The 53,539-nt window shown below is 37.7% G+C and overlaps 1 protein-coding gene across 3 annotated transcripts; it reads right to left on the reverse strand.

The window, feature by feature from the left end:
• Positions 1–1,977: 1,977 nt before the first annotated feature.
• LOC129263385 (mucin-2-like) lies at positions 1,978–48,697 on the reverse strand. 3 transcript variants are annotated; one of them, XM_064100882.1, is made up of 30 exons: positions 48,534–48,682; positions 46,092–46,218; positions 43,489–43,639; positions 41,801–41,959; positions 41,101–41,190; positions 38,978–39,108; positions 37,648–37,792; positions 35,771–35,881; positions 34,888–35,035; positions 30,532–30,654; positions 27,743–27,889; positions 27,296–27,382; positions 26,329–26,382; positions 24,630–24,822; positions 24,022–24,049; positions 23,204–23,299; positions 21,477–21,581; positions 20,627–20,809; positions 19,886–20,200; positions 18,627–19,016; positions 17,828–18,122; positions 15,045–15,578; positions 13,246–13,593; positions 11,613–11,759; positions 10,518–10,667; positions 9,400–9,911; positions 8,225–8,498; positions 6,682–6,891; positions 4,799–4,969; positions 1,978–3,705 (listed from the first exon to the last, which is right to left on the reverse strand). In XM_064100882.1, the coding sequence occupies exons 2-30, from the start codon at positions 46,193–46,195 to the stop codon at positions 3,677–3,679; spliced, it is 5,430 nt and encodes a 1,809-aa protein (XP_063956952.1). In that variant the 5' UTR covers positions 46,196–46,218; positions 48,534–48,682; the 3' UTR covers positions 1,978–3,676. The 3 variants fall into 3 exon arrangements, with proteins under 3 accessions (XP_063956952.1, XP_063956954.1, XP_063956953.1); XM_064100884.1 differs by lacking the exon at positions 38,978–39,108 and having other exon boundaries at positions 48,534–48,697; XM_064100883.1 differs by lacking the exons at positions 1,978–3,705; positions 38,978–39,108 and having other exon boundaries at positions 4,671–4,969.
• Positions 48,698–53,539: the final 4,842 nt, after the last annotated feature.

The following is a 53,539-nucleotide window of genomic DNA, read 5'->3' on the forward strand; positions in this document are numbered from 1 at the left end:
CGATTTCCAGTCTAGCTTTTTGGCATTCCATTCTACCTTCATTTCCCGCTATTGCTTGCCACTTTATCATCTTTTGAATTATACTTAGTAGGCCTATTTCAGAACGAATTTTTCTTTCTCACAATCTTGTTCTTCCTTCGTTCCTTTCCCCGCTTTCCGTTTTTATGTTTTTTCCCCTTACTTTTCTTATAACTTTTCCTTTTCCCTTTCTTTCTCCCACCCTTTTCTCTTTATCCCCTTTTAAAAAAATTATTTCCCGGTGAAATCCACCGGGGGGGGGGGGGGGGGGGCTGTTACGCCACTGAAGATAATATACAGAAAGAAACGATTAAATCACGACTAACATGACAATTAAAAAGAAAATAAACAAATGAAATAATAGGCCTAATAATAAATCGTCTAAACTAAATATCAGGACAATATAAGCTCAACTTTTGATTAATTTCTAACCAACAATGTCTTAACCAACAAAATTTACCAAAAGATAAGAGTACGTTTTTTTCCCCTCTAAGTTTATTGCTTTTATTACCCAAAAAAAGACAAAAAAAGAGAAAAAAGAGAAAGAAATAGAAAGTAAAACTCTACCCCCCACATTTGGCTGGATTTTTTATTTGATATACCTAAAGATTTTAGTAGGGTTATTTTGTTTAAGATGTAAAATGCATACAGTATATATGGTGTCGAAAAGCTATCCTAAACTTTTATAAATATATATATTGTTTTTTTTTTTTTTTTGGGGGGGGGGGGGGGGGGAGGAGTACGTCAGCTTTTGGCGGGATTTCACTTTTCTTTTTTGCTGAAAGAAGATGTGAAAAATCCCGCCACAAGAGGGTGGTATACAATTTAATTGGCAATAGTTTTGATTTCAGCATCATGTCCTGTAAGGATGCTTACATTGTTATCATGATTTTGATGAAAATCATTGTGATTAAGAATTTAAACATTAATATGAATATTTGATTGTATTACACATATTCTATTGTTATCATGCATATTTAACATTTTTATAATCATTGTTCTATCATTATTGCCATTATCAATTTTCATTATCCTTATTATTCATTGGCAGATCGAGGGGGGGGGGGCATATTTTATGTAAATATGCCATTTTATCACAAGTGTGCCCCCCCTTTTGAGAGCGAGGACTTTTTTTTTTGCTTGACAAATTTTCCGTGGATGAAATGACCTTGAATTATGGGTGAAATCTTTTTTTTTTTGGCTTGTCAAATTTCCCTTGGGAAAATGTGCCCCCCCCCCCCCTTGGAAAATCCTGGATCTGTTCCTATTATTATAATTATCCATCAGTTGAGTTTAATCAGATCGAAACTCTTTGTAAGACAGACCCCTGATCTCATTGAATCAGAGTCATCTCACATAGAATTAATTCTATTAAAGGGGAAGTTCAACTTGACAAAAAGTTAATTGTAAAAATAGCAGAAAAATAGTACGAAAAAAAGGTGAAGGTTTGAGAAAAATCTGTCAAATAATAAAAAAGTGATTAGAATTTAAATCATTTGATATGTGACGTCATAGGCGAGCGGCTTTTCTACATATCGTATGGTATAAAATCAATAAAAATTCATTTTCTTAGGAAATTTAAAAGTGTTTTACCGTATCAACAAATATATTTCACACTCATTCTTATAAAGAAAACAAGGGTAAGTCATCTCAAATCATTTTAAAAATTTAAATTTATGCATTTTATATTACAGAACATGTGGGGGAGCTGCTCGTTTAAGACGTCACGAATCAAAAACTTACGATTCTAATAACTCTCTTAATCTTTAATGGATTTTTCTCAAACTTTCCCCAATATTTAGATTATTTTTTCTGATAGCTTTAAAACAATTTTTTTTTCAGGGTGAACTTTCCCTTTAATTCACCAAAGTGACCCATCAATCCCTGGTACCCCTGAGTCTAGACTTATGATAAAAACAAACATCCAACAATAACACACATTTGTCTCATACATGGTTTCATTCAAATCTGAATTTAATCATCTCTTCATGATGCAAAAATATAGATAAAATATTTCATCTCCTATATAAATAGAAAAATATATCTGGCAATAAATATTCAGTCTTGCTATAATGATTCCATTAATTACACGCAAAAATAAATTATCAACTCACAGTTGTTTCTCAAATGGTTTCATTCAAATATGATTTTTATTCTTGACTTCATGATAAAAAAATATAGACTAAATATGTATTCTATCTCCTCTCTAAATAATTAAAAATCTAGCAAGAAATGTTCCGTCACACACACACACACACACACAAATCCACACTAACACACACTTGTTTCTTGTATGATTCCATTCAAAGATAAATTAATTTCATGATGTAAAATATATATGCTAAATGATTTTTTGCTATCCACTATAAATAATTAAAAAAACATGCCTGGCAAGAATTTTTTTCGGGTCTCGTTTTAACAATTACATTCATTGAAGATGATCAGCTGCTTTGGAAATTATTCATTATATTGCTCCAATAAAATATATTCTTACTTTCACAAAAAAAGTAAAATAATGCTGAATACTTCAATACCCGCCTTTTTCAAAATTATTTCTTCACAAGCAAATAATCTTATTGAAGACTTTATGCCGGTATCGGCAAATCTAAAATAATCCATACACATATTATTTGCAAGAATTTTTTCCAGATATCATATCGGTTGTTGGCTCAGTCGGTAACGCGTCTGCCTGTCGAACCAAAGATCGTGGGTTTGAGTCCACCCAGGGCGGATGACTGAAGCCAGTGCGTTGTGTGTAAACGTCTCTCCCATGTTTCATAGATGCAGGCTATGTTACAATGGAAAACACTCCATCCCTCGGATAGGACATTAAATGGAGGCCCCGTGTAGAGGAGAGTCACCACCTTTGCACGTTAAGAACCCACTGCACTATTCATATAAGAGTAGGGGGAAACCCCTGTGTAGTGGTCCACCTGCATTCCCCCCAATCAGTTATATCGGGAGGAGAGACCTGCGGGTCATAGTGATTCAGTTCGCTTTTCGCCTCCCAGGCACAGGTGACGCCAAACAAAAATAATATTTCTAAATAGCATCAATACATTCATTTTGAAAGGATTGGGTAATTTTTTCAAATCAAAACTTGACAATCAGAAATAAAGATAACTAATAATAAAAAAATAAAGATATGCTGTAATTTTATTGAAATGATAAATAACATCAATGATTATTTGTTATTTTCACTGCCATGTAATATAATATCAACTGCATTCATAATCATTTTCTTTTCCGAAAATGAATTAATAACTACTGACGCATTTTGTCACCATGATTCCAATAAGTCAGTTAATTACTATTTTCTTTTCTAAAATATTTTTCTTCAAAGATTCCTTTACCTTCATTAAAAACAAACATTGATTGAAATTATAATCATTTCCCCCTTATCAGTTTATTATTATTATTGTAGCCTAATAATAGCAGAGTTTCTTCATTTCTTTTCCTCTACGATTTTTCTGTTTATCACCAAGTATCACCATATTCAATTTTAACAAGCCTTTTTTATGTTTCTTCAATACTGTAGTAAATCCCTTATTCTAGTCACAGCAGTTTATTATAAGAGCGATTCATCAATTTCTTTTCCTTAATGATTTGTTTGTTCATCAATGCAGTATCATCATATTCAGATAGCAATCTCTTTATTTTAGTCCTCTGATGCAGCCTGGTCATTGCCTGTTAGCAAATGAAACAAACATTCAATTAGCATACACAGGGTCTGTTTCATAAAACTTGTCATTAATTGCAAGTTACAAGTTATGTAATAAGCTACTGAAATGATAGCATTTGATCGGACGAGAAATACATTATGAGTGAATTCCAGCAGTCATTATTGACTACGCACTTAATGATGTGTCACCAGGGGGGTGTTTCACAAAGATTTAAGTGTGAATTAGAGTTGCACTTATATATGCATATATATATATATGCACTTATACATGCATAGCTGCATGCGGTATAAAAGACATTACGGCACTGGTCAGATCAGATCACAGGACGCGCACTACTGCATACTGATCAGTAAGATTGAGCATTGCATATCGTGTATGCGTCGACATCAAAGTGCGACTCTTAAGTCGTACTTAAATCTTTGTGAAACACCCCCTAGGTATTGCATTAAAGCCTAAACAGCTTAAAAAGCAAATAGATTTTTTTCACCAACTGAATCAAGAGGCATTTCAGATATGAATATTAATACTATAAATTAGACAAAGACTGTTAACTTTGATTTGTTAATTCAATATCAATACAATTGTCAAAACGGTGTATTTTCAATTGGTCTAATGCCAATTCATCCAATCACAAACTCGTCTAATATCACTTGGTCTACCATCAGTTCGGCCACTATCCACATGGTCTAATTGCCATTTCGTCACTCACGATTTCGTCTAATAACTTGTTGGTCTAATAGCCATTTAGTCCATGTAACATTTGGTCTAATTGGCCGAGGTAGGAATTTATTGGGTGAAATGAATGAAAATAGAATGGGTATTACACGAACTGTTTATGAGACGAAGTGGTCATAGATGCACTGGTGAGTAGATGAAGTGATGATCGGATCAAATGGTTATTGGACCAAATGGTTGTTAGACGAAATGATGGACGGAATGGCATTAGACTAAATGAAATGAGTGGACGAGTTGGCAACAGATGATTATACATATACATTTACTTGGGAAGGAAAAATCATAACAGCTGCCAATTTGAGGATCAAATGCAGCATGCAATCATTAATAAAGTTGTGTCCCTGTCCGGGACCCAAACCCACCAAGCATATTTTGTCCGGCATCTGAGGCATTATCTTCGGCAGCTTTCTTGATTCCTGAGTTAGGTCGCGACCTCTGTTTCGAGGTTGCAGGTTGACTGGGAGGTCGAGGGGTCAGGGACTCCTTGATCTTAGGCATAGTGGCAGCAGGCTTCTGGTCATCAACCGGCTCTTCTGAGAAGTGGTGGAGAAATAAGAAATACATATTTGAGGAAGGGTCCATTTTCTCTTGAACTGGATTGAAAGGTGACACATGTTACAAATCAAAGTTAGGACAAGCTGTGCTATGGACCTTGCGAATCATCCCCCCCCCCCCCCCCCCGGGTTCAAGTGAGGAATGGCCAACCTGGCTGTCTTAATCGCCTACGGTCTGGAACAGGACCGTGCAAAGTCCTTATTCAGAAATGGGGCTTCAGCAGGGATGGAGGCGCTGCCTGCGACTATGGGGAGAGAATCAGACGAGGCAACATCTTGTGGTCTGCCCCCTCCTACCAGAGCTGTGCACTGCCAAAGATCAGGGCCCCGTCTTTCAAAGAGTTACGATTGATCCAATCAATTGCAACTCTATGGAAATCCATCAGTGTCATAATTTTTTCAACAGGAAATTTGCACAATGTCCTGTTTGAACAAAGAGAAGCGCAGTGAATGCATGAATATACATCATAGCTAGAAAATATTTTGGACACACATGCATAATAGATGTTGATGCAGACCTGCCAACCTCTGGGAATGAAAAACTGTATTCTGTGATAAAAAAACTGTATTTTTCCCAAAAAAAGTGTATTTCATAATAAAATGCTTGGCGCATTCGCTCGTCGCGGCGCTCAAGCTGCATGCAAGCTAAAATGCGCACTGCTCTTGCAGATGAAATAAACAACATTAAAACATGTGTATATCTTCACCCTGGTTTGAACAAAATGATTGAAAAAAAAAACAAGTTACCTGAAATTACATTGATCTAATAACCATATTTGTGCACGTTTTATGAAATAGAGACATATAGAGATTATTTTTCTCAATAAATTACGATTTAGTTTTAATTTTTATTATTTTTTTATTATTTTTTTTATACAAGAAACGTATTTTTCAAAGAAAAAAACGTACTGCCGTATTTTTGTTGCAAAAACGTACTAAATACGGCTAAAACGTACTACTTGGCAGGTCTGTTGATGTTGCTGGCCATCCATAATTGTGATTGATTGGATCGATTGCAACTCTCTGTGAGACGGGCCCCTGGAGTCTTGTACCCTCCACTGGACAGGAATTGTTTAGTGCCCCGAGAAGATGAAGAATAAGTTAGGAAAATAATTTCAAAGAGCATGATCCCATGCCATGACCTAACTTGTTTGTACCAATGATAGTCAAAAGCACAGGAGTCTACATACTGTGTAATTCATCTAACTGAAGAGCAGTCACAATTTGAGATACCCAGGGTCCGTTTCATAAAGCTGTTCGTAATTTAAGAGCGACTTTAAGAACGACTGGTGATCGTTTTTACGCTCTAAACCATCGCCAATGAATCTACCATTTACCACAAGAAAGGATCACCAGTCGTTCTTAAAGTCGCTCTTAACTTACGAACAGCTTTATGAAACACCTACCTGCTATTTCCAATATATTTTCCATTGTTTTATCGAAAGGTATATGAATCAAGACTACTCTACAACACAAAAGCTTACTATAAGATCCATTCTGTGTAATTAATAACAATAATATGCAAAATTTATATAGCACTTAATACAAGCACTGCATACTATTACCCCAGCTTCAGCACGGCAATCCTGATCGGACGCACGAGGAATTCCTTCCTACCGGTTATCCACTTACTACACCTGGGTGGAGAGTGGCAATTGTAGGTAACGCCTTGCCAAATTACTACTTTGTACCTGTTGCTTGTTGGGTACCGCTGGATTTCTTCTTCCCGACTTTCTCCTTGCTGGATCTTTTGTTAGTCACGCTCTCCGTAGACAGGCGCTCCATCCGGTTTTCTTTCTCCAGGGATGCCCGACGCGGCAGCAGCCTTTCGTTGGAGCTACGATGATTGACAAGAACCGAAGAGCTACCTTTGGAGGTTGGAAGGGTTGGGTTTGACACGGCTGCAGAGGAAAAGGAAGATAGAGGATTACCGTCAAGGGCTAAATATTTAGGCAATCAAGATTAAAATTGTGATAACAATTGACTTGTAAGAAAAAAAAAATTGTTTGTTCTATTTTTTTTCTTCCTTTTTTGCTTTTCCTCCATCACCTCCTGCTTCATCATCCTAATCAGTCTATTCCTCCTCACTCTCTTCCTCCCCCTCTCTCTCTTTAGTGTTTTCCATAATCATCATCATCATCACTCCTTAGTTGAAGCATTTGCACTGGTTACCAGTTGACAAGAGAATTTCTTACAAAGTTGCACTGTTAGTTTATAAGTGTATGCACAAAATGGCACCCGAATACATCTATAGTTTACTTAGATCACCACACCGGCCACATTACAGACTTCGTTCTAGTGAAGACACTACAATTTTACACATTCCTAGAGTCGTTTCAAAAGGGGGGGGGGGGAAGCTAGTTTTGATTTTTGCGGTCCCAAATTATGGAATAGTTTGCCAATTCACCTTCGATTATGTACTTCTGTTAAATCGTTTTAAAAACATTTGAAAAAATACTAATTTTTGTTGTAGTGTAATTGTAATATTGGAGAGCAATTTGTATAAAGTGCATAGAGCAATTTTAATTGATTATGCGCTATATAAGCAGACCTGCCAACCTCTGGGAATGAAAAACTGTATTCTGTGATTAAAAAAACTGTATTTTTCCCCAAAAAAGTGTATTTTATAATAAAATGCTTGGCGCACTCGCTCATCGCGGCGCTCAAGCTGCATGCAAGCTAAAATGCGCACTGCTCTTGCAGATGAAAGAAAAAAACATTAAAACATGTGTATATCTTCACCCTGGTTGGAACAAAATGATTGAAAAAAAAAAAAAGTTACCTGAAATTACATTGATCTAATAACCATATTTGTGCACGTTTTATGAAATAGAGACATATAGAGATTATTTTTCTCAATAAATTACGATTTAGTAAAAAAAAACTTTAAATACGGCTAAAACGTACTGGTTGGCAGGTCTGTATAAGTACCAATTTATCATCATCATTATCATCATCATCATCATCACCACCACCACAACCACCACCATCACCACCATCCTCAGCATCAATATCATCATCATCAACATCAAAACCATCATCATCATCATCATCAACATCATTAGTCATCACCACAATCATCTTCATCACCCTAACCACCATCCTCAGCATCAACATCAAAACCATCATCATCATCAACATCAAAACCATCATCATCATCGTCATCATCAACATCAAAATCTTCACCATCATCATCTTCACCAATTCATATTATTCTTATCATCATCAACCTACCTTGAGTTCCAGATGGTTGCCTGACTCCACGATGACCCGACTGAGTGGAACCCGACGGCTTGATACCAGAGGGAGGTCTAGGCGTGATCACGCTACCACGGCTCCCGTGCTTGGTCCTGGAAGTCCGCGACATTCCAAGCTCTGTCGCGCTGATCAGACTGGCCTGATTGCGAGACGCACGTCTGCTGGAGGAGGTCGACTTGGACGGCTTGGTGGGAAGGATTTGATATCCACTTACTGAAAGACCAGCAGAGCTTCCGTACGCACTCTTGACCTAAGGGGGGGGGGGGAGGAATTCATTAATAAATATAATAAATATCATTTATGAGAAGGCAACGATTATCTAGTTACCTATCTGATGGCACAATATGTATAACGATGGCGCAATATGTATAGCTCCAGCTGGTAAAGGCGCTTGGTGCATTCAAAGAATTAATCCTACCGCATACCCGTTTACCTCACCTGGGTTGAGTGCAGCATAATGTGGATCAATTTCTTGCTGAAGAAAATTACATCATTAGAAAGGGGTACACAAAGTGACAGCCAATCCAAGTTACAGTTGGTCAGTCTTGCCATAATAACATTTTGTGTGTGGAAGTGTAAGCGTGTCAATATAAGATACTTTATTATGCATTATAATAATAATAATAATAATAATAATACATATGATTTATATAGCGTCTTTTTCATTTTGATTAAATGCTCAAGGCGCTTAAATTACAAAAATGTCTGTCTTATACATGTATGCTTCCTGTTCAAAGATCAAGGATTCACTAAAAAAAAAAATGCTATAGTATAAACACTTTGCAGGAGAGGTATTCTTTAGATAGGGGTATACAATCAAAGGTACAAATGGGCAGTTTTGCTGTAATCACATGTTTAGGTGTGTAAGGGTGTCTAGATGAGGCATTTTACTATTATGTATCCTGTCTTATAAAGATCAGGGATTCCTGTTTGAAAAATTGCTAGAGAATACAAGCACAGGGACTGCCAGGAGAGGATGATTGCTTTCTAAAACTTCCAGGGAACAGAAGCAAAACTAGGACCCCAAGCCCTTGGGAATTGCTTGTAGAGAGCAGCATTTGTGGAACTCAAGAACCCAAAGAAACAACGAGAAGAAAGTAAGCGGGGAGTGACTGTCCACGCTAATGCTCCAATCATTGTTGCATACTAACCTTGCCAGCTGACTGGCTCGACACGGTAGACTTCCTACGCGGGGAAGAAATCCGCTTGTGGTTGGACAGCCCCGCCCGACTGTTCCGCACAGATGCTGGAGCCTTAGGACTCAGGGCACCGTGCCTCCCTTTCTCTGAGGTGGACGTCACCGATTTGACTGTCTTAGATCCTGCAGGTGTCAACGAATGACCAGTAATGGTCATAGAATGGGACCCTGAGGGACTCCGATCTGATGGCGGCCTCACCGTCGGGGGCATGGGCCGTTGACTAGCCTGAGAAGCGCAGCTTCCCGACTGACTAGGCACCCCGTATGCTCGGCTAGAAGATGACGAGCTTGGTGTTCGTGGGGACTGCAGCTGGCTCGTACGGATAGAGGGAAGACGGTCGGGTGATTTGGCGCCGCTGTCGGTGTTTGAATTGTTGCTGTCGTTCTCGACTTGCAGCGGGCGTTCTGGTGGAGTCTCGGGATTTGAGGGATCTTTAGCGTGCGGATCATCTTCAGATGCTTCAGCTGCAAGACATGAAAATTAAATCAGGAATTACAAAGACTAACAATTATTGTATTTCAAATTGACCGTGATAGGTTAAATATATTCATTTAGGGTTTTAGGCCCAAATTCACAAAGTTTCTTTTGATTCTGTGATTTGAATCTATAGCTAATGCAAATATCTTGCATTAATTATGCTCAATTGGTAAATGGTGTTGAATTTTTACCTGATTACTAAGAAAGCATGACGCTTGTAAGCAAGCAACCAGAGGACTGACGGCATAAGGTCCTCTCCAAGGGACTTAGTAATTAGGATAAATGCTTTACCAAAGGGCAGTAGCGCACCAATTGGAAATTGAACCCAAGTCACTGGAACCTAAAACCCCCGCTCTAACGACTGGGCTACTGCGCCTCCCAATGCAGCAAGTATATTGAGAACGCATTAAATAATGAATGCACTCTTTTTTAAGAGCATGCTAAATTGATGTTTTTTACTAAGGGTAATCGCAATAATTAGTTCACTGTTTTGAACGAAGGACCCCAGCCTACATGCGGGCTCCACCTCTAACGACTTAAGAAAATAAAATTGATGTTTGAGAGGACTTGCATTCAAGTGAGGCTCCACGTACCTTGTTTTTCCTCTTGAACTTCCTTTTCACCTGGAACCCCATCGGTATTCTCAGCTGATTCGGTGTTTTCATCTGCACCTTTAGTCTCCGGCTCAGGTGTTTCTTCCTCAGGGGCGTGTCCATCAGTTTCCAAGGCAACAGAGCTCTCATCTTAAGGAGTTAAAAAGTTGGAGAGGAAACCACATAATAAACTAGAATAACCATAAAAGACTGAATTGCACAGGGTAAAAACTTACACAAAAACCTCTAAATATGTTGGTAATGGATTCACATTTTTATTATATTTATTTATTATTTTTTTTTTTCTCTCTCTCTTTGTAAACTGTGTAAGCCCTTTCCCTGTTGTACGGTAATCAGGGGGATACATTGTGATAGGCCAATGGCTTTCTGTCTTTCCCCCACATCCGCCGTACAGCGGAAATCATTGTTTTTTTTTATTGTGTTTAACTATCTATTTATGACTACTTATACTTTATACTTGTCAATATCTGTTCTGTTGTATGAGAATTTTATTTGTATTTATGTATTTTTGTGAATTTTAAAGAGGTGTGAAATAAATGAATCTGTAATCTGAAACATTACCATGTGGAACCGCCAAGCCCCCCAAATCAAAGTCAACTCGATATTAAAAAACCGATTTATACAAATATGGGACCAAAATTACTCGAGTTTGAAATTTGAGTTATGTTCAGGGGAACTCTTTCTGCATAAAAACCTATAAATGAGTTTGTTATGGATTCACATTGACCATGTGGAATTGCCAAGTCCACGAAATCCAAGTCAACTCGACACTGAACCGATATAAATACAAATATGGGACCAAATTTACTCGAGTTTGAATTTTGAGTTATGTTCAGGGGAAATCTTTCTGCATAGAAACCTCTAAATGAGTTACTTTGTAATGGATTCAAATTTACCATGTGGAATTGCCAAGTCCACAAAATCCAAGTCAACTCGATACTGAACCGATATAAATACAAATATGGGACCAAAATTACTTGAGTTTGTATTTTGAGTTCTGTTCAGAAGAACTATTTCTGCTTTGGCGGCTAATCTCGAGTCTACAGGTTTTTTTCTTTTCTTTTGTGACATTACCTGTTGCTTTTGTAATCTCATTTTCAGCAGAAGGAACTCCAGCCTCATCTGTGGTGGCCATTTCCATGACAAAAGCTTCGGCCTTGGTATCTGATTCCATGACAACAGCCTTCTCTTGCTGATCAGTAGGTGGCGCTTGCTTTTCTTCTGTAAAAATGAATAGCAATACCCCATTTAATTATGATGATAATAATTATAATAATAGCTGGATTTATTAAGCGCTTTTTGCCCAAGGATACAGAGCGCTGCTATTATTACCCCAGCTTTAGCTGTGCTGCCAAATAGGGGCTGAAGTATTCAAGGAATATCTGCCTACCGGGTACCGATTCACCTCACCTGGGTTGAGTGCAGCACAAAGTGAAACACTCACCAGGTAGTCCCTGTACAAAGCCTATGGGAATCACAGCATTCAGTATTCAAAACACATTTCTTACTAGACCTGGTGGGTGTTTCATAAAGCTGTTCGTAAGTTAAGAGCGACTTTAAGAACGACTGGTAAACCTTTCGTGTGGTAAATGGTATGTACCAAAATGTCCATTGACGATGGTTTAGCACGTAAGAAAGGTCACCAGTCGTTCTTAAAGTCGCTCTTAACTTACGAACAGCTTTATGAAACGGCCCCCTGGAACCATTTATTTTTTCGTCCTAAAATGAAGATGAGTGCAATATTGGCCTAACGAGTGTCATATTTATGAAATACCATCCAATATAATCACCATCGCTATTATATCATTGTTCTCTAGACCATGCACTGCACCACAAAAATGAACAGCATTGTTTTGTACCTAAGTCTGTGGGTAACTAGTCATATTTCTGTGAATCATTCAATACGCTCTGTTATTGCAGTCAAATCAGACAGACCAAAACACGGTTTTAACTCATTGGAGACGGACCCTGCATATATGCGTAGTTTCCTTCAGCAAGAAATTTATCCACATTGTGCTGCACTCAACCCAGGTGAGGTGGATGGGTACCTGGCAGGAATTTATTCCTTGAAATGCCGAGCGCTGGAAAATCTGCTTGAGCTTCAGCCGGGGTAATAATATCCAAGTCCTTTGGAAGCGAATAGAGACGTTATTCATAATGTGTTATGCGCTATACAAGAACTGACTATTATCATTATCATTATTATGCAGACTGGAGTCTATGAAAAACGTGTGTTATAGCAAAACCATTGGCCCGAATTCACAAAGGTGGTTTTGAAAACCATCGGTTTAAGTCATGGTTTATGCAGATTTCCTGTATAGATTAAGCTTATTTTCCACATATATAAAAAAAAAAGTCCAATGCTGATGCGCTCTTTTGTCACAGTGCACCAAATTGATGCCTGGTTGCCATGGTTAAGTACCCTATTTTATTTACGAGTGCACTGTTTGGAGAGTGGACTCATGAATAAAATAGCGTGGATAACTAGGGCGACAGGCGTCAATTTGGCGCACTATGACAAAAGCGCGCATCAGCATTCATTTTGACATTGTTTAATATACGTGGTAAATAAGCGTAATTCATACAGGAAATCTGCATAAACCATGGGTTCAACCGATGGTTTTAATAACCACCTTTGTGAATTCAGGCCATTGAGTCTCCAAAGGGTTAATGCACCAATGAAAGCCTCTATCCAGATAACACTCACCTTCATCCTCTCCTGCAGGCGCATCTTCTCCCGTTGCCAAAGCCTCGGAACTGGCTTCCTCGACACCTTCCCGAACCGGACCATCACCTTTCGGATTCTCTGTATCAATGACCACCTCATCGTCATCATCGTCATCATCGAGGGTTGGATCTTGGAGCATCGCAGGAATGGGCGTCTTGGGTCGGTGGGAGGCGTAGATACTCTCTCTCCTGGCTGGAGGTTCGATGGTCTTCGATGTGAAATGGACGCTGGCGCCGTGATGAATGCTAGAGCCGCGTTGGATGCTGGAATGTTGGAAGTTGCTCGAGTCTTGGTGCAGGCCGACAGAGGAAGGTTGGCTTACCTCACCTGACATCATTAATGATAAAAAAAAATCCTTATTTCATTGTTTGAAACAAAAATCAGAAACAGAAATTCTCAGAAAATTTGTTTTGCCCGATTAATTGTGGGCCTGGCAGCCACTGTGATGTAGCTCTATCCTATGTGCCAAACAGGGTAGCAGCAACTCCCAGCTTTTAACACCTTTTGGTCTAACGCGGGCCACGCGGGCGGGGTTTGATGGTGATGGTGGGTGAGGGGGGCGGGGGGGGGGGGGGTAAGGTGTTGAATTCAAATACATGCACCATTTATTATTACATGGTAGGTAAAAAGATCTGTATTAGAATGTTTTCTTTCGGACACATGTAATTAACAAACATTTTCAAAAGTTTCTGTTCAATTTCCCATTTAAAGCTAAATTACAGTAGTTGCAGTAAAACACTAATTTCGTGAGAAAGTCTGTAAAACCAAAGTTAAGTATGACTATATCATCGTGGATCTAGATCTGGTACAGTTACATAAACTGAACTTTGTGAAATCATAAAATCTAAGCTGAAATACGATCACACTGAAGATCGCCAACACATATAGGCACACGTGGGACAGTGTATTATTATTGCTGGAATAAAGACCCGACGGAAGTGACCGAATCCGCGCTTATTTTGCTTTTTTCTCAGCAATTACACAATTTTTTCCAGAATCCTTTGGCACATATTTTTTATTCATACAAACAGACACTTGGGTGGTCATTATATTAGATTCTGTAAAAAGTCATTTTGAGATCGTTACCAGAACTGGAATTTACCTTTAAAAAAAATCTTACAGTCATAATTTTATTTTGTTATGGTGATGTATTTGATATATTTTTTTAAATAATGTAATACCCGAACTGTTCATATGATGAATGTACATTTGAATGTTTTTATTAAATGGAATGAATAAACAAATTGAATTAAATTGAATTAGACTGATAGTTGTTATTGCCATAATGGGAGGTTGGCTTTACTAATTAACTAATGACTACTGGGCAGAATAGCAGAAAAGTTTGACAAGATTTTCATGATGGTAACTTGCCTTCAATTTTAAGTAACGTGGTAACAATGTTCAACTCGACAGCTCATAAAAATAAAGTTGACACTGAATGAAAAACTACCATTACAATCCTTCATACTGTCAGTCACCTTCCCCTATAAGATATCTAAAGGGAATATTACAAAATATGGGGGGGGGGGGGGAGGAAAGGAAAGAAGATGGATAAGAGTAGTCTGTATGTCCCCTTCCCCTCCATGATATTTTAAAGAAATGATTGATAAATATGGGGAAAAAGAAGAAAGGGAAATATTGTTGAAGGAACGAGCCGTCTCGACAATGGTCGGTTGTGAAGGTAATATAATACCAGTGGTTTTTTAAGAGACATGAAAATGAAATCATTTACAAGCCGTCTCCCGGCCCTTGTTCAACCCAAGTATTCTGTGACTTACTGCTAGGTGTTTCCTCGGGTGCCTGTGTACCATCTGACAAAGCCCCGGCTGTAAATCTCTCAATGCTCTTCTTCGATGACCGCCGACTAGCCGGTTCCGACGAGCTTTCGTGAGACGGGATGCTGGCGCTGGACTTGCGTGTCCCGGAAAAGACATGGCTGATGCGAGAGAACAGCCCGCTCAGCCCGCCCGAAGACTTCACCTTCTTCGATTTCCGACCCTTGCGGCTTTCGCCGTCCTCTCCGGAGCTGCTATCGGCGAGGTTCGGGGAGGCGTCGACAGAGTGCGTGGAGACCTCGCGCCTTGTGCTTTCTCTCTCTGCGGAGAGCGCCCTCTCTTGTGCCTCTTCAGCCGACTTGGATGATGGAATAACCTGTTGCTCAGTATGATATGAAGTGGTAGCTTTCGGACTCTCTTCCGTTGCTGATACTGCAGCATCTGCACCACCTGTGCCATCAGCATCCACCAAGGTATCCTGATGATCACCATCAGACTTGGTAGATCTACCTTCTGAGGTCTTTGCTGAGTGGACACCTGTAAGATACAGTATACAAATAATGCACGTAAGCGCGTGCATGCAAGGCCAAATAATGAACGATGTGCGAGAAGAGCCAATGGATATAAGTACCGCACCGAGGTCCGCAGGACCGATTGTGGTATATCATTTGATGAGTCGAGCACAGAGTTCATTATTTAGGTCCTCTATGCACAAGAATGCTTACATTGTTTGTTTTATACAACCTCTCCCCCCTCCCCCATGTTACTGAGTTGCCCCAAATGCTATATTTGATCTTAATTCTAGATAATTCCAGACCTTGCACTATCCTGCACTCTACATCAGAGTGCAGGATGGTGCATTTTGGATGCCAAAGTGCAATTCGCTGAATATCATGTGATCCAATTTGGACCAATCAGATTACAGAACATTCTTGGGAGTTGTATACATGTAATACAAATTATCACCCGTATCAGACATCTGAGCTGGTCATTAACAAAGTCGTATTGCCCTGCATTTTCTGAATATCAGGAAAGGATAGGTATATTGTTTGTATTTTCCTCGGTCTCAATGCGTGTATTGACTTTGCACGCACAGACGACGCAAAATATACCTTTGTATTTTCCCTGGTCTCACATCCGGGCCTTTGAGGATGCGAATAAAGTGATACGCTCGATACGCTTCAAATGTTCCGCGCACCAACGATCTACGTCATAATAAAGACAACGCTGGATCTGGGCGCTTGCAAGTACGTCATAATGGTAAAGTGCAGAACCTAGACACTGATAGATCATGACACAACAGAACTCTATTCTTAAAAGATATCACTGTTATCATGATTTTTGCTCTAGATATCTGATTTGGATGATAATAAAAGTATTGACTGCCCTTCTTTCGGGGAACATCAAATATATTGCCCTTAAAAGACCCATATTGCCCTCGTCTAAAGACTCGGGCCAATATGATTCTTTTGCTGGCAATATATTTGATGTTCCCCTCAAGACCAGTCAATATTATACAAATATCTCTAACCAGCATGTTGTTAATGCGCTGCCCACTGAAACTACTTGGTCCTTTTACAAAGCCAAAGTTGATTACAGAATTAAAGGGATGGTCCGGGCTGAAAATATTTGTATCTAAATAAATAGAGTAAAATTCACAGAGCAAAATGCTGAAAATTTCATCAAAATCGGATAACAAATAACGAAGTTATTGAATTTTAGAGTTTATCAATATTTTGTGAAAACAGTTATTTGCACATCATCATGAGTATTCATTAGGTGGGCTGATGATTTCACATCCCCACTTTCCTTTCTCTTATGTTTGAATACATGAAATTATAAATGTTTCATTATTTCATACATGTGTAAATGATGTCTCCATTATGATGAAATAAGTTGTGGCAATAAATAACTAATACATTTAATCAGTTGTCAATCCAATTGTTTTAGTTCTTGGTAGAAAAATTTTGAAAAAAAACCACCTAATTTCATGTAATAAAATACAAAAGAACAAGTGCAGATATGACATCATCAGCCCACCTAATGAATATTCATAAAGACTTGCCTAGAACTGTGTCACCAAAATAATGCAAATCTTTAAAATTTCAATAACTTTGTTATCCGATTTTGATCAAATTTTCGGCATTTTGGTATGTGGATTTTACTCTATTTATTGAGACATAAATATTTCCTGCCTGGACCATCCCTTTAAAGCATCTTCACTCACACATGCACACAGGTATGGGAAGCAAGTGTGAAGTAGAACTCTCAAATGGTCTTTTAGTTATCATGAGAACAATATATTTTCAAAGCGTATGCTCACCTCTGTATCAACTAGGGATGCCAGTTGGAATTGATCAGAGGGCCTGAAAATCACCTAGAATACAATATTTTGTACACAAAAATGCTAAAACTATGGCCTGAAAATAAAGTGCCAGAGCCTGATCAACTTTCATACCTCCTTGATACCTTGATACCTCAAAATCTAATATGATGATATCAACTCATATAAAAATTCTTTGACTAAGTACGAGGTTGATCTGTCAAACACTCCTTTAGTTATTACAACAAAATCGAGACAGATGAATGGACAACCTGAAAACATGTCTTTGGCAACCATCTACGGGCAAGGGAGGCATAAAAATGCTGCTAAGGTTGACTCGATGATAAAGTAGTTCTCTAAAACCCAAGATAATCTTAGACATTGAATAGGAAATGCTTCCTTTTTTCAACGAGGTTTTGTTTCTATGGTTATTTGACAGATTCTAAAAGTATAAGACACTGACCATCATTACCAGGAGTGTCACTCGATTTCTTCTCAACTTGTTCTGGCTCGGCGTCAAGACCTGTCCTGGCCTGAAGTGGCTCGGAGGCAGGTGTGCCCTCAGCCTGGACCGACTCAGAAGCTAAAGTTGGCTCGGTGGCAGGAACTGTCTCAGTCTTGACCGGCTCAGTTGAAGGAGTCTCAGTCTGGACCGGATCGGGAGCAGGTTTGGGTCTCCTCTTGGTTGGCAGGTAACAAAGTCCCTCTGTTTCCTCCACGCCGACAAGAGCCTCGTCCGAATGCTTCTCCATGATGTCCTACAAGAGAACAGTTAGAGGGTCATGGGTTCAAATCCCAGCCATGGCGTGATTTCCTTCAGCAAGAAATCGATCCACGTTGCACTGTTCTTGACCCAGGCACAGTGAATGGGTACACAGTAAGAGAAATTCCTTGAATGCACTGAAGGCTGCTGATTAAGAGGTAATCGAGTTAAAGACTCTGGCAAAAAGCGCCATATAAATCCAGCTTTTATTATCATTAAAACAGAATTGTTATTGTCAAAGGAATTGATTCACTTTGATGAATGTAGAAAAAATTGTTTTTGAATTGTATGGGAGAAATACAGGATTCTCACTGTTAAATTGACCTCCCTTGCAGAAAGCCGTTCTTAGTAATAAGTAAACATTTAACGATCTGCATTATACTGGAATGCTGTTCTAAAATACAAATCTTGCAAAGTGTAGCAACAATTACCATTTTTTCACACAAGCTGATTCTATGAAAAATGTGAGATTATGACTTTGAAAAGCTATAATACTTACTTGCTCCTCCTTTTCCAAAACCTCACAGACCATGTCCATCCCTGTCGGCAGACTGGCCGTGTGGCGGCTCGAGATGTCTTTGACCAGGGTATCCCGAAGCATCCTGGCTGAACCCTGACAGTACGTCATGTCTGGACGGAAGATGTTCCTGAAGGAGTTCCTGGCAGCACACTTGCTCTTGCTGGGGAACTTCCCATCTGCCTCGGGTTTCATGGAGATCGCCGAGAGATGCGACTCCACCATGTGTCCTCCGACGTTGATCAGGTTCTTCTGGTAGATCGGGATGATCGAGGAGTGGTCTTCGGGGATCTCCTCGCCTTCGTCTTCGGAGCTGCTTGATGAGGGCGCTGCTGGTTCCTCACGGGTCAGTCCGCTGCGGGAACTTGATGCCTGATTGAAAACAGTTCGGACATGACGTCACCACTTACATGCCAGAATCTTGGGTCTTTTTATGGTGACACAACATTTGCTACGATCTTAATATCTCAGGGGGTATAGGGTTAGAGTAAGGTCTGAAGAAGAGTTTTTGGGTTAGAATAATGTAAAGATAAGGATTAGGGTTTATTTAATTAATTTGGGAGATCAGGTTTTAGGCTCAGCTTAACGTGCAGATTTTCCATCAGAGCAGTTATCGCCGGAACAATTGTCATGGAACCCTTTATATGAAGGCTTCGTATCAACAAATTTCAATAACAAATTTTCAATCAGCCAATCAGAGGCTGACTGGAACTCTCCTTAGGGTGACATTGGATAGAATTGGCTCCTTGATTGTCTGCATGCCATGATTTCTATCAACCAATAAAATTTAAAAGTAAAGGAATGTATTAACAGCAAACAATTATTTCAGGAGAAAGTCTATAAAATCAAGGTTAAATGCCACCATATAATGATAGATCTAGATCTGGTACATTGAAATAATCTTATCTTTGTAAAATCATGAAATATTTACTGAAAACCAATTATTTTGATGATCACTAACACAAAAAGACATACCCGGTTTGTGGAACTGTGGATAAATATTGTTTGGGAAAATACCAGACATTTTATGGAATCCGTTGCTTATTTTGCTCATTTCTCAGCAATTCCAATTTTTTTTCCCCAGAGCCATTTGCAACAGAGTTTTCATTTATTTATACATACAAACACTTGGGTGGTCATTTTATTGGATTCTGTTCGAACTCATTTTGAGATCGTTACCAGAACTGGTATTTATCCTTAAGAATATCAGTAGTTTCTAACAGTTGTTGGTGTAGCCTTACCCCTGACAAACTGCCTGAAACCCTCTCCAAGGTGACATCGGATAGAATCCTCTCAGTGATCGTCTGCGTGTCGTGTTCAGCAGTCAGCACAGCGCCCTCCATGACCAGGTGGCCGTCATCGGCCTTGTGCATGACCACGTGCAGGCCCTCGTCAACGTCGGTATCGCCCGAAGGGCCTCCGGCATGCTGGATCTCGTCCATGAGGATTGGGTTTTCCACGATGCCGATGACAGTATCGCCCTCTTCTTCGGCTTCGCTCTCGCTTTCACTTGAGGCTTGGGTGTGCGTGATGGACGGGATCGAGTCAACAGGTTCCTGATCAATGTGAGAAAAGAACAGAAAGAGATAACTTGACGGGTGCTTGAGTGCAAGTGGCCAAAAACTATTCCTGCGCCACAGCCATTTCTAGTGAGCAAGACGCAATGGACAAATGCCTACTTCAATTTACGGAAGCTTTAAAGTGACATCGACTTGTCGAGATAATTTACCTCGCCAATTTGACATATAAAAAGTAAATGGCAAGAATATTTTTATCCACAGCTCGATCTATAGCACGCCATGCCACAACCAGGTTTCGTTTCAAACAGGAGGTGGTGCATGCACAACGTGGATGTCACATTAAATCTCGCCATTTACTTTTTATAATCACTTTTACAACTTCTCATTGGTCGACTTGGCATCTTGACAAGTTGTTGGCACTTTAAAGCTTCCATTCAAATTTTCAAAGAATCGTCTGTTTACCTTAAAGATTTCAATGATGGATGAGAGATCCACTGCCTCGTCGGTCTCTTCACCAAGCCGGTCATCTAAATCATAGGATCTTTGACCTCCGTCACCCACTTCTTCTGCAGTCTGGATACGGGTTAGTGCGCCCTCTATGGCAGATGAGACAATGGTTCTGGCTAGCTCGGACGATGAAGGTCGCTAGTGTAAGAAAGTATGGTAAATGACATTAATTATAGTTTTTGTTTATATGCCACTTGAGTACTTATCCAATTGAAAAACAAAGAATAGGTTGCGGAATAAAAAGTGGATAGAAATGGAGATGAATTGGAAAAGGACGAAAAAGTGGAGATTTTAAAGTAGATTATTCTTATCAAAATGAGTGTAGTCCTTAAAGGACTGTAAACGAGGAGGATTGGAAAGCCGTGTAGTAGACAAGCTTTCTCCACTTTCTCGCCTTTCCATTTCATCTCCATTTCTATCCACCTTTCCTATCTCAGTCCTTCCAGGACTTTACACATGGTGTTCCGTAAACCACCTCCGCAATTGTTCATACCACCATGCAAACCCAGTGGATTAGTCTTCTGACTTTGAATCAGAGGGTCGTGGGTTCAAATCCCAGCCATGGCGTAATTTCCTTCAGCAAGAAATTTATCTACATTGTGCTGCACTCGACCCAGGTGAGGTGAATGGGTACCCGGCAGGATTAATTCCTTAAATGCATGAGCGCTGAAAGGCCGGGGTAATAATAATAACGTGCCTCGGAATAGAATATTTCTAGATAGATGGCGCTATATAAATGATTATTATTATTATTAATCTTTGCCAACTTATGTATCAGGTGACGAAACATATCGCTGCAGTTTACCTCATTCTTCACCATCTTCACAGGACTCGATGGACGGACAATCTCAATGGCGCTTTCTAGAACTTTAGAGACGATAGACTGAGCCCTTTCTTCAATCGTGGAAACCTACCACAAAAGGAAAGAAGAAAATCGGCTCATACTCTTATAAATTAGGCTCATTTTTATATGCGGAAGGCATGACCAGATAGAATGATGAAGTGCGCCCTCCTAAACTTAAGATACAATAGATGGAGTCCTTTCTTCAATAGTGGAAACCCAACACAAAAGGAAAGACAATACCTGGCTCATGGTCCAAAAAGTAGACTCATTTTTAGGTTATGAAATGAAAATGAGGAAGAGATGACATAAGACGTTTTAAAATATGATGGAGTGGCCTCAACTTAAGAGGCTGTGTTGTTTTTTATATAATTTATATCGATATGATAAAGTGACCAAAGATTCTTCTTTATCCTGGATAAAATATGATTTTCCTTTCTACTTATTTTCATTTTACCTATTTTCTATCACTATTTGCAAATCTATCTACGATGGAATCTGCAGCACAAGGTCAAAGTCAACCTTTCATAAAATCAGAATAATTGCGTAAACTGCGGTTTTCGCAGCAATCTAGGACAATCTAGTCCTGATAAAAATCTTCTACGGTTCATGCAAAATTCTCATGAAGTTTTTCTGAATGCCGTGTGTATCTTTGATCATCGATAAACTTACACAATAAACACCGAAACAAGTGAATAACATGACAGTTCCCATAAGAAGTCAATTCCACCCCTCCCCCTCAGAAAAAGGTAGATTTAAGTAAAACAGAAAAAAAATCAGCAAAGCATAATGCTGTAAATTTTGTCAAAATTAGATGATCACAAAAAAAGGTTATGGATTATTAAAGTTTTGCTAATTTTCACATAAGAGTTTACACACACAACATGGGCAATATGCAAATGAGAGAATCAATGATAACACACAGTTGTGGACAAAAGGTTAAAATAAAAACAATTGCCAATTGTTCAAGGAGGGATCCAATTTTTGTTTCACATGATAATGAGGGGGAAAAATGTTATATACAATAAAATACAAAATAGTTAGTGGGGGACATCATTGGTTCCATAACTGGCATATCAACTGGTACATGTATGTGCATATACCAGTTTTGTTAAATCTTGTTTTGTTAAATTTCAAAATGTCTTAACTTTTTTTTATTTCACATCCGATTTGGATGAGATTCTGTGTGTTAGCTTGTTTGATTTTTCCAATATTTAAATCAAATTTTGGTTTGGGTGAACTTGCCCTTTGAATATGGTAAATTATCAATTCCTCCACTGCCAACTCGTCCACTCACCACATGGTCTACTTTCATTTAGCCTAATGCCATTACGTCCATCAACATTTCATCTAAACAACCGTTTGATCCAATAACCATTTAGTCCAATCATCATTTCGTCTATTCACCATTTCATCTATGACCATTTCGTCTCGTAACCAGTTGGTCTAGTATCCATTTCATTTTCATTCATTTTGTACAATTAACACTTACTAGCCCAATTGGACCAAATGGAACACGGACTAAATGGCTATTGGACCAACTGGTTATTAGACAAAATGGTGAGTGGACGAATTGGCAATTAGACCATGTGGATAGTGGACGAACTGATGGTAGACCAAATAATAGCAGACGAGTTGGCAATTGGACGAACTGGCATTAGACGAATTGGAAATAAACCTTGCATACATACCTGCATCAAGGAAGGTTGCGTGTCTTCTACCTGGTTCAAGACATTCTTCAAAGCATCGGCAACCATCAGGCTAGCGTAAGGACTGACCTCACTCGCCTAGTAAGAGCAAGAAAAACAAGAATAGACGGTCAATATTCATCTGGGGGGGGGGGTATTTAACAAGGACTTGAGTGTGCGTTAAGGCCACCGCACACCTTACGATCCGTCTGGCCTACGACTGGCTTGCGACTGAGTGAGTAGAGATGAATCGCAAGGCAGTCATAATCATAAGCCTCGACACTGCACATCTTGCGATCCGACTGCCATGCTGTCTGCGACTCACGCACGCGCTTTATGCTTTTTGCCATAGCAACTGAGAAAATGGCGCTTACGACTGTGTATGCACGTTGTACACCATAAACATGTATGCGTCGTGCAACTCTGCTGTGTGATTGGCTGGAAGTTGGATTGAGCTTGCGATCCAGTCATAAGGATTCGACATGTCAAATCCTTACGATTTTCCTTGTGGCTTGTCTCTGACCGGTCTGCGACTCTCAAGCTGACAAGAGCTGTGACGTCACTCAGTCGCAAGCCACTCGTAGACCAGTTGGGTCGTAAGGTGTGCGGTGGCCTTTAAAGTCATGCTTAAATGCTAATGCGCACAAGATATGTAAAATGCATATTATTCATGAACTCTTTCTTATTCGCCGTTTGTATAAACAGAAATGCGACAAATATTTTGTAAGTCATGCAGATGCTTTTCTGCAAAAATAAATTGTGTGATTTTAGATGAAAGAAAGTTGTTCCAGTATCAGGTACCCTTTTAACAAGATACTTACATCAATGAAGACATCAGGACCACCAGACCTATAAAAGAACAAAACAAAAAAGAAATTACAATTATTTGAATGACGTATGCGTGAAGAGTAGTTATTACTACTTCTACTACTACTTATTTTACTACTTTTTTGTTTTGTTTTTACTACTCAATCACAAAAGGTTATTAAAATCAATAGCAAGTGGTAAGGAAGGAATCAAACCTAGTGTCACATTAAAATGAGGAAAGAAAAAAAAAAAGACATTTCAATGCAAAACTTAAAAATTAAAACTAAGCAGAACTTTGAAATATAATAACCATTTTCAAAATCTTACATTAGGAATTTTGATGGAATATTCAGCATTAGGCATATTGTAAACTGCAGGCAAGCCGGTCTTAATTAAGCCAATGAAAGTTGGGACGGGTGGGTTCATAGATTTAAGCATATATTTATCCATAAAAGATAATTGAAAACCAATATTAGTTAAAAATTTTAGTTAAGCAAAATACTGAATAAAATACTGAATATTCTGATTTAAGTATCGGATTGAATGTTGGCCCGGGGATTGCTGGAAAAGCAAATTTGAAGTGGGTAAATAAAATGTTATTATCAATTAATGTTTTCACCACCTCTCTGATGGAGATCGATCCTTCTGTCCATCCATCTTCCATGTGCCATCGTTTCCCTCTTCCCATTCCACGTCATCGAACTCTGGATCAGATTTCAGCTCCTTGAAGACGCCGGTGACGAGTTGCCTAGCAACCATGGTGAAGGAGTCCAGGACCTCTGGCATAGATACAGGAGCATCCCCCATAGACACAACTGAGATATTAAAAATAAAATAAATAAATGAATAAATACATGAGATTTGTATAGCGCACTTTCCATCTTGATTAGATGCTTGAGAGCAGAACAACAAAAACTATTTACATATAATACATGTCTGAACAATAAGTCAATGTCTATAAAAAAAAAACACTCTTATACAGGTATGTTTTCAGGTTGCCCTTGAAGGTGGTCACTGAAGTCTGGGTTTTCAAACTCTGTGGGAGAGAATTCCACAGGCTAGGCCCGATCCCCGCATGATTTCTTAGCAACTGGAATTTGTAAGAGATTAGATGATGAGGATCGAAAATTTCTTGAGGGTTAGTAATTATGCATCAAAGACCTATTGTAAATACCAGTTGTGGTAAAATCTCAAAATGAGTTTGAACATAATCCAATAACATGACCACCCAGGTGTTGGTATGTATAAATACAATATATGGGCCAAATGACTGGAAGAAAATTTGTAATTGATGAGAAATGAGTAAAATAAGCACAGAATTCAATCAAATGTCAGGCATTTTCCCAAATAATATTAATACTGTCCTACAAATGCTTTTCTGTGTTAGTGATCATGAGAATTATGGGTTTTGAGCTAAGATTTCATTTCACAAAGAGAAGTTTACATTACTGTACCAGATATAGAAATATGATAATACGGTGACAATTAACCTTGATTTAAAAGACTTTTTCAGGAAATAATTTTTGTTGCAACTTTCTTTTATCTTTAAAGAGAAATAATGCTGCCAATTTATGCGTTTTGTTATACATGGCACACTAACACTCATTATGAAGTTCTTGTTATACAGATAAATGATTAATCCTTATTCTTCCCGCATTGTGATGTCACTCTTTCACATTCATCTAGTGAGACTGGGCGACGTCATCATCAACACCATCGCATCACAGCCATCATCTCAATCATCGTATCATTGTGTTCATTATCATCATCATTATTATTATCATCACCATCGTCACAATCAATGTATCACAATCATTACCACCATCATCATCATCACCGCCATCATCGTCATCATCATCGTCAACATCATAACCATCATCATCATGATCACCACTATCATCATCATCACTATTACCATCATAATCATCAAGATGTTGCCTGTAGTCCCAGGCTCAAACTCTTCCACAATGGTCATCATCACTATCAACATCATCACTGTCATCAACCTCATCATCACCGTCATTATCATCATCATCATCACCATTATCATCATCATCATCATCATCGTCATCATCGTCATCAATTATCATCACCATCATCATCATCACCATTATCATCATCATCACCATTGTCATCATCACCATTATCATCATCATCATCATCATCACCTACATCATTATCACCACCATCATCATCATCACTATTACCATCATCAAGACGTTGCCTGTAGTCCCAGCCTCAAACTCCTCCACAATGGTCATCATCACCATCATCATCACTGTCATTATCCTCATCATCATCATAATCAAGATATCACCTACCTGAAGTCGGAGGCTCAAACTCCTCCACTATGGTGACAATCTCCTTGGAAAACTCTAAAAAGATGATAAATAAACCCACAAAAATATAAAAAAAGGAGATAGAAAATGCTATAGAATTTTTGCTTGTATGATCATACAGACAATATATGTCATAGAAAATAAAGAGGCATTAATAGGAGGAAATTATAATTTGTAAACAAATTTTCGGCATTACTCCTATGTGGAATACCACTGGTTCCATTTTTTTCTGACTTATGATTCTCATTACAAATCGAGCATGCGATCTTAAACACATAGGAGTAATGCCGAAAATTTGTTTACAAAAAATAATATATGTCATCATAAAAGTGAAATAAATGAAATAAATGAAGTGAATGAATGAACAAATGGAGAGGGAAAAATTAAATTAGGCAATTCTATACTGAAACCATTTATTTTTTCCTGGTTGGAAGTTGAATTCCAAAGATTTGCATTATTTCTGTGAAACAGTACTAGGCATGTCTTTATGAATATTCATTAGGTGGGCTGATGATGTCATATCCCCACTTGTTCTTTGTATTTTATATGAAATTAGGTTTATTGAAAAATTTTCTACCAAGAACTTAAAACAATTGGATTGAAAACTGATTAAGTGCATTAGTCATTTATTGCCGCAACTTATTTCATCATAATGCAGACACATAATTTACACAAGTATGAAAAAATTGAACATTTATTATTTCATGTAATAACATAAGAAAAGGGAAAGTGGGGATGTGACATCATCAGCCCACCTAATGAATATTCATGATGATGTGCATATAAATGTTTTCACAAAATATTGATAAATTTTAAAATTCAATAACTTGGTTATTTGTTATTCGATTTTGATGGAATTTTCAGCATTTTGCTCTGTGAATTTTACTCTATTTATTTAGATATAAATGTTTTCAGCCCGGACCATCACTTTAAATGATCAATGTGTTACCTGAGGATTTAACAGAAGGTAGAGAGGATGTTTCATAGATGACAATAGAGGGCGGGCCACTGCGACGTCTGTCTACTCCTGATTCATCTGAAAACGATCACAAAATGAAAATGTTAAAGCGACAATCACAATAGATGGTGGCCCATGACGGTCTTCAAACTGCCATAAACTGTGCATCATCATCATCATCATTCTCACCATCCTCACCGTCATCATCATCATCATCATCACCACCACCACCATCATCATCACTATCACCATCATTATCATCATCATCATCATCACCATCATCTCAATTACCATCAACATCAGCATAACCATCATCATCGCCATCATCATCATCATCACCATCACCACCATCACCATCACCATCATCATCATCATCACCATCACCATCATCATCATCATCACCATCATCATCATTATCATCATCCTCATCACCCCCACCTGAATAGATGATTGGAGGAAGCTTATCAGTACTAGTGGTAGTGGATCCCGTCTCCTCTTTCTCCTTGCAGAGTTTCTCTTTCACATTCCATGTTGTCATGTTGGTTGTCAGCTTGGGATTGATCGGTGGAAACCTCCTCCTCCCGCCTAATGGTAAGAAAGACAGTAGAGTACAGGGCCCTGTCTCACAAAGAGTTACGATTGATCCAATCAACCACAACTATGGAAAGCCAGCAACGCCAATATCTATAATACATGTTTGTTCATACATTTCCTAGATCAGCTGTGTATTCATGCATTCATTGCTTTCTTGAAAATTTGCCGTGCTCCTCTTTGTTTACAAATGACACGGTGCAAATTTCCTGAAGAAAAAAAATATGTTGATGGATTTCCATATACATGTACTTGAGGTTGATCCGAGCAATCGCAACTCTTTGTAAGACAGGGCCCCGAAGTATGGCATCACCAATTTTCCTTTATTTTGCATTTTTCCATTCTTTATACCAAATTTCAGTAGAGCATGATGAAAAACCTCCACAACACAAATTCGGTGGGAATCGGTCCATGATGTCTCAAGATATGAATTCATAGTTTATAGCCCCGCAGAAGCCAATGTATCATTGGCCTGTACAGACCGCACAGAAACGTTTGTTAGCACTTACAACACACCAACAGAGGCCCTGTTACAATCGGTAATGTCGCAGCGATGCCTTATGCCACAACAATGCGTTACTTACATCTTGGATCAAAGTTTAGCTTAAAGGACAAGTCCACCCCAACAAAAAGTTGATTTGAAAAAAGGGAGAAAAATCCAACAAGCAAAACACTGAAAATTTCATCAAAATCGGATGTAAAATAAGAAAGTTATGACATTTTATAGTTTTGCTTAATTTCTCAAAATAGTTATATGCACATCCAGATCGGTATGCAAATTGGCAGACTGATAACGTCATCCACTCACTATTTCGTTTGTATTTTATTATATGAAAAATGAAATATTCTAATTTTCACCTCCTTGTCAAGTGACACAAAGTTTTATTTCTGCCTGAACATGTGGAATTACCATTATTTTAATAGTTTATGGTTAAGTTAAGTTGGTCCTTATTGTCAAATCTGTAAAAATTGAAATATTGTATTATTCAAACAATAAAATACAAAAGAAATAGTGAGTGATGGACATCATTGACTCTCTCATTTGCTTATCACTGAGTTGTGCATTAACTGTTTTGTGAAAAATAAGCAAAACTTAAAAATGTCATAACTTTTTTATTTTACATCCGATTTCGATGAAATTTGCAGCGTTATGTTTGTTTGATTTTTCTATATCGATTCAAATGAACAATTTTCTGGGGTAGACTTGACCTTTAATTATCTGATAGATGTGACTGAACCTACTGTTAGCGATCTGTTAGGCTAACAGCGTTTCCGTGCGGCCAGTACTGGTTCATAAGAGGCCAATAATACATTGCTTTCAATGGGGCTAATTACATGCATGTCTTCATGGTTCCAATCTTGGGTCCACATGTCCTTTTCATATTCCTGTTCTGCACCGAGGTGTTAATTTTTTACCTTGTTATATTTCTACAATTTTGCAGTGGTATTTTTTTTTTTTTCTAATGCATCTCAAGATTATCTAATTAATTATTTTGGCACCCTTTTCAGTATTCCCTTTTTTGACGTGCAATATTTTGTGTAAGAGTATTTATATATTTTATTTATGTCTTGGGAGCGGCATGTGTGGGGGCTCATGCCTTCGGGCAACAGTGATGGATTTCGCTTTTGTGCCCCCTGACCCACATGCCGTTCCCGCATTTCTTTGCATGTTCATGTACTGTAATTTTTTAATTCTAATGTAATGTGTATGTACTTTTTATATTGGTCAAATAAATAATAATAATAGTAAGGTTTTGAATTTATAACGTTATATACGAGCAGGTACCCCATATATCTCGTAATATGATTTCCATAAATTCATTTTTTTAAATGAAACATGATGAATAAAGATATTATATAGAAGGGAGTATAAATGATGTGCCTAGCGATGTAACTTTTTAAAGTGAAATAACTTTCAATTTATTGAGAAAATTGAATTATGAGGAATTTATATCTTACAAAGTTACGATCGATCCAATCAATCATAACTATGGAAATCCATCCATGTCATATTTTTATCTACAGTTAATTTGCAAAATGTCCTTTGTAAACAAAGGAGAACACACCAAATTGTCAAGAAATCAATGAATTTATGGATATGCATTCATACATAGAAATTTCTTTGAACAAACATGCATTTTATATGTTGACTTTGCTGGCTTTCCATAGTTGCGATTGATCGGATCGATCGCAACTCTTTGTAAGATGGGGCCCAGTATTACAAAGAATTACGATTGATCCAATCAACTTAAAGTCTATGGAAATCCAACCATGTCATGATTTTTATCTCCAGGAAATTTACATGTCTTGTCTAAATAAGGAAAAGCACACTGAATTTTCGAGAAAACAATCAATGCACATCATATCAGTAAAATATTCTGAACAAACATGCATTTTAGATGATGACATTGCTGGCTTTCCATAGTTGTGGTTGATCGGATCAAGCATAACTCTTTGTAAGACGGGACCCAGAAAATCTAAATTCTTAAAATTTGTAATTCCATTGTTCTTAGATAGATTTTCATCAGGTATTCACCAATATCTATTTTTTTTTTCTTCATTTTTCTGCATTAATCACGGTGAACTTCCCCTTATGAGTCAACTTCCAAATACAGCCTGACCCCTTTCATACTTACGTTTCGGTCCTGCGGTGTATTTACGGCACAAGTCCTCTACTTTCTTCTCAAGTCGCTCACCAACGAAGACCTCCTTTCGTAAAGCCGACTTTTGTCTATATTCTCTAATACTGGTGAGATAATCTGCGAACAGGAAAACAACATGACTTTTTGTTCTTTATCACAGCACCCTACATGGGAATCGGTGATACAACATTTGCTCCTGCAACATTAGTCCAGATTGGACCTTGTTGTTTGGAAGTGCCCTTTTCAAAAGCTAACATAGAGGGCACATGTCTCCCAATCTCTAATCAGCGCCAATCCACTCATCTTGGGGAGGGAAGATGAGTGGATTGGTGCTGATTAGAGATTGGGAGACATGTGCCCTCTATGTTAGCTTTTGAAAAGGGCACTTCCAAACAACAAGGTCCAATCTGGACTACTGCAACATTTGCTACAGTCTTAATATCTCAGGGGCATATGGTTAGAGTTAGGGTTGAAATAGAGTTTTTGGTTCAGAATTATTAAGGATTGGGGTTTATCTAGTGGTGGAGGTTAGGTTTTAGGTTCGGCTTAACGTGCAGATTTTCCTTCGGAGCAATTGTCGCCAGAGCAAATGTCATGGAACCTGGAAATCAATGGCCTGCGCCCAGTGTTGCGTTATAACAGGGGAAATGAACTATTCTCGTCTTCTATTTGAATTCATCTCTTACTTTGTATTCATTTATTATTTCATTGCATTATGTATTTCTCTATCAATTCAATATTTTACCTTTTCACTTACTCATTAGTAGTTCCTTTGTGTATCGATCTTAAATCTATCGTTTATATTTTATTTCATTTATCTATCTTTCTGGTGAATTCTCTTCTACATTTACTCAAGTACTAGTGTGGGTTTCTGTTGATCAGTTTTAAAGTTATATATAATTCTAAAACTTAGAATGATCTCTATCAAAGTCAATAAAAATCTCAAAATTCATTTTGGTGACTTATTGTAGCTTTGAGGTGGCAGGTCACATATTTTTTAACATTAGTGTTTGCTCAGTAGAGCATTCAAGCCCCGGCGGCATCAAAACAAATTGTTAAAATATGGGAAAATTATTGCTACCCTGTTTGGTGTTCAACGATTTAAAGGAGAATGAAACTCTTGGAGCAAGCTAGCTTTTGTGAAAGCAGAAAAATCAAAGAATAAGATCAACAAAAGTTTGAGTAAAATAGGACTAGCAATAGAAGAGTTATGAGCATTTGAATGTCGAGATCACTAATGCTATGGAGATCCTCCGATTGGCAATGCGACCAAGATCTATGATGTCACAGATGAACAACTCTCCCCTTTTGGACACTGAAAATATACCCCAAAACATCTCTTTTTGCTCATTCTAATCATATGACAAACGATTCATCAATGATATAATGTTGTGAAACCTCTGTACTTGTCCTCTCATAAACAGAACACCTCACCTTGTGATAGACTCTATAAAAGTGAGAATATAAGTGAAATAAGTACTAAAGTAATGAGGGAGTTGTACGTGTGTGACATCACAGATCTTGGTCGCATTGCCAATGGGAGGATCTACAAGGCATTAGTGATCTCGACATTCAAATGCTCATAACTTTCTTATTATTCATTCAATCTTCCTCAAACTTTCAACAATATGTTTCTTTGATTTTTCTCTTTGATATGGATTCAGCTGGTTTCAAGGGTTTCATTCTCCTTTAATATCTCAGGGGCATATGGTTAGAGTTAGGATTGAAATAGAGTTTTTGGTTCAGAATTATTAAGGATTAGGGTTTATTTAGTGGTGGAGGTTAGGTTTTAGGTTCGGCTTAACGTGCAGATTTTCCTTCGGAGCAATTGTCGCCAGAGCAAATGTCATGGAACCTGGAAATCAATGGCCTGCGCCCAGTGTTGCGTTATAACAGGGGAAATTAACTATTCTTGTCTTCTATTTGAATTCATCTCTTACTTTGTATTCATTTATTATTTCATCGCATTATGTATTGCTCTATCAATTCAATATTTTACCTTTTCACTTACTCATTAGTAGTTCCTTTGTGTATCGATCTTAAATCTATCGTTTATATTTTCTTTCATTTATCTATCTTTCTGGTGAATATTCTTCTGCATTTACTCAAGTACTAGTGTGGGTTTCTGTTGATCAGTTGTAAAGTTATATATAATTCTAAAACTTAGAATGATCTCTATCAAAGTCAATAAAAATCTCAAATTTCATTTTGGTGACTTATTGTAGCTTTGGGGGTGGCAGGTAACATATTTTTTAACATTAGTGTTTGCTCAGTAGAGCATTCAAGCCCCGGCGGCATCAAAACAAATTGTTAAAAGATGGGAGAGTTATTGCTACCCTGTTTGGTGTTCAACGATTTAAAGGAGAATTAAACTCTTGGAGCAAGTTAGCTTTTGTGAAAGCAGAAAAATCAAAGAATAAGATCAACAAAAGTTTGAGTAAAATAGGACTAGCAATAGAAGAGTTATGAGCATTTGAATGTCGAGATCACTAATGCTATGGAGATCCTCCCATTGGCAATGCAACCAAGATCTATGATGTCACAGATGAACAACTCTCCCCTTTTGGACACTGAAAATATACCCCAGAACATATCTTTTCGCTCATTCTAATCATACATGTATGACAAACGATTCAGCAATGATATAATGTTGTGAAACCTCTGTACTTGTCCTCTCATAAAGAGAACACATCACCTTGTGATAGACTCTATAAAAGTGAGAATATAAGTGAAATCAATCAGTGTCATAATTTTTTCAACAGGAAATTTGCACAATGTCCTGTTCGAACAAAGAGAAGCGCAGTGAATGCATGAATATACATCATAGCTAGAAAATATTTTGGACACACATGCATAATAGATGTTGATGCAGACCTGCCAACCTCTGGGAATAAAGAACTGTATTCTATGATAAAAAAAAACTGTATTTTTCTCCAAAAAAGTGTATTTCATAATAAAATGCTTGGCGCACTTGCTCATCACGGCGCTCAAGCTGCGTGCACGCTAAAATGCGCACTGCTCTTGCAGATGAAAAAAACAACATTAAAACATGTGTATATCTTCACCCTGGTTTGAACAAAATGATTGGAAAAAAAAAAAAAGTTACCTGAAATTACATTGATCTAATAACCATATTTGTGCACGTTTTATGAAATAGAGACATATAGAGATTATTATTATTTTTTTTTAATCAAAAACGTATTTTTCAAAGAAAAAAAGTACTGCCGTATTTTGGTTGCAAAAACGTACTAAATACGGCTAAAACGTACTGGTTGGCAGGTCTGCAGAGGCTGCTGGGCCAATGATCAATTGGACAAAGGGAATTTTGAAAGGATTTATGTTTCTGATTTCTATCTCCAAAAAAATAAAATATGTTTTTTTTTCTTTGTTTTATGGAATTAATAATGATAACTTAGTCATATATACCGCTTTACAATGTAGAAATTTGAAATATTCAAACAAAAGTGATTTAGAAATTATGTAACAATAAATTTTAAAAACATCAAGGTCACTGTAAATGGAGCTATGAATATGCCTTTTCATGAGATAAGTCTTTGAATTGGATCTGAACAATGTGATATTGGGGATGCAACGAACGGAAGAGTATTTCAAAGATGTGTGCAAAGCTTGAAAAGGACCTATCACCAAAAATATGTAGTTTTTGCTTCTCCGATAGTTAAGTAATGAAGGGACATACTGGGAATGTATGCCAGGATTAATTCAGAGAGATATTTTTTTGGAGCATGTCCATGAAGAGATTTGATTGTTTGAAGAACGTTGAACTGTATGCGTGATTTGATGGGGAAGCCAGTGCAATTGTTTAAGAGAAGGTATTATATGCAGACCTGCCAACCTTTTACAAAAAAAAAGTATTCTTAGAAGGAAAAAAGAGTATTTATTGGCAAAAAAAGGTATTTTTAAAACTTTGTCTCAATGTAACGATCGCCAGCCTGTTGTAGTGAGATCGGTAAAAAAACATGTGAAATGACTCTACAGGTGTACTTGAAAACTTGATAATTCACCCTTTTAAACATGTGCTCGTACGCAAGAATTTACTTGTTCTTTTCATGCAACAAGTTACTGGCCCGACAGTGATTTTTACCGGTCTGGGACCGTCGGACCGGCGCTAGTGTCACGCACTGTGTATAATACATACTCCATGATTGGAAAAATAACAAATCATACAAAAAAAGTATTGGTGTATTCATAGCAAAAAAGAGGAACAAATACTCTATAAAGGGAACGGTTGGCATGTCTGTATGTGGTCATGTTCTTTAGTGAGGGAAACTAGACGGGCTGCCGAGTTTTGAAATCTCTGCAGCCTTGAATTATACAGAAGTGCATGGTCACCTTCCTGCGTTTCCCATTGCTTAGCAACCATTTCCTCCCTCCTTAGCACTCGCTCTTGCATCTCCTCTTTCTTCTGAGCCTCCAGGAGTTTTTCTCTCATCATCCTCTTCGCCCGGGCGAGTTCTCGACGAGTCCATTGGTCTTCCAACTGTAAAGTCACGACAGGCAAAGAAAAATATTTTTTTATTTTCAGGGGCTACTTTTAACAACCTACTGCCTAACTCTGCAACATTGGACAAGCATTAACATGGCAGTGAATAGGCATTATTCCGAGGCTTTATTTAAAAAAAGAAATTTCCATGGCTTGTTGCTCATTTTTTTTTTAAATTAGATTTTTCTTAATTTGATTTCTTTTCTTTTCTTTCTTTCTTTCTTTGTTTTTTTCTTTCTTTCTTTCTTTCTTTATTTAATTAATTATTTATTTATTTATATATTTATTTCATTATTTATTTATTTATTTATTTATCTAACTATTCATTTATCTAATTAATTGATTTTCATTTATTAATTTTTTCTTAATTTGATTTATTTATTTACTTAATTCATTTTTTTTTTTTTTTTTTTTGGGGGGGGGGGGCGGGGAGGGAATCACCCCGAGCCCTTCGGGACAATTTTTCCCCTGGTCAGGGGGAGTTTGTAAGAACAGTTGCATTACTCTAGCTTTTAATCCAATTAGTCCACTGATCTTCAACTTTGACAATGTTTACATTGCCCCCAAAATGGATAACAAACAGAGGTTTGAACCCTTACTGAAACACCTTTAAGCCTCAAAATGGCAACACTAGCATTTACATTCATCGCTGCATATTATCCTTAATTTTCATGATGGTGCTATAAATTTGAATTAAAAAAAATCAATTGCTTCCTGATTATTTTGAATTACCCTTTTCTCCTTTTCCTCCTCCTCCTTTTCATGTTGAGCTTTCAGTTGCTCCTCTCGTCTGATCTCCTCCGACGTTCTTTTAGCTTTGATCGAGTTCTTCTTTAATTGAGCCTGTTATGATTGAGAGTCAGGGTTGAAAAAACAATTGTACATCTAAGTTGCATTCTCTATTCTCTTAAAGGACAAGTCCACCCCCCAAAAAAATTGATTTGAATAAAAAGAGAAAAATCCAACAAGCATAACACTGAAAATTTCATCAAAATCGGATGTAAAATAAGAAAGTTATGACATTTTAAAGTTTCGCTTATGTTCACAAAACAGTTATATGCACATCCTGGTTTATATGCAAATGAGGAGACTGATGACATCATCCACTCACTATTTCTTTTGTATTTTATTATATGAAATATTCTAATTTTCTCCTCATTGTCAAGTGAAACAGTGATTAATTCCTCCCTGAACATGTGGAATTAGCATTGTTTGATAGTATATGATTCAGTCAAGTCGGTCCCTACGGTCAAATCTGTAAAAAATGAAATATTGTATAATTCAAACAATAAAAAACAAAAGAAATAGTGAGTGATGGACATCATCGACTGACTCATTTGCATGTCACTGAGTTGTGCATTTCATTGTTTTGTGAAAAATAGGTGAAACTTTAAAATGCCATAACTTTCTTATTTTACATCCGATTTTGATGAAATTTTCAGTGTTATGCTAGTTTGATTTTTCTCTATTTATTCAAGTCAACATTTTGCTGGGGTGGACTTGACCTTTAAGTATCAATAAAATGGGTAATGGCCAAACAGTGTCTCATTTTAAGAGAGCAAATATTGAGTAAAACAAGACACTATTTTATGAGTAAATCATTTTAATGCAAGGGTTGACCAAGGTTTATTTTCATTTTTTTTTTCAATGTTCTTTTGAATTCTTTTTTTTTTATATACACTGTAGCTCATGACCACAACATTCATAAAATTGTTTAAAAAATAATGAAATATACATTATATCTACCGGTAATCATCACAACCATCACCGCCATTATGACCCTCAACATGCCACTATCACTTTACTATCATCAAAATCAAAACTATCACCACCACTATCACTATCACAATCATCATCATTACCATCATCATTATCATCATCACTGCCATCACCAACTTCACCATCACCATCATCATCATCATCATCATCATCATCATCATCATCATCACCATCATCATCACCATCATCATCATCATCATCATCATCATCATCATACCCATCATCATCATCACCACCATCACCATCATCATCATCACCATCATTTATCATCATCATCATTATCATCATCACCATTTTCATCACTACCACCACATCATCACCATCATCATCATCACTGCCATCACCAACTTCACCATCACCATCATCATCATCACCACCACCACCATCATCATCATCATCATCACATTCACAAATCAACACCACTATCTTTATCACCACCAAGAATATAATTATCATCACTGCATCCACAACTATCATCACCACATCACCTTCATTATAATCATCATCACCATCACTGCCATCACCATCATCATCATCACCATCACCATCATCACCATCATCATCATCACTGCCATCACCATCACTGCCATCATCATCACCATCACCACCACCACCATCGTCGTCATCATCATCATCATCATCAATGCCATTACCAACTTCACCAGCATCATCATCATCATCGCCCTCATCAACTTCACCATCATCATCATCATAATCATCACCACCACAACTATCATCACTTCATTATAATCATCATCACCAGCACAATCAACGTCAACACTGCTACTACCACTATCACCACCACCACCCTATATCATCCTCCTCCTCACCTCCTCTTCCAGTGTTGCCCTGATGTTGTGATGCTTCTCCTCGCTCTCCTTCCGTCTGCTCTGCTGGAGCGCCTTCTTCTTACGTCGCTGGTCCAACAGCCTCATCATCGTCTTCCTGTAGTCATTCTGGAGCTTACGAGATAACCTATCATAGAGCGAAACAGTAATTATTTATTTGAAGAATCATTACTTTGGGTGATCTTACTATCGTTGTTATCATCATGGACACTTTATACTATTTTTTCTTCTTAACTTTGTCCTTGAGAAAATGTTCCTCCTTAATGAGAGAAACTTTGATTAACAAATCTCTCTCTCCCTCTCTAAATTATTCTTTCTTGATATCTTTCTTCCCTCTCTCAATAAGAAATGCAATATCTATTACAAACTTCAAAACTTAACTAAGAACCTACCTTTTTTCAAGAGTTTCAAGAAATAAGTGACTTTTTGAATACTATGATTTTTAGAGATAGTAGGCTACCCTTTTCCAGTTGAATTGTACTCTTGTGTACATTATTTATCTTGCTTACTATTTTACGTTTTAAGTATTGTAATGCGCAGTTGAGTATATACATGCACAAATAAAAATTACGCAGTATAAATGTAAAATTACTATTATTATTATTATTTTTATTCTGCATAACAAAAGACTTTAATATCTAACAGATCTTTCTCATTGGAATTATATCCTTGCAAATATGCTGTTTGCACCAATCATGCTTCCCTTTTTCTCTCTTTCTTCCTCGCTATTAAACTTTCTCCTGCTTTAAATGAAAGAATGGATATTTCTATTTAAATCACTTTATGGTTATGACATTTTTTACCTGATTGCTAAGAAGGCATGAATGCTTGTAAGCAAGCAACCAGAAAACCAATGGCTTAAGGTCCTCTCGGAGGGACCTGTTCATGAGGATTAATGACTTGCCAAAGGGCACCAGCGCACCAAGTGGGAATCAAATCCGGGTCATCGGAATCCGAAACCCCCGCTCTCCGGACTGAAGCTATCGCGCCTCCCTTGCATAATATGTAGGCCTATTGCTGTTTTTCTTTTCAATCCACTCCCATACTTCTTTCTTTATTTCTCTCTCTCTAACTTTCTTCTGGTTAGTAATTAATACGAAAAATTCATGTTAAAGTACATCTTCCTTGCCAGGAGTAAACGCTTATGAAAAATATGCTTTGTTTGCAACTCCACCCCATACTTCTTTCTTTCTCTCTAACTCTCTTTACAAAAATAAAAATAAAGAGTCTTTCATATGTATATCTTCCTTGCGGAATTCATAAAACCTTGCAAAAAAAGGCTTTGTTCGTACTGCCCCCTTCCCCTACTTACTTTTTTCTTTCCTTCTCCCTAGCTTTCTTCTGCTTAATGAGAGAATCTTTGATAAGCCGGTCTCTCTCGCTAACATCTTTGCGGATGCTCTGTTTGCGCTGCCGGTGGAGCCGGTCTCTGTCCTTGAGCAACTTGGGGACGGAAAAAGACGGCGAGAGAAAATGGGTAGACAGGTAGAGAGATGGAGATATAGAGAAAGAGAATGAAAGGAGGAGAGAGATAATGACAGAGATAGAATGAGTACGAGGGAAATGATAAAGTGAGGAAGGAAGAAAGAGAGAAGAGAGAGAGAGAAGTCAGAGAGATAAACAATAGAAAAAGGGAAAAGCAAGAAACAGATTTAGAGATGGGGAATGTTGAAGCACCCATAAAGGAAAAGAAATGATTTATGTATGTGTATAGCAAGAAAAGAATGGAAAATAGAAAAGGACAAGATCACAATGTGTGACATAACATTCCACACGGTAATAACAGACAGAAAAGGAAAACGTGAGGTACAGAACATGTATGGGTTGAATGAAGCCAGTGATGTGGTCAGACCCGTAACGCGACATTTGCTCCTGCGACAATTGCCCGGGGGGGGGGGCAGTCAAATATATTGCTGTACACACGTGTGACCAAAAAACGTGTTTAAAGGGGTGTTTTTTTTTCAGTTTTGGACGCGGTCTGCGCATGGACTCGTTAAGGGTATCAAAAACACAGATTTTCAATAAAAAGGGTGGTTTTGAAAGACTGGTCAATGGTCAATCGCGGGGTCAAACGTATTTAGGGTATTTTTTTCTCTAAGCTTTTTTCAAAGACTCGCCAAACGTGTTTAAAGTATGTTTTTTTTCACAAGCTTTTTCCCCAAGGTCATATTTTGGCGACAACTTGTTTGGGGGCCGAGAATGTGTAAATAAAGCCCGCGAAAAACTTGTTTAGGGGGCTATTTTGCACACAGAGAAAAACTCGTTTAGGGGGTGTTTGGAAATTCCTTGGTCACGCGTGTGTACAGCAATATATTTGACTGGCCCCCCCATGGACAATTGCTCCACCGCTAATTTCTCTACAGATAGAGGGTGGGAGTAAGGGTGCTGTGGCAGGGTTTTGTTCAGGATCATATGGGGATTAGGATTTAAAAGTTAAGCTAAAATGCGAAGCTCGGGTTTATGTTTGGCTTAAAGGTAAAAGAATGTAGCTGCAGTCAACAGTTATTTCATGAGAAAGTCTTTAAAAATCAAGGATGATCGTAACCATATCACGGTAGATCTACATGTACCTGTAGATCTGGGGCCTGTTGAAGAAAGAGTTGCATTTAAACGCACATCAAAATATCAAACGCAAGTCCCGAATACGGTTGCTTCATTGGCTGAAAATCAAGTTGCGCAAGATCATGGTGTGTGCTCTGCAAAGGCTGGGCTAATTTTAGCACTTGCATGTATTAGACTACCCTACTGGGTGCAGTGTATGCTTGCTCATGTCTGTGTTTTAAGGATATGCCTCTCGCATCAATATGAAATGTGCAAAGACTTAAAGGACAAGTCCACCCAACAAAAAATTGATTTGAATAAAAAGAGAAAAATCCAACACTGAAAATTTCATCAAAATCGGATGTAAAATAAGAAAGTTATGGCATTTTAAAGTTTCGCTTAATTTCACAGAACAGTTATATTCACATCCTAGTCAGTATGCCAATGGGGAAACTGGTGACGTCTTCCACTCACTATTCATTTTGTATTTTATTATATGAAATATGAGATATTCTTATTTTCTCCTCATTGTCAAGTGCAACAACAATAAATTCCTCCTGACGATGTGGAATAATTATTGTTAAATACTATATGGTTCAGTCAAGTTGGTCCTTATCGTCAAATATGTAAAAAATGAAATATTGTATAATTCAAACAATAAAAAACAAAAGAAATAGTGAGTGAGGGACATCATCAACTCTCTCATTGGCATGTCACTGAATTGTGCATACATGTATAACTGTTTTGTGAAAAATAAGCGAAACTTAAAAATGTCATAACTTTCTTATTTTACATCCGATTTTGATGAAATTTTCAGCGTTATGCTAGTTTGATTTTTCTCTTTTTATCCAAATCAACATTTTTCTGGGGGGGACTTGACCTTTAAAAGCTCACCATTCTCTTCCGTTCCTGTGTGATCTTTTCAAGTTGTACAGATTTCAGATACTGGTGATAATCGTTGAACTCTTTCAGTGTACATTTGACCTGTAGGAACAAACAAAGGGGAACAAAAGTGCATCAACTTTTTTTCATCTGTCCAACTATCTAGTCATTTCATATAAATCCATCATTTTCAGCCTGCCAGAACATCAAGAGAAGCTGGTTTAATGAGACTATCCAACCATCCATGCATGCATGAATCCATCCATTCGTCCATCCCTCCATCTCTCAATCTATCTATCCATCTCTCCATCCATCCATCTTCTCCCTCCCTCCATCCCTCTCTCCATCCATCCATCCATCCATTCATCAATTCTTGTCTATCTATCTATCTATCTATCTATCCATCCATCCATCTTCTTCCTCCCTCCCTCCATCCCTCTCTCCATTCATCCATCCATCAGTTCATTATCTATCTATCTATCTATCTATCTATCTATCTATCTATCTATCTATCTATCTATCTATCTATCTATCTATCTATCTATCTATCCATCCATCCATCCATCTATCCATTCATCCATATATCTCTATCTACTGTATCAATTGATCCATGGATCTGTTTATCTACTTATATATATTTTTTTCAATGTTTCCCTCAATGTATCTCCCCATCTTACATTTCCTACGACCATCAATTAATCATTATGCTTACCATGCCATCATGCGTGATATACCCGGAATTGATGAGTCTGTCGTAGGTGACCTGTTTCGTGTAATGGCTCTTGAGGTGAGGGTCGTGAAGGCTCTTATACTCACAGCACAACCCCGCAGCAACGGGATCAAAGTCAAGATTTTCTGGTGTTTGATGAAGCTAAATACAAAATGGAACAAGTGGAATGCCTCTGGCCGTCTCACCTGCATCACGCGATTCAATATAGCAGCAGTGCTGATTTTGAAAACTACTATAACTCGCACAAGATGTTCAGTGATACTTGGTTACTCTTATTTCCACGTTTTATGAACTAGACCAATACACTTATAGAGATATGATGGCAATTAAAAAAATACCCCCAACGTGGCCAAAGTTCTTTGACCTTACATGACCTTTGACCTTGATCATGTGACCTGAAACTCGCACAGGATGTTCAGTGATACTTGATTACTATTATGTCCAAGTTTTATGAACTAGACCAACACACTTTCAAATTTATGGCTGTAATTCAACAAATACCCCAATTTGGCCAAAGTTCATTGACCCTAAATGACCTTTGACCTTGATCATGTGACCTGAAACTTGCACAGGATGTTCAGTAATACTTGATTACTATCATGTCCAAGTTTCATGAATCAGATCCATAAACTTTCAAAGTTATGATGGTAATTCAACAGATACCCCCAATTCGGCCAAAGTTCAGTGACCCTAAATGACCTTTGACCTTGGTCATGTGACGTGAAACTCATGCAGGATGTTCAGTGATACTTGATTAACCTTATGTATAAGTTTCATGAACTAGGTCCATATATTTTCTAAGTTATGATGACATTTCAAAAACTTAACCTTAGGTTAAGATTTTGATGTTGATTCCCCCAACATGGTCTAAGTTCATTGACCCTAAATGACCTTTGACCTTAGTCATGTGACATGAAACTCAGGCAGGATGTTCAGTAATACTTGATTAACCTTATGGCCAAGTTTCATGAACTAGGTCCATATACTTTCTAAGTTATGCTGTCATTTCAAAAACTTAACCTCAGGTTAAGATTTGGTGTTGACGCCGCCGCCGCCGTCGCCGTCGGAAAAGCGGCGCCTATAGTCTCACTCTGCTATGCAGGTGAGACAAAAATGATGAAAGAAGTTGATCAATGTGGCAAGCAACGTGTAGTGTCCATCAGTGGATAAATAATTCTGAGCGCGTCTGCACCTGCGAATTAGCGGGATAATTTGTAAAATAGTGTGCTATTTTGCAAAAAAATCCCAAGTTGACTTGGGATTGCAATCTTGAGATTAATCCAGCGAACGAGCGCGATAATTGCGTCTCCATTAAGAATAATCTCAAGATTGTTCAGATCAGGATAATTTGCTGAATCAAAAATAGCGCGCTACCGGTAATGTGAAAACTCGGGCTGGTGCAGACGGCCCTATTGAGCAGAATGTTCTGGTACAGGTGTGTATATATACAAATACAGATTTTTTATTGATCTATTTTATTGTTTTTTGGGGGAGGGTAATCAACAATAACCCCCTCATATCTGTATACCAGTGTAAGATAAGGAAGCAGGCCTGCATGTACATTATATAGGTCTTAAAGTGGTTGATATCCAGTCTGTGGTGACAAAATGCATATCTTTATTACATCCGTTTCCGCCAAAGATTAATAGCAGACATACATACATACATACCTTCTTACAAAGACCGGTAGTGAAGAGAACGATCTTGCCCTTAGGCGCCGGAACCATGGGGAGTTTACTATACATGGGTGTGTCCAACATCCAAGCAGGTAGAGGAGGCAGCGGTCCAGGAAGTTTCTCGTGACCCAGGTCAAAAGGTGTGCTACAAAATTAATACAAATAAATAAACTTTTGCAATTTGAAAGAAGCCTCAAGAAATCTCTCCTTATATCCACATTGGAAAACATTCCCATTGCATACATGTACATGCTTTTTTTTCATATTAAAACATTTTTTTTTTATATGAATATTTGTACAGTATCAGATTTCTGGTTCCTTTTATCCTCTATAATGCCATGTGATGTGATTGCATGTGAATAACAAAGATCAAGTTCAAGTTTGTGCTCAATTTTACTGATGGTATTTTGTTTTCAATTTTGACGCATAGTATGGATATGACTGCTTGGAGTATTTCAATAAACACTGACTGGAGTGGAGAAACACAACGAAGATTGTCAAATGGACAAAATCAAGGATATCATTGACAGCTAAAAATCAACACGCTAGAAGAATTCTTCCAAGACGAAAATGCCGTTCAGACCACGGTTCAGCAGATAATGGAGAAAGAAATGTTTTCGATTTACAAGCAACATGGAGAAGCGCAAGTCCAGGCTTTCCGTCATGATTGAGGAAAAGCTTGGTCGTCTTCATGATTTGGAAATTTCAGTTGATAAGAAAACTTAGGAATTCCGTTCTGTGTAATAGAGTCCACGAATAAGTTGAAAAATGAAATGAATCGCGTCACCCGTGAAGCATCTTTGGATTTTTGGCAATTCCTCCATATTCAGGTTACATATGTTCTGCTTCTTTGGTTATTCTATGTATTTTGTAGCTGTTGATACCGATATTTTTTTGTATTTTGTCATTCTTAATTATCTCTTGTTTGTATTTTTATCATGTTTTTATATTGTACAATTTGAATATGGAAATAAATGAATTGAATTAAAAAAAGTGAATAACCTTGAAAAGTATTCTCGCAGAAACAATGCGTTCGAGTTCTAGGTATACCAGAATCACCAAATGAAAATACTGATCATGTTATTTGTGATCTTGCGAAGAGTATCGGAGTATAGTAGGGCCCGCTGGGAGAACAGTTTTCAGAACTGAAGTGGCTTCCCTCGGTAAATATACCTATATTATATTATTATTTGTTGGAAAATCAGGTGGTAGTTGAACTCACGTAACTACCTGTATTTTTTTTGGTGTCTCTTGCTCACAACGTACTGCCTAATTCTGCAACATTGGATAATAATAATAGGTATATTTACCCAGGGTAGCCACTTCAGTTTAAAAAACTGTTCTACCAGCGGGCCCTGCTATTACTACCCCGGCTTTAGCTGAGCTGCCTAGGCACTCAAACATTCAAGGAATTTCTTCCTACCGGGTACCCATTCACCTCACCTGGGTTGAGTGCAGCACAACGTGGATGAGTTTCTTGCTGAAGGAAATTACATGTACGCCATGGCTGGGATTCGAACCCACGACCCTCTGTTTCAAAGTCAGAAGACTAGTCCACTGGACCACAGCGCTCCACAAGGATCTACATGTACAGCTTTGAAGTGAATGGGACTTATCGTTTATATTTTCCAGGGCTCTTTCGAGCATTTCCGGGGGTGAAGTCGCCCTGAGCCTCCGTGTCATTTTTTTCCTTTAAGGTCAAGTCCACCCCAGGAAAATGCTGACTTGAATAAACAGAGAAATATCAAACTAGCATAGTGCTGAAAATTTCATCAAAATCGGATGTAATATATTAGAAAGTTAAAGTTATTTTAAAGTTTCTCTTATTTTTCACAAAACAGTGATGTGCACAACTAGGGATGATGTCCATCACTCACTATTTCTTTTGTTTTTTATTGTTTGAATCATACAATATTTCATTTTTTATAGATTTGACAAAAAGGACTAACTTGACTGAACCATATACTAGTAGTATTAAACAATGCTTATTTCACATGTTCAGGGAGGAATTAATCGTTGTATCCCTTGACAATGAGGAGAAAATTAGAATATTTCATACTTCATATAATAAAATACAAAAGAAAAAGTGAGTGGATGACGTCATAGTCTCCTTCATTTGCATACCAGCCTGGATGTGCATATATTAACTGTTTTGGGAAATTAAGCGAAACTTTAAAATGTCATCACTTTTTTATTTTCTATGGGATTTTGATGAAATTTTCAGTGTTATGCTTGTTGGATTTTTCTCTTTTTATTCAAATCAAATTTTTGTTGGGGTGAACTTGTCCTTTAAATGCCTGGTCCCCGTTTGTGGAATCCAGTCGAGAGAGCTATTCCACAACAAATTAAAGACTTACCTCATGAAGGAAGCATTTCCTAAATTGTGGGATTAGGCCCACTTGTTATTTTGACTACCAACTTTAACTGATTGTATTTTTTTTTTCTTGTCAATTTGTTCAATTTCTGTGAATTTATTAATTCTTTTTTCTGTATTGTATAAATAGTTGATTGTGCGCCTTGAGTGTCATCGACAGATATGTGCGCTACACAAATCTTAAATTATTATTATTATTCATATTTTAAGAGTTCACACTCACCTGAGAGCAAAGCTAAGATTGCTTAGCTCCGGGTCGATGTCCATTTCGCTCGCCAGGATAGATTTGTAGAGCAAACTCTGGGCCATGGCACTCACCGCCGACATCACTAGACTTTGAACCAAACGATCTGAAATACATAATGGTAAAGGAATTAAAAATATAAAACTTCAGGCCCAATATTCCATTCTAAGTATTGATTGAAAAAAGTAAATTACGGTACTTTGTATTTTACTTGGCTTTAACATGCTTACTGTTGTATTCAATTCATTTCCAAGTATTTTACTTTGACAAACCAAATTTCAGCACAGTAATTACTACATTGTGTTGTCATAGAGCCCAAGTCAAATAACTAAAAGAATTGGCTTGGTTTTAAGACGCGACAATGTACATGTAGAAATACTTTGCTTAAATCTGGCGTTGCGTGTCTTCTTTTAATAGAAATGCCCAGATACATGTATGCTCATAAAAGGGATACTGCACAGATTTGGGGGCTCTATCGATATAAAAAAACAAACATTTCTTTACAGGTGTACCTATTAATCCCTAAGTAAATGCATCTCGGGAATTAGCCAGGTAAGAAGAAACCCGGATTGTAGAGATAAAGGGCAAAGAGGAGTTAGTAAACTGTAGTAGTTGAAACACGTCCTCTGCGCTGTAATCCTGACTCTCCAAGAGAAGATTAGATCCCTTGGCTGGCCCGACTATGCAGCTTTGCCGAGTTGTGCACCCAAGCATGGATGAATGCACAGGGCTTGGGGGTTTGGGTCTATTGTCGTGTGCACACAGCCTCTAGCCCATAGTATACTCTATGCTGAGGATTAGATCTTGGTGCAGGCCTGACTATGCAGCACTGCGCTCCTCATTGTTGAGCACTCACGCACTGATGAGAGCACAGGGATGGATGTTTCTACTCCATGACAAGCCAGTGTGCTACACACACCCTCCAACCCATAGAGATGTATATACGGTAGTCTATAGATCTAGACTATCTCTGCTCCAACCCCATCCCTCGGTACTAGGGAACTTGAGCTATCGCGCATGCCCCGCCAGGCCAGTGGTACACATTTTACCACATCAGCTTACTATACAGTAGAAGAGTCTAAACCATAAAACAAAAAGGGGGGGGGGGGGTAAGAAAAAAGAGAGAAAAAAAGACCAACCCCCCTCGAAAAAAGGAAGGAACAAGAAACTCAGGCAAATTTTTAAAAAGGGTATATAGAGTCTCGATCTAGTCGGATAAGAAAATAAAAGTTACTACATCTAGATCTATAACTAGGCCTAGGTCTACAATGAAATTTAAGTTGAAAAGAAATGAAAGACAAAGATCACCCAACAACAAAATATTTAGAGTACAAATTGATGTAGATTCTAGACTATGGAAAAGAAAATTTAGACGTCAATATGTAAAATATTGACTATAGATCTAGATCTAATCTATATAAGAACATTAATAAAAAAGAAGCCCTCCCCCATAAAAAAAGGGGAAAGAGATCTACATCTCGGTAAACCAGGTTTGGTCAGGTTGAATACAATGCGAAAAAGACAGAAATTTAATGAGTTCAGTGCCACTGGTCTCCATCTGACTGACTCTGGATATGGATACAGCATCGCAATCATAATAAATGCAACTTCATTGCACTCTGGTAAAGTTCTGTTTATTGCGAGCAAAAATTTCATTTATTAAAATGTTCTAGGCCTAGGCTAGGGCCTAGCATATTGCCATTGGTTATTTTGAATACTATATCACGACTAAGCCGATTATGTGAGATTATAATATCAGAGCAAAAAGTAGAGCCTGGGCCTTTATTATTTCAGTGACAGTGTTCGCCCTAGACCAAAAGCTTTGGTCTCTGTTATGTTGGTTATTCCGCTGAACTCTGTTGGCTCCACTCACCAAATACAGAGACCGAAGTTCTAGCTCAATCTGTACAGCCAGGGACTCAATGGCCATATGTTTATGTATTAAGTTCGGATAAATCAGGGAAGTGAAGTTGCGCGACAGCCGAAGTAAGTCACTGTTTTTTCCCCTTTAAAGTTTATTTTCCCCCGTTTTGGTGCATTTCAGGCCAAAACGGAATGATTTCTATTTTGGTACAAATCTTTTTCAATATTTTTTATGAAATAAAGACAAAAATCGATGAGCCCCGTCAGGGGATTTTGCATTGTTCACCCCCTAATGGTGGCTGCACGATAGCGAGCCGTCTGTGTACGAGGAAAAATTAAAAAAAATGTTTAAAAACTCCTCGAAACAGACGGCTGCCAGCTGTATGTTCGCCCGTGACGACGTGACTAGACCTCCATTCCTGTACACCAGTTGACGAAGGGTGGCTAGGCCGAAACCGCCCGGTCGAGTCCTCCTGCTTTCCCGCTTCGGAGTCTGGTTCCCCGTCTGGTTCAAATCAAAGAATAGTTTACTTTAATTATCATGTCAATTTAACTTACCTCTATTTCAAGCTATGGCCTGTTTTAACCCTGGTACGTGATCGAAAGCTCTCTTACATCATTTATAGCTGGTTTCAGACAATAAACCTAATTATTATGTTGATTAGAAGTTGCTACTCGCCTTTCCCTGCCAAGATCACATCGCGAGTGCATGCCATTTGTTTACCTCGCAAATTATAAGCACATGTACTGTGACGTCACGATGCATAAGGATGACGTAATAATATGATTTTCTCGAAGAAACTTTTTCATGAATATTCATGTGCTGTCGGGGGGGGGGGGGGGGTCGATCGAGGGCCAGCGTCTAAACTCTGCGAATCAATACAAAATATGGTGATGGTTTTGTGGGGGCGGGGACTGTTTAAAAAATAAACATTAATACTTAAAGGGAGCGGGGTTTTCATAAAAGAAACATACAAAATGGAAAGTTATGGAGGTTCCTATATGACAAACCCGGCCCTTGCACACTGCAAAGAAAATCAAATGACTGTTGAAAAAAAAAGAGGAAGGGGGTGGGGGCGGGGTCATAGAATTGGAAGGTACACATAATATATGCCTATATAATCCGGCATAATTCATAATTCTGGGCTAAAAACCCCCCATCTCATTGTGCACACTCCAGAGTGAGAATAAGAATTAGTATGATACACGTAGATCCAATTCCATTTTCATATGAGGGGGTGGAAAATATTTTCACCCTCATTATCCCTGATTGCCCATACAAGCCGATTTTTCTGCGTTTTTAAGGGAAATTTATTCTTAAATAGTTTTAAAGTACATCTTAACTTTATTCTTACACACAAGCCTCATAAAGCTTAATTACATAACGGAAGCGCGAAGCGCGAGGTCAATAAAAAAAATACATTTCATGTATTCAGACTTTAATAAATACTGAACATTCTAAGCAAGATTTTAAATCATGATCAAGATGGTTCGTTGTCATGACATCGTGACGTCACACTTCGGAGTCAAAAGATGGCTTGGATGAGACCGATCAGAAAGTAGACTAAGGAGGTTAGACCAAGTGGCAATTTACCGATTCAAACTATCATCAACTGCATCTTAAAGCATGCTTCCAAAGCAACTTAGAATTCATAACAGTTTGCAGTGATTCTTTGTGCTGATGATCATTATAATATTCATTTCCTGTGTAGCGCATATCGCATATAGGCCTAACATGTATATGCGCTTCAAACATAATTTTATTCGTCATGTTTAAGCTTAGTTCCTACTATGTATGTATTATCATCTGCAAGTGCACCCTAGTTTTTGTCTGTGTATGCTGTTTGCATTGTGAAAAAACACACACATACAAACATACAATTTAGGCGATTCTAACGAACTTGGATATGGGTTTAGCCCGGCAGGAAGTTCTACAGTGCAGGAAAAAAAATCGAAGAATGAATTTCTGTCAGGTAAGCTCATTTACATCAGCAGCACAAAGTGTATCATTTTTTTCGGAGGAGAAATATGAGGCTACGACTCGGATTCGGATCCACGATCCTCTATTTGAAAGTCCACAAACTAATCCACAGAGCCATAATACACTTCATTGATACAACATTGACATAAGCACTTTTTACATCGTGATTCTCGTCAATAGGGAGTTTTCGCAAGAAAACATTAAAGGGATGCTCCGGACTGAAAATATTCATATCTAAATGAATAGAGTAAAATTCACAGAGCAAAATGCTGAAAATTTCATCAAAATCTGATAAAAAATATCGAAGTTGTTGAATTTTAAAGTTTAGCAATATATTTTGAAAACATTTATATGCACGTCGCCATGAATATTCATTAGATGGACTGATGATGTCACACCAACCACTTTCCTTTTTTTACTTTTCTTCCCCATGTTATTACATGAATTCATAACTGTTTCATTTGTGTCATACATGTGTGAAAATGTGTCTCCTTTAATAATGAAATAGGTTGCAGCAATGAATGCCTATAATGCACTTAATCAGTTGTTATTCCTGTACTTTGGTTCTTTGTACTTTGGTACTTTGGAAAAATTGTGAATAAACCTAATTTGATACAATAAAATACAAAAGAACAAGTGGGGATATATAACATCATCAGTTTGCTCATTGAATATTTATGAAGACATGCCTAGAACTGTTTCACCGGAATAATGCAAATCCTAAAAATGCCATAACTTTATTATTCCTTGTCCGATTTTGATCAAATTTTTTGTGTTTTGTCTATCTCATTTTTTCTTAATTCTGTTCAAATCATAATTTTTTCACCCTGGATTACCCCCTTAAAGGGGAATCCAACCCAAATAAAAATTTGTTTTTATAAGGAAAAGAAAAATCAGACAAGTTGATAGGTGAAAGTTTGAACAATATTGGACAAACAACAAGAAAGTTATTAATTTTTAAAAGTTTTAAATATTGGTAATCACTATACCCATTGAGACTTCAAATTGACCGCATATAGGATGTCATAGTGATGTAAGGCAAGGACTACTCTTCCATGTACTCCAATACATATTATGGCTAAAATGTCATTTTTCCCAAAAGTTTTATTTCAAATTAATATTTTTCTTTCATGAGGACATAAAACAATATACTATCTGGGTTATATTTAGATTACTGTCCCAGGGGAATGGGTACTTAGGAGAAAACCACTAATCTCTGATAATAAAGTACATGGCCTATGGGAAAGTTGTCCTTGCCCCTTGTCATAATTTACTTATCCAGTTGCCAATTTGAAATCTCTACATAGTATTAGTGATCTCAATTTTAAAGCAGCTATAACTTTCTTATTGCTTGTCCGATTTCTTTCAAACTTTCACCATTCTGTTTAATTTATTTTTCTCCTTCCCAACACAACATTTAATGGCCAAGGCTGGATTCCCCTTTAATTGTATTGAAATGCCCGTGAAATTACAAAGAACAGCTGAGAGGTCTTTGTCTAAACTTCTTGAACCAGAACAGCAGATTCGTCCTAAGTTTCGGAGCTGACGAAAACAATTGCAAATAGGTCATTTTGTCCAGAAACCCAGGACAAACCAACAATAATCGAGAAAGAATTCTTGGTTTTGCTTTGTCGTGAAGGGCATTTGCCAATGCATTATCTAAACTCCTCAAAAAAAGTTTGGAAATCTGACTTTGATCGATAATGGAATCAAACACACCTCTGCACAAGCAAACACATAACAAACAAACAAACATGCATGGGTATTTCAAACCATGTTATCTCACAGAACCATCACTACATAAACCACAACAAAACATACAAAATGAAGAAGCAGGGGCTTGATTTGAATGGATTTTCATCTCTCTTGACACAGACAAAAGAATCATGTTCTGTATTGACCCTTCATGACTATTTATGCTCGTTTTGCAGCTTTTCAATTCAGACCTCATCCAACACTTTTGAATCCTGCTCTTTTCTTGATGGCATGATCATAACAAGCATGGTATCATTTTAAAGAGAATAAGATTATCTTTTGAATGATGTCAAATATGCATTGTGTACAATTGGGAATTGGGAGAAATTAATGGCCAAACTCAGATTTTCAAACTTTTTTTGAGTGGTTTATGTTGTTGATGGCGTCGTGCGTTGTGGTTCCAAGCGAAAACCCCCTAATGACAGCACTGCGACCATGGCGACAGTGATTTAAACTGTGTTGAGGTAATAAAGACAATTTGTTTAAATCAATACCTTACTCAATGCACAAGCAAAACAGGTGTTTAATTATTGTTCATTCAAAATATCAAGGGTCGATTTAATTCAATGTCAAATGTAAAATCGTAATTAGAGCCAATGCAGATTTTGACAGCTGTATTTAAATTTTACATTATGTGCCTACATTGTATCAAGCAGTAACTTCTAAGAGCTTCGTCAATATTGCATTAATGATCAATAAAACAGTCGTTTTAAGCAATTATTTCGATATTGTTTGTTTTTGTTTTATAAAGAGTTTATATCATTGAGTCAGCTGCGTTTATTAAGTATAGATTTCAATTGAAATCTTTGCATTCCATTAGTATTCGTTGATGTATTTTCAACTTTATGACCCGAGGCAAAGAAAATGAACGAAAGAAAGAGAGAGAGAGAGAGAGAGATGGAGAGAGGGAGAGAAAAAAATGTGAGGGAAACAGGAGAGACAAAGAAAGTGGGAAAAGGAGATGGTGGGGGAGAAAGTGAGGGATAGATAGGGGGAGGTAGAGATGTGAAAAGATGATAGAGAAGTAGGGAGGGAGGGAGAGAGAGGTGGATGAGGGATGGAGGGGGAGAGAGAGAGAAAATAAGTGATATTGTGAAAGAAAAGGAGAGACAAAAAACAAAGAGAAAGAGATAGGGGAGAGAAAGTGAGGGATATAGAGAGGTAGAGATGAGAAAAGATGAAAGAGAAGGAGAGAGGGGGAGAGAGAAGGGGGGAAGTGGATGAAGGATGGAGAGCCCATGGGGCAGAGGTGTGAAAAGGGAGGTAGAGAAGAAGAAGAAGAGAGAGGAGGGTTCATATTGGACTTTTTCCTTTAAATAGTGGTCATTGTCAGACATTATGATAAAAATAATACATTGCGGGCAAAGGAAAAGAGAAATTCAAAGTGGTGTCCCGCAAGGCTATTCTGAAAAAGAATAACAATAAAATAGACTGACGACAACAAAAAACTACAACAACACAACATCAGAAACCGTCTCAATTTACTGTCGATGGCATCTTTAGCTGAATGGCTTTACCATTCTGTCTGGAAAGGAACACTTTGATGACTTCAGAACAATGTAAACACAGGGACTAATTAGGCATGTCGGAATATTGAGTGATTTTTTTTCTACGCGGGTAGGATAACATGTTTACGGACATCGTACCGAGATCTTACGATTGCCGTAAACAAAATGTGCGGCCATACTTTACCTTCTACAACGAGCTTGAAGGAATAGGCCTCTACGATTAAAGAGTTTATAAAATTTGTAGAACGAATCGAATCTCAGAGCTAGGGTAGGACCCGGATTCTGACACCGTAAAACCGTACGAAAAACGCATCGTGGTC

This window comes from Lytechinus pictus, chromosome 6 (genome assembly GCF_037042905.1).
Source record: "Lytechinus pictus isolate F3 Inbred chromosome 6, Lp3.0, whole genome shotgun sequence".
In the NCBI taxonomy this organism is placed as follows: domain Eukaryota; kingdom Metazoa; phylum Echinodermata; class Echinoidea; order Temnopleuroida; family Toxopneustidae; genus Lytechinus; species Lytechinus pictus.

Coding starts and splice junctions, on each gene's coding strand:
- LOC129263385 (XM_064100882.1), bottom strand. CDS start 46,195: ATGTCGGCGGTGAGTGCCATGGCCCAGAGTTTGCTCTACAAATCTATC. Junction 24,050..24,629: donor GATCGATCTCCATCAGAGAG/GTGGTGAAAACA, acceptor GTTCTTTTATAG/GTCTGGTGGTCCTGATGTCT. Junction 8,499..9,399: donor CGAGCCAGTCAGCTGGCAAG/GTTAGTATGCAA, acceptor CCCCCCCCTTAG/GTCAAGAGTGCGTACGGAAG.